The sequence below is a fragment of the Medicago sativa genome, chromosome 3 (assembly GCF_051527215.1).
Source record: "Medicago sativa cultivar Bolivia chromosome 3, Bolivia_mono, whole genome shotgun sequence".
NCBI lineage: Eukaryota > Viridiplantae > Streptophyta > Magnoliopsida > Fabales > Fabaceae > Medicago > Medicago sativa.
In genome coordinates this window covers 72012921-72085009 of record NC_140751.1, presented here as the reverse complement: position 1 = coordinate 72085009, position 72089 = coordinate 72012921, and the positions used below count along the sequence as shown (strand labels likewise).

The window sequence follows — 72089 nt, the reverse complement described above, 5'->3', positions numbered from 1 at the left end:
GTGCTAATCAAAACTTCCAGAAGAGAAAAATTGATCAAGCTCAAATGGAAGAGAAGAAAGCGTATCATGATCAAATTGTGATCGAACTGTCATCTTTCCAAGAGAAATTTAAAACTCTTCAGCAAGAGAGAAACAATGCAAAGCAGCAAGTGGTTGACATCGATGCCAAGATTAAAGAGTTGGAAGCTCAGAAAGCTGAAATTTTGGTTAAGGATGAAGCCAGAAATCAAGAAGCCAATGAAGCTGTTAACAAATTCAAGCTCTCCAAGGAACTAGAGTCTACCATTGCTCAACTTGCAAGTGACAACCATGCTCTCGATACTCAACTGGCTGAATACAAAAGCCAAATCGAGAAACTCATCTCATCATTTGAGATTTAGTTCTGTTTCTATTTTATTCTCTAAGACTTTTATTTTATTTCAGCCTTATCGAATATCTTGGTCTGTAATGTCTTTATAACAATCTGTGGACCATTTTCTATTTCGAACGACAATTTCTTTTCAATCATCAAAATTCCTTTCTTATTCTCTTATATCGAATTCAAATTTTATTTAAATCCAAATAAGATTGGAACAATTTCCAAGACATTTTAATGATGGGGAAACAAAAAAGTAACTTTTTTGTTCAACCCAACAAGTTAAACTTGTCTAGGAAGTTGAAAAGAAATAAAACAAATAAATGACCTTTTAACACAGATTAATCCTTTTAAAAGAAAACCTTTAAAACTTCCCTCAGGTTACAAAGTTAAGTAACCATTGGCCATCGGAATAACTGTTCCCACGTGTCATCATCTTCAAAGCAAGAAGAACCGTCTGATTGAGCCACTTCTTTCAACTTCCCTCCACTATAAATATGATTTTCCTTTTATAAAAATCACTCTTTTCTTTGTTTCGTCTTCGTCTGAAAAATCCTTCTTACTCAAAACTTTTTTTCTTAAATCATCATGACCACCATTGATAATCTGAGTGATGATCTTTTAGTCAAGATTGCTACAAAGATTGCTGCTCAAAGCAGGAAAGATCTTTTCGCCTTTCGCCATACCAATAGCAGGCATTGGCGTGTCAGTGAGGATTCTGAAGTTTCTAGGGCTTTTGGAAATGATGTCCTCTACTTCCTCTACGACCCCAATGAATGGTACAACAATGCTATGGTGGCTCATTCTAAGTTTGCTTTTAAACTTAGACTCTGGAATCATGGCAACGCCATGTTCTGTATTCTTCGAAGCACTCAACACATGTTGGATGCTAATCCAAACATTGAAGAAATGAAACGCCTCCTTACGACTGCTATCAACGCCACTGGCTCTCTAAGTGCAAGGTACTACCGTCTTCTCATCAATGCGCTCTCCATGCCTATGCCAGAAAACATCCTCGAAGACTTCGAAGATCTTGCATGGACACATCGATTGGCAGAATTTCGAAGCGACATTTTGGGAGGGACTTCAACTTATCGATTTCGCTGTCCTTGGTGGAATAGGCCCATGCCTATTTGGCTTACTAGGCGTCGTTTTTGCAACAACTACCACAACTGTGCAGGAGATGGGAGAATTGGAGTCTGGTATGCACTTCTACCTGGGCCAGATCATGAATACTACTTGGTCAATGCTTGCTTCAGGTGTCGTCTCGATACAGAAATTCGCTGGTTTCTCGATCGTTTTGGGATTGTAACTGAATGGTGAAAACCATCTTTAAATGCTTTTTAGTCTCTAAGTACTTTGTGTTTTCTTTTGTAATGGTTTTTCCATTTTAAGCATTTCGATGTAACCTGCCCATCAGTTGGCATTTTTAAATTAATGCCAAGTTTTTATTTCGAATCAAATTACTCTTGTGTAATTTTAATTTCTTGTAACATCGGTTTATATTTTTTCAAATATTTACCGTTTATGCGTATAATTCTCTGATCTTCTTGTAGTTCTTCGATCTCATACGCATTATTCGAAAAAACTCTTAGAATTTTCCATGGTCCTTCCCAACTAGGAGACCATTTTCCTAAACATCGATCCTTTTTATCCATCGGCAAGATAACTTTCCAAACTAAGTCCCCTTGCAGGAATAATTTCGATTTAACTCTTTTGTTATAGGCTTTTGCTATTCTTTCTTTTTGCTTTGTAAGCACTTCTAAAGCCATTAATCTTTCTTCATCAATATCTACTAATTCATCCAACATCATATCCAAATATTGATTTGTTGGAATTTCGATTTGTCTTTGAATTCGAGTAGATTGAAGTAAGATTTCTGTTGGCAATACAGCATCATGGCCAAATGTTAATCGAAAAGGAGTAGTATTTATAGATTCTTTAGGAGAAGTTCGAACTGCCCATAAAGCTTCATAAAGAAACTCATGCCATTCTTTGGGTTTTTTCTTTTGGCTAGCTTTTCTTTTGATTATAGTAATCAAATTCTTATTTGCTGCTTCTACCTGACCATTTGCCTGAGCATAATATGGTGTTGAAGTCAACAATTTATATCCTATTTCTTCAGCAAATTTTACCATCTTTCGACCAGTAAATACAGATCCTTGATCTGTAGTAATAGTTTCTGGTATGCCAAATCTATAAATAATAAATTTTTGAATGAAGTTTATAACTTCATCTTGAGTAACATCTTTTAGTGGAACAGCTTCTATCCATTTAGTGAAATAATCTATTCCAACCAAAATATATTTGTAGCCTTTGGATGACTTAGGTTTGATTTCCCCAATTACATCTAAAGCCCATCCTCTGAATGGCCAAGGTTTCACTATTGAATGTAATTCACTAGCTGGTACTTTTTGAATTCCAGCATGTTCTTGACATTCTTTACAACCTTTAGCAAAATTTATGCAATCTTTTAACATGGTTGGCCAATAAACACCTTGTCGAAACAAAAGCCATTTTATTTTATGGCCTGCTTGATGTGTACCACAAGCACCACTATGAGTATTCGATACAGCCAAATATGCTTCTGCTTCACTAAGGCATTTAAGTAAAACTCCTTCTGGAGTCTTTTTAAATAATTCATTGCCTATTATCACATAACTCAAGGCTCTATATTTGACTTTTCTACAAGTTGTGCCATCTGGATCTTCCAAAAAATTGACTATGGGTTTTCGCCAATCATCATCATCCAAATTGTTAATGACCAAAATTTCAGAAAATTTTGCACTCTGAAGGTATCCTTGAGATACTTCCATGCCCCCAAGTTTTGGTCTTAACAATTTGTTAGGCACAATGTCTATCGAATTACGCTTTGTTTTAATTTCAATAACCTCTTGCTCTTGTTCCTTCGAAAGTTTGTACCCAGAAGCTAATTGAGCTAAATCATTAGCTTCTTGATTTTCTGCTCTAGGAACATGTTGAACTTCAATTTGAACAAAATGTTTAAGTAATGCATTAACTATAGTGTAATACATTATCAAAGTTTCTTTGAGGCATTTATATTCTTTTGTTATTTGCTTTATTACTAATTCAGAATCACCTCTAATAATTAAACATTTTGCCCCTAGTTCGAGCAAAATCTCTAAGCCATTTATTAAGGCTTCATATTCTGCCTCATTATTCGAACAATATTGGCTAATTCGAAATTTATATTTGGTTACCTCATTTGTTGGTGAAACAATAACTATACCTATTCCAGAACCATTTTTATGACTAGACCCGTCGAAATATAATGTCCATGGAAATGTTTCGATGCCCCCAGTCACAGGTTCTTCAATGGAATGATCAGCAATAAAATCAGCCACTATTTGGCCTTTCACAGTTTTCAAAGATTGATAAGTTAAAGAAAATTATGTGAGTGCCAAAGCCCATTTACCAACTCTACTATGCAGAATAGGTTTAGATAACATGTGCTTAATAATATCGAAATGGGAATAAACATAAACATCAAAAGGCTTTATATAATGCTTAAGTTTCATACATGAGAAATATAAACAAAGACATAATTTTTCACTAGGATGATATCTTGTTTCAACATCACTTAAAACTCTACTAAGATAATAAATGGCTCTTTCTACACCATTTTCATCCTCTTGTGCTAACATACTCCCTATAGTTCTTTCAGATGATGCTATATATAACTTCATCTTTTTGTCTTTCAACAAAGGTGAAAGAATGGGAGGATTAGATAAATATGACTTTATGTCTTCAAATGCCTTTTGGTGTTCAGGCTTCCATCTAAAAATTTCCTCTTTCTTTAATCGAAGTAATGACGAGAATGCTTGTGCTCTGCCACTTAGATTAGAGATAAATCTTCTGAGGAAATTTATTTTGCCTAATAAAGACTGCAACTCTTTTTTGGTAGAGGGTGCTTTAGCCTCCATTATAGCTTTAGTCTTATTTTGATTGATTTCGATGCCCTTTTTATGGACAACAAATCCTAAAAAATCACCTGCACAAACACCAAACGCACATTTTAATGGATTCATTTTTAATCCATATTGTCTCATCCTTTCGAATGATAAACGTAAATGTTCTAAGTGTTTGTTTTCAGAAGATGATTTCACAACAATATCATCAATGTAAATTTGCATAAAATCTTCAATAAAATCATGAAACATTGAATTCATTGCTCTTTGGTATGTAGCACCAGCATTTTTAAGACCAAATGGCATTACTATCCACTCATAACATCCTAATGCCCCTGGGCATCGAAATGCTGTTTTAGAAACATCTTCTTCAGCAATAAATATTTGATTATAACCTGAATAACCATCAAGCATACTCAAATATTCGAAACCTGCTGCAGAATCTACCAACATTTCTGCTACTGGCATAGGATATTCATCTTTGGGAGTGGCGAGATTTAAATCTCTAAAATCAATACAAACTCTTATACTACCATTTTTCTTTTTAACAGGAACTACATTAGCTAACCATTCAACATACCTTGCAGGTCTGATGAAGCCACATTTAAGGAGTCTTTCGATCTCTTCTTTTATTTTTGGTAGAATCTCTGGTGCAAACCTTCTTGGAATTTGCTTCACTGGTTTCTTGTCTGTCCTGATTGGCAATTGCAACTCTACTACCTTTCTACTCAAACCAGGCATTTCATGATAATCCCAAGCAAAGCAATCCTTATAATTTTTCAAAAGCGCCACAATTCGATCTTTGAAGCTCTTAGGAATCTTTGAACTTATGTATGTTGGTCTTTTTACAGAACCATCTCCTATATCCACTTCTTCAAGAGGATCTTGGGCCTTCATTTTTATTGTAGATCTCATTGGATCTTCTTCAAAACCCAAAGGTTCATCATCGTAAATACAGTCTAATTTTTTATCATCAATGAGGTCATCAGAATTATTTTCTACTGAAGCATCGAAGACCTCTTCTTCTTTGGCTGTTTCAACCAAATCGAAGTTTTTCTCGGCTACATAAGCCGTAATCTTTTCCCATATGCTGGGCTCAACCATTGATCAATTATTGATATCCCACCCAGTTGGTGAGATTCTATTTGCTGAATATCCTTGGTCATCAGTAACCCTCTTGTACGAAGTACTTCTTGTCTTCAGCAAATCTGTTTCCTTTACAGGCATCTTCTCATGGCAATCTTCATTGTTCACCACTACGAAGTCATCGTCAAATGCAGTTTTCCAACGAAAACCCCATTCTGGTGCAAGTTTTACAAAGAATTTCTCTTCTTTAGTCATAGAACTTGATGCATCATTTTCCATGAATGGTGCAATAAATTGAAGCTGTTTGTCAAAGTTCTTTTTGTTGATATCTTGATTATCAACTTCAGCTTTGAAATAATAACTCTGATCAGCCTCAATATTCTCTACCAAACCATCTTTCCTCCAAATCACAATCCTTTGATGCATTGTAGAAGGAACTGCACCTACAGCATGGATCCATTCCCTTCCTAATAATGCATTGAAATTGGCTTTAGAAGGAACTACCAAAAACACAGTTGCTCTGGTTATGCTTCCTACTACCAATTCTAGTTCGATAGCACCAAGAGATTGTCCAGTAGATCCCTCATAATTAGTGAGCACTACATTATGTGGTTTCAAATCACATTCAGAAATACCAAGTTTCCTTAGAAAAGATTGTGGTAGGAGATTAACAGTAGCACCACCATCTACTAACACTTTGTTAATTCCAACACCATTTAATTTAGCTTGAATAAACAAAGACTTTAAATGAAGCTTCATGCTATCATCAGGTTTCTCGAACACTGCATGTTGATCTTCGATGCAGCCATTGTTCATAACATAATAACACAGAGGCCTATGACGAGCCATTTCCTCAGTGAAATCACATTCATCATCATGATTGGCCTTCGAAGATACATCATATGCATATTCAATTGGTAGTACAGAAACCACACATATAATGTCAAGACTTGGTTCAGAATCTGAAAAAGTAGAAGTTAGAATATCATCATCCCCTTTGGGGATGTTTAAAGCAGAAGATAATGGAGGGAAAATTCTTTCAGTAGCTGGTTTTTTAACCATTTCGAAAACTATTGGTTGTTTTCCCTTACTTTTGTCACCATTATTGACATCTTTCAAAACTCCTTCCTTTTTCTGGCGTTGAAAACGGCGCCATTGAGTTCTAGTCATAGGATTCTTACCTTTATAGTTATTTTTGTAAGCATATTTGTTAGGATTAGAACTCTCTGGTTGGTCTGGAACTTTGACAGCTCTTTTTACCCATTTTGTTGGTGGTGCTGGAGGCGCAGAATGACCAGTTTTCTTGCCCCCAGAGAAAACCCAAGTATCAATAGGAGACTTCGATGAAGGAACGAAAGTCTTCTTATGGTTCTTCACTTGATACTTCTCTGAAGTTTTCATCTTGTAAGGAACACCTCTTTTGTTAAAGCCAAATTTAGAACGGTTCTCGAACCACCCTCCTTTACGTTTTGTTTGAGGTTGATATCCTTCAACAGATTTCGCAGCTTCTTTATCGAACACTGCACTGCATCGAGGACAAAGCATAGCATTGGTGTTAGATATTTTACATCGGTTTAAGAAATCAACCAAATCTTCTTCAGCCTTTGGATATGCTTTCTCCATTTCCTTGGCCAATTGATCTTCAGTAACCACTGGCTCTTCAATTTGATGGTCCTCAGTAACCATTTCTGCATCAATATTCTCTGAAATTTCCACCACATTGGCAGAAACATCAGCAAACATGGATTCTGCCTTTTTCATAGGATCTCCATCCACTTGCTGTTTTGGTTTCTCTCCGAATTTCAGCCTCCCTTCATCAAGAGCTTTTTGTACAGAATCCCTGAAACGAGTACATCGAGATAGGTTATGACCTAAAAAACCATGGAATTTACAAAATCCTCTTTTCTTCCTTTGTTCCAAAGGAGGCAACTTCATATTAGGTGGCACTAATATTATGCCATCATTAACTAAAAGATCAAAAATTTCTTCACTTTTAGTAATATCAAAAGTATAAGTTTTAGAAGGATATTTGTCACTCTTGGGATCTTCAGGATTTTTTCCATTGGATGGCCTCAACATTTTACAAGCATATGGAGGTCCATCTTTTAATTCTGCTAGGTTTATATCATTGTCTTCAACGATATCTAAACCCCAATCGAATTCAGGTTCACTATCTCCTGTTTCTATATAGGCAATTTTTTCCTTTTTAGGAAATTTGTTATGAGTTCTAGCTTTTTCAGCTTTAAGTCTTTCAACTTGTCGAACTCTGTCTGCCAATTGGGCCATGTCTCTTAAGTACTGGGTATCTAATTTCTTTCGAACAGAATAATCGAGGCCACCAGCAGCCATTTCGACCAATTCATATTCTGGAACAGAAGTAAAACATCTAGCCTTAAGGAGACGAAACCTATTGAGATAATCATCGATTGACTCATGATTTTTACGTCCAACACTGGCCAATTCTTTTAAACTAATCTTAGATTGACCCATGTAAAATTGTTCATGAAAGGCTTTTTCTAATTGGTTCCAACTATAAATTGAATGAGGAGGTAAAGTTGTAAACCAAGTAAAAGCATTTTTTGTCAAAGAACTTGGGAAATATTTCATTCTCAAGTTTTCATTTTCTGCAATATTTCCTGCTTCCATGAGAAACCTAGCAATGTGTTCGACAGTAGATTCATTAGTTTCTCCAGCAAATTTGGTAAACTTTGGAATTTTCCAATTTCTAGGCAATTCAGCGTCTAAAACATACTCAGACAAAGGAGACACAAAATTTGGTCTATGTAAACCCATATTAAAACCATTTTGGGCTAACAAAGCTTCGACAATACCCGCTATATTATTCTGACCATCGAAATTGTTCCGACGGGCTTGTAAAACCACTTGATCGGCATCTTGGTTTCTATTAACCAAAATGGGTTGTCTTTCAGGTTCTACCTGAACTGAACTTGTGGTTGTACTACTTGTGGTTGGACAATATTTTCATGATTTCGAACCACTGGTTCATCAGCAATTATTTCAATTGCCCTCAAATTTCGATTTTGAGGCAATTGGGTATTTTGGATTGGTGGAGCGCCAAAGAAATTGGCAATTCTTTCCATTTGATCAGACAACCGTTGATAACTAGTGTTGGTGTCTCGAATTAAAGGATTTATGACAGTACCAATTTGTTGGGTCATCATATTAACCATATCATGATTAGTTTCTTCCATAGTTTGCCTAATGGCAGCCATAGAAGCGTTGGTTAAATTTTGTTGGGGACTTCTATATGTTGTAGATACCCCAGGACCAAAAAGTTGTGGTAATGAAACATTTAAATTCTCTGAAAACATATTACCACTAGTTTGTACGCCTTGCATCAATGATGATGGCATACCATATGGCATTGATCTATGATCCCAAACTCCTTGAATAGAAGTATTATTTGGATAATCATGGGAAGTTTGGGTAGCCATCGAAGGCATGGCTTGAGAAATTACTGTGGCCATCGAAGGCATGGCCTGAGACGATGTTTGAGTGACTGTATTACTAGTTGGAACAGCCTGTGATGTTCTAACATTCCCTGGGGATGGAACATCATCTTCAACCGTCACTTGATCCACACACTGCACGATAGCCACCATACCCACAGTTTAACCAACAAAGTTTTCAATGATGCAAAGTGTGGTTTAACTGCTAGTAGAATACTAAATGCAGGCTTTCGCCTAATGCCAAAAATCGAACAGCCAAACTATAGCATGTGTTAATGTTTATGTTTGGTTTTGCTTTGATAAGAATTGATTCTTAGTGAATTGATTTTGTTGATTATGATTAAAAGTGAGTTGTAGGTAAAGTGATTTATATTTGAATACATTCGTATAAAGTGGATTGAATTATAAATTTATGTGTTAAATCAATTCTAAAATCAAAAGTTATCAATTCTAAAATCAAAAGTTACAAATAATTGCTTCTAATAGAATTGCTTTTAGTCCCTGTTTACGTTGGATTTTCGTAAACAACCGCTGGTTTACAAATGGTAACTTGCAAGATCAACCAGTAAATCTTAGGACATATTGTGTTTGTTCTTGTTGTTAGAAATTCTGTGTTTTTGGTGTCGAAAATATAAGAAATACAATAAAAACAATCGAATTCAATCCACTTGAACTCAATCGAACTTAACAAAGTAAAGTGCAAAAACACTTAAAGAAAAAAGGGTAAATTGTATTGATTAAATAAAAGTTGGTACACAGATTCATACATTGCAACTTGTGACTCGTTTCTCGCTTCCATACGGATACTTTGAGTGTAAGTTTGTATGATGGAATTGTGACCTGTTTTTCCTATGAAAAACTGCTATTTATACTAAGTCTAGAAATAACTACACTTCTTTGAAATTCAAACTACAACTGCCACAAGTCGACAGTTTTGCTTATTTGAAAACAAACTTAAAATACAAACTGACTTAAAGAATAACTGTTGATAACCACCTTCGAAAACTGCTCCATCGAAGTCTTCTACCATCTTCGAACCTATATTTGCTTTCAATACAACACTCTGTTCGAATCTTCTTTAAATCTAGGTCAACTATACTTTGACCACATTTATTACAGCTAGTAAAATATATTGGCTAACAGTCCCTAAAATTGATTTCTCGAAAAAATGTGAAACATAATTTTATGGACTTAAAATTGCTTTTTGCACTTGAAAAGCACTTCTAGGAGATCTAGAAGTGAAACAAAAGTTTCGCTATGTTTACCGATCAAATGATATTTTAATAAAAAGAAAAAGATTGCCTTGCTACACAAGATACACCTACATTCCGTAATAATTTAAGTAAAAGAAATAAGAGCAAATTGCATTTACTTCCCCTAAGGTTTTATTAAAAGACACTCACACCCCCTCTAGTTTGAAAAAAACATTCACCTCCCCTCCTACTTTACTCTGTTAATCGCCGTTTACAAATTTTCCATCTTCAATACCTCTATAATTCAAACCCATTTTCTCTGTTTCAATTGCTTCTTTATCTCTCTCTCTACACTTGAACATAATCCATTATATTTCTCCATCTCAAAGAATCGTAACATGAGAAGATGAAAGAAGATTGTATTTTAAATTGGTACATTCATAAATGAATCAGTGAAAACACGATACACCAATTAGAAGAAAAAATTGTTTTAGAGGAAATTTGCTATAGATGCTTTGACTTTATTAATAGGCAGGTTCAAATTTCTTTAATCTTGCATACTATCTCCTTACCACCATACAATTCATACCAAATCTCATTAAATTTCAGATGGAAGGGTAATTCAATTTGTTTTCTTACGGTGAGTTGGGGATTTCTTTCTGTTTGGATTGAAGATATGGGTTAATTTAAACTTTAGAAAAAATAAAAACATAAATGGAAAATGAAAAGTTGCAACGACGGTTATAGAAGAAGAAACAAGTTTAAAATATTCACTCCCCATATACTGTATCATTGAATAAAACAATGGGAGTTTCAATCAAAAAAGAAGAAGAAACAATGATAATATGAACTTTTGGTTTTAACGGAGACAAAACAGTGTTAAAGTGGGAGGGGTCTCAATGTCAAATGCAAACATAAATAAGGGAGGTAAATGTCTATTTAAAAACAAGAGGGGGTGTGAGTGTATTTTAAAGAAGGGTCTTGTTAACGAGTGCCCCCGGGGCACTCTTTAAGCATGCTAAATAAAGTAATTATTCTTTAAAAATTTCAATTTTCAATGCACTGATTACACAAACTTTTATAAAAAGTTACTACTTTAGGTCCTTAACCAGTGCCCCGGGGGCACTAGTTAACATTTTCCTTTAAAGAAACCTCAAGGGAGGTGAGTGCAATTTCCCCTAGAAATAATGTATCACATGTTGTTGTACGGGTTCGAGTTCAAACCTCCAAATTTTGCACTTCTCTTTATTTATAGTGTGTGAGTTTCGATACGGTTACTTGACGAAAAAAATATATAATATGTACTAAAAGATTATTCTTTGGTATCTAAGAGAAAATGTGGAGAATCTTTTGATACTCACATGCTCGTCTAATCTAAACACACCACATGTTGCACGATAGCCCCCAATACCCACAATTTAACGAACAAAGTTTTCAACAATGCAAAATGTGGTTAGACTTGTTTAGGAGGGATGGACGTTTAAAATTTGTCTGTGAGTTTGGAGAGGAAGCAAGATGAGGGTATTGGGAAAAAAAATTAAGGAGCAAATGGAAGAAATTGAGGAAATTGGGAGAGGAGGAACTCGGAGGATTAGTTTTTCTACACAATACAAAATCCATCTCATTTTGAGAAACTAAAATTTTTTATTAGATGAGGGTTTTTTTTTTTTGTTAGGGGGGTTTTAAAATTATTAATGGTCAAAGTTATGTATTGATGATTTATAATGGTTGACTGCGACATGTATTTAGAAACCGATGGAGTAGCAAATAGTTCAAATATGTCAATATATGGATGTGTTGTTTACGAAACTAATGGTTTGAATATTCAATTCGGAAACTTTATTGATTTTTTACACGTACATTTTTTTTCTTCGGAATCTTACAGTCCAGAAGGGGATATCTGATTTGTAATGTTTTTTACTAGATATCTGGGTGGAGAAGTATAGGTATAATTGTAGGTGTAAGGAGTAAAATTGTCACCTATTTGATGAAATTTGATTAGCTGGCCCATCCTTCAAATGCAAAGCCCACCGCTAGAACCCATATCATCATAAGAAAATTGCTCTTTAGACATCCATCATTTGTTCTAAGGCACCTTAAATTGACAAAAAACCACCAATAACAGTTAACTAATATTCTCTAAAAAAGTTCCCGTGAGCTTAGCTCAATTGGCAGGGACATTGCATAATTTATGCAGGGGCTGGGGTTCGAACCCCAGACACCCCACTTCTCCACAATTATACAATTATTTGTGTGAGTTCTAGCCACTAGGCTACTAGACCAAAAAAAAAATGTTCTCTAAAAAAAAAAAACAGTTAACTAATGTTCACCGGTCTACGGTAGTTAACTATCACTCTAAAAAATTTACTCCTTAAGTTCCTTATTATAGAATCTTCTATAGCAAAAATCATGTGTATTAAAGAAATTTGGTGGAGCAATAAATTTATCTAAAATGTTTACTTTTTTACTGCATAATATGAAATTTGTGTTAGTTTTAAGAGAGAGATTGTGTTTTTCAATGGTAAATTAAATAGAAACTTTTTTATAAAAATAATAAATTAAATGCATGTGGAAATTTATAAAAAGTGAGTTTTTTTTTTTGGAATTGTAAAAGTATTTTATTAAAGGATAAAAAAAGTAAAAAAATATTTTTGTAAATAAGAGAGGAGAAAGTATACGCATTAAAAAGAGTTTTACGTGAAATATACTAATAGGAATTACAAAAGAACAGTGTTATTCATTGCGATTGGAAACATAACGAATCCATCAAGAACAGACTGTAACCATTAGATATGGCATATACACTATACATGGATGGCTGGCAAGAAAAGAGTTGGAGAAGGGTATTATAGTTTGTACAGTCATGATGTTTACGTGATTATGTTTTTTGGGATAAGTAGCATTTCCCCTTATAAAAATGTTAATAAGTGTCTTTTGTTAAAGAATCAAATAGTATAATAAAATTATCTTGAAATTTTTGTACTCAACTTTTTAAAAGTATATTGAGGGAACTTTTTAAAAGTATAAAAATTTAATTTTCAGTATAAAATTGATCATGCTCCAAATTCTTGCAAGTTGCATCTATGTTGCTCAACGGGGGAGAAGAAAAGGATTGAAAACAAGACGCAATGCTCTAGCATGCGATAGAGACATATTGATCCTCAAGTTTTTTTTTTTGAAGTTCAAACATCTTCATTAGATAATAGAAGAGTTACAATCAGTACTGGTTTCAGTGACAGGAAAGGCATATCCATTCCAAGACTTACAACCATATTGCATAGCATAGCCAACAAGCCTATGTGCTAAAACATTTAAAACTCTAGAAATATAAATAATAGACACACTGTTAAATTCATCCATAAGTGCCTTACAATCTAGAACTATCAAATCAATACAAGCAAGTGAATTTGACCCTCTAAAACACTCAACAACAGCAAGCGCATCAGATTGGATAATGATGTCCTGAAGGCCTCTTTCCTTGGCTAAACTGAGACACCATCGGATGGCTAAAGTTTCTGCCATAACAGGATCTGTTGACAGCTCCTCTTTCTTGCAAGCTGAGAAAAAAATGTCATCTGGATCAGCCTTAAACACGCAGCCATAAGTGGTGAATCCCTCCGGAAAACAACCTGCATCAACCTGGATAATATGAGCATTATGAAGTCTAGGAACAGCTGCAATGGATTGCTGCCCCTGATGCTTCTTGACAGGCACTGTTTGATTAAACTCAACAACAAAATCAATCGCAGCATTAGCAACATCAGGGGGAAAAGTGTTAATCAGTTTGAACACCATTTGGTTCCTGTAAAACCAAATTTTCCACAAAATAGTGCAGAATAACTGTGAGCCTAGATTGTCCTTCTTTCCTAACCAACTTAAAAGCCAGCTACTAAGAGAGGATTGTAAAGGGACATGGATTCCAAGGCTAGATGAGAACCAAACTAGCTTAGCAAAATTGCATCCCATGAAGAGATGATGTGCTGTTTCAGTTTCAGAATTACACATAGGACACAAAGGTTCAATTTTAATCCCTTTCTTACACAAGTTTCCTCTAGTGGGTAAAATGTTTTGCGACAACCTCCATATAAAGTTCTTTACTCTATTCGGGAGATTTACACGCCAAATTTCTTTCCACAGCTTCTCATGGGCATCGTGTGATGAACCCGGAAGTCCATTCCTTCTGTCATCGCCTAGCATGTGATAAGCTGAACGCACCGAGTAATTCCCATGCTTTTCCCCAGCCCATATCAAAGTATCTTCAGGGAGCCTACAAGATAACGGAATGTTTACAATGAGCCTTGCCTCGAAAGGATTGAAAATGGAGGAGATCAAATCTCTATTCCACTTCTTTGTGTCTTGATCAATAAGGGCGCTAACATATGCATCCTGCTGGAGTACATTAGTCTGACTCCGAACTCTTGAAGTGCCTCTGTTTGAAAGCCAATTGTCCTGCCATATCTTGACTTTCTCCCCATTCCCAATTCTCCATTTGCTCCCTCTTTCAATAACATCTCTAGCACTCATGATACTCCTCCAAGCATAGCTAGGTGAGAAACCCATCTTTGCCTCCATAAAGCTTCCACGAGGGTGATATCGGCTTTTAAAGACTTTCCCCATAAGCGTATTCTCTCCAGTTAGAAGCCTCCAGCAATGTTTCCCAAGAAGTGCTTTGTTGAAATCACTAAAACCTCGGAAGCCCATTCCGCCTTTGTTCTTAGCCTTGGACAATCTTTCCCAACTCATCCAATGAATTTTCCGTTCTCCCTCTTTTGCTCCCCACCAGAATTTAGACAATAAACCTTCAATCTCATTACAGCAACCTTCTGGTAATTTGTAGCAACTCATAATATAGCTCGGAATGGCTTGTGCAACAGCTTTGATCAGAACCTCTTTCCCTGCTCTTGACAGAAACTTTTCCTTCCATCCCTTCAGTTTTTTCCAGACACGGTCAATAACAAAGGAGAAAATTTCCTTCTTGGATCTACCAAACACCACAGGAAGGCCTAGGTATTTAGTATGGGACATCACAGTCTTTACATTCATCTTGTTACAGATCATTTCTTTTTCCTCTTCACGCACATTTCGACTAAATGATGCCTCAGATTTATCCAAGTTGACAACTTGTCCAGAAGCCATCTGATAAGACTTAAGAACCTGCAAGATTGTCTCAGCTTCTACTACATTCGCACAAGCAAATAACAGACTATCATCAGCAAATAACAAATGTGAGATTATGGGCGCCTTCCTAGCTACTTTGATGCCATGGATCTTTTTTAGCTTAGATTCTTTTGACAGCAAACCTGACAATACATCAGCACATAAAATAAAAAGGTAAGGGGAAAGGGGGTCCCCTTGTCGGAGGCCCCTTTCAGGGGAGATTGGCTTGCTGGGTTGGCCATTGATCAAAATTTGATAGGAAACAGATGAGATACACCGTATTACAAGACCAACAAAGGCCTCAGGGAATCCCATAGCATGCAACATTCCACGAACAAAATTCCACTCAATTCTGTCATATGCCTTTGACATATCTAATTTCAGAGCCATTGTTCCTTTCTTCCCTTTCTTCTTCTTTTTCATCCAATGAAAGCATTCCATAGCAATGAGTGCATTGTCAGTTATCAATCTTCCTTTAACAAAGGCACTTTGCTCTTCATCTATGATTTCCGGTAAAATTTTCTTCAACCTGTTCGCAATGGTCTTTGTTACTATTTTCATCACCACATTACAAAGGCTGATTGGTCTGAAGTCCTTTGGGGATGCTGGGTTCTTGCATTTTGGTATGAGAGCTATAAAAGTCTTATTCATATCTTCCGGGCTTCTACCGTCATTTAGAACCTCCAAAGCATAATTCAGAACTTCCCCCCTACTATATGCCAGTACTTTTGGAAGAATAAAGCAGGGAGACCGTCTGGTCCAGGGGCTTTAAGCGGATGCATCTGAAAAATAGCTTCTTTCACCTCATGACTAGTGAACATACTAGCACAGACTTCTTTATGGTCACTGTTCAGTTTCCCTCTCACTACTTCACACACTTCCTCTATTTCAACCGGGTTGGAAGAAGAGAAAATATCCGAGAAATGGTCCGTTAAAATCCTTTCAACATGCTCATCTCCCCTCCACCACACACCATCACTATCCTTCAGTTTCTTTATCTCATTTGTTTTCCTCCTTTGGTTAGCCTTCCCATGGAAGAACTTGGTATTCTTATCCCCTTCCTTAAGCCACACCGCCCTACTACGTTGACGCCACATAACTTCCTCTGTTTTCAGCAATTCATCCAGTTGCTTCTCAAGTGTTTTGAAGCGCACCAGATCAGCATGTGTACTAGACCACATATTAGTATCATTTAAGATATTTTCAATTCTTTTGATTTCTTTTTTAATGGAACCCATATTGATCCTCAAGTTGCATAAAATTATCGTTATCATTTGCAAGAGTGGAATTCTAAAACTACACGGAATTATAGATGAACAAATATTGATATGAATATTGACATAGTCAAGAAACAAGTTATCAATATTTTTCACCAATAGTTTCTCATTCTAACACCCAACACACTTAAATTTGTTTTCATATAAAAGAATAATGTTACCAACATTGTTTGAGGTTAATATTTAATAATTGATTTAATAATTGGTTTAGTCTACGAGTCTAAATACGAAACTTGAAGTGCAAGTGCATGCCTATGACTTTTTTTTTCTTCTCGAATTTTGTTGATTTATCTCCCTGCTATATTTATTTACATGAACCGCAAATTCTATCCTATCCATAATACCATCTCTATCTTTTTTACGTGTGTGGTTATTCTTGTTCATACATTATATCTTTATCTCTGACTGGGATATTAATAATATTATTCATCCACTTGAGGGATACATGATGGGACCAAATTGGGTGTCTCTCATGCCCAAACATTCAGCTTTATCTATAACACATAAAAAGGAAGGTAGAAAAGTAATATATTTACAAACATTTTTTTTAATATAATATACATTGTTTTATATTATAATATCAAAATAAATTAGTACTCAGTATTGGTATAAATAAATAAATAAATAATGTAATTTCGCATGCATTTGCTTATATAACGAAACAAAATGTTTATTTTTTTAGGGAGACGAAACCAAATGAATGTAACCTCGTTGCAAAATTAATTCAAAACGAGTGTACTTGAATTTTATTGGGACCGGGACCTCAAGACAAAATTAATTTAAAATTTTAAAATTAAATATAAAACAATTATACAATATTCTATAATTCAGAATTAATATTCATCAATTTTGAAGTATTTTTAAATATGTGGGTGAAATAGGAAGGAAATAATTTTATGAAGGGAATGATTTTATAAGTGTAGCTCATATTCGTAAGAAGAAAAATATTTGGTAAATACCGTAATTTTGAGTTAGTACGTTTTTTTTGGTGGTGGCCGGGGTTCGAACCCCGAACCTTATATATTTTATGCATTGTCTATACCAACTGAGTTAAGCTTACTAGGACTTAAGTTAGTACGTTTCGTAAGAAGAAAAATATTTGGTAAATACCGTAATTTTGAGTTAGTACGTTAATGTGTCGGTTTGAGTCTACATTTCTTCACTCTCAACATTTTAAGGTGTGTGAATTTCGCCAAAAACAAAAAAAATTGTGAATATGAAAACACCTCGTTTTATTTATAAGGACTAAAATAAAAATCTGCTATATTTATAGGGACGAAAAATTTATTTAACCCTTATTATTATTATTATTATTATTATTATTATTTATTTGTTTTTTCTGTTATTAAATGAAAAAATTGCGTGGAAAGCATTGGTGTGTTATTTAGCATTTTTCATCTCATACACACCACATGTCGTGGGGACTGCCCTACTGTCCATGTCCATAAATTGATTGATTCCTTCCTAATCCTAATCCTATTTCCATTCCATTCCATTCCCATGTAATCTGCCACAAAACATGCTCGTTTGGCAGCAAATTAGCCAAAAAAATCCTACCCAATGTCTCACTCTCATCAACATGCACGCCTTGACTGCCTCCTAATTTCTCTTTCTATGTCATAGAAGCATGCCTCATCCATTACTTATGAGATACCACGTCAACATGAGAAAAATGTTTCGTATAATCTACAACTAATTGATGCTTAAACATGATTTAAAATTTTAATAACAACCTATTGGGTCATGGGAGAACCTAAAAATCATCACATTAAACTTAGAGCAATCACAATAATAAATTGCACATCGCGTCTTCATGTAACACCTTAAAATATTAGGTATATGTACGAGTCTTCGAACTTATATGTTGTTTAACATTTACTTTTATATGTAATATGAGATTTTCAACTCACTTGACACACCAACAATATCTTTCTCAATTGTGAGTCCAGTCATTCATACGTGAATGTTCCCTCTCAACGAATGTTTTTTCATCTACATACACAAGCAACGATGTTGGCACACACCATCAACAAAACAAACTACTTGACCACCATTGTGATTAAGACTTTCAACGCAATGGGTCGATTGAAACATCAACTTTGATTCATTGTTGGACCATAAGGGGTCCTAAAGGATTGTTTCATTGAGCTTTGAACAATTACATAAGTGGGTCTCACCATTTAGATGTTGTTAAATATCCATCTTTATATCTAATGTGGAGCTCATACTCACACTTGACATACCAACCATCTCCATTGATCAAGTGTGAGTTCATTTATTCTATTTGTTTGTTCCATCTCAAATAGAAGTCTTTTAAACGATATATACCTGCATCACGGTTGGAATAACATCAACGGAACACACTGTCTGACCAACATATGGTTTGGAAGACTTTCAATATAAAGAGCCTATTGGATATGACTCATAAGTACTAACAAGTGGATAGAGGCGAACGAGGGGGCGAAACCTGTCATGGTATGGTGCAGAGGCATTTTTGTAATATGGATCATAGTGTTAAAATACAAGTTGTACATTGTAAACCTTAGTATTTCACTAATAATGCGGAGAACTGCAACTACTTTGTAATACAAGATGCATACGAAATTGGTCGAACTTTGTTAACATAAATTGTGTGCTCTTTGTCTGTGTTTATCATTTCTTTAAATTGCGGTTGCAGTTGCAAATGCAGTTACGGTCATTACAATCATTGATGTTTCTGCTGCGCGTATTGCAGCTTTACAACATGAAATAATTTTAAATTTCCGCAACTATATTAAGTGGCGCGCAACGCCATGCCACCATATTTACCCACCATAGCAAAACCTTTGTTTGCTCCGTAGATGTACTATTTGTGGGATGCTTCAAATACATAGTTAAGATACTATTAAAGATAAAATTTTCGTTTTTTTTTTTTTAAAGATAAAATTTTCGTTAGATCTAAAGCAATTTGAGATTTGAGGTTTGGAATTTTTATTTTCGGTGAGAAGACTTGAATAACATGCTCAAAACTTAAAATCATCTGATGGGGTTACAATGCGGTCGTGCATGTGATTAAAAAACACAGAGCAGTTGTGATGCCGTTGTGGAGGCTACCACATAAATAATATCGATCACAAATTATAATCATGGTTCACGTGTTGTATAACAAAATTAGTCATTCATCAAAATTCACCAATGTCTACTTTATCAATCCATATACAAAAAAACTCCTAAACTATGATAGTTTTTGTGAGAGAAAGAATGTTATACCTACATTTCTCTACTATTTTCGTTTCAGAAACCGATTACAGATACACAATTAAGAAGATTCTAACATTCGTGAAAAGTTTCGCTGCATATCCTATTTCAAAATGCATGTTTCCAAAATAAAAAGGTAGTGGACCACTTTACACTGATCCTAAAATCAAACCATACGCTGTATGATTATTTTCGGTTTTAAGAAAATTAAGGGTGTAGCTGTTGGATTTAGAAAAAGTCACTTCCAGTGTCGGTAGTTTTCCCTCAATGCACATGCCAAATTTCCTTCCTACTCTCTCAATTTTGACTGCCTCTTATATATCCGTTGTTATTACGACATATACTCTCATTTGCTGCTGTTCCTAACTTTCCAACAAGACTCTAAAGTCCTACCTAGTATGTAATATGGAGAGTGACCGACACCTCACAATAGGGATGATGTGGTAAAAATAGGATTACATCGAAGATATATTTGCTTGATCATAAACATATATACAAGTTATTTAGACACATATATAAGAGAGAGAATATATATATATATATATATATATATATATATATATATATATATATATAAAGTTTCAATAGTATTTCTTTTTGAAATAATTAAATAATAAATATTTTGATGAGTTTGTGTCTAAATAATTTCTAATTACGCTAAACTTGAAAGGATGAAGGTCGATTAAAAGATCGGAGTTTAATCTAAAAGACTCTAATTTATAAATAGATAAATGGGAAATGCTAGTTCTCCCGAGGGAAATGCTTCCCGAAATTTTCCAGACACAGGTGTCAAACTTTAACTGCATGGTTTATTTGTTCACTCCCTATTTTTTATCAAAACCATCGTGAATTGTGGCAAACACTGAATTGTGATTGACTACTCTTTATTCTTGAAGAAATCGGGATACTCTCTTTCTAGAGATATAACACTGCTCTACATAATTATCATTGCATCCCACTCCGTTCTACATGACATATAAGTAAAAAAAAAAAAAAAAAAACCTATTTTACTTGGTTTAATATTTTTTTATGGAAATCTTATTTATTTTCTTCAAGTAATAAAGAAGTCGTTGTATCTTTCAAATTATCTGATAACTTTGGTCCACGAGATTAGAAATATTATTTAAAAATAAAACTTAAGTTTAGTTGAAGGATAATTTAAAAATAATAACGGTAAATTGGATGCAGAGATATACAAAATTTGCTTCTATTTAAGACCACAAACTATAACATTTTTTCCTTTCTAATAAAACCGTAATTGTTGCTTATATTCAAGACTAAAGAAAATATGTTATTGTTCTCGTGAACATAACTTGGTTGATAGAGATATTATGATATGCAAGAGCTGCAGTTCAAACCTTGTATTTTCCACTTATTCAGCTTAATGAGAGTAATCTAAGTACTAAACTACTCAACATTAAAAGTATAAACTCTTGTTCCCTGCTAAAATCTGGGACAAAATTTGCAACAACTTACTTTCATCGCAACTTGTGATGTCGCATTTCGCTCGGGACAAAATTTATGACGGAAGATAATTATTTGTTTTTACACAACTCTTTGTTTTCGTCCCAATTTTGCGACATAATTGTAAAGTGTCGTTTCGAGATGTATTGTGACAAAATATTAATTTCGTCTTAATTTCTTGTAATGCATGCTATTTGTAATATTATGTCACAATTTGTAATAGTCGTCGTCAAATTATTTTGAAAAATGACATTTCTACTTATGCTCTTTTTAAGTTACGTCTATCGATGGAGCAAGAATTTAGCCAATATTTCGGCTGATATCCTTAAGTAGGGTTTTTTTCTTCAAGGGATTAACGTTAAGGAAGGAACTTTGCTCCTCAACTACGTGTTTACAACTTCAAATAACTTGGATTTACAACTTCAAGATGTGTGAACTTGGAAGCATGTCAAAGCATGTGTCTATACTTGCTCGAGGGGATACTATTGACTTATTCAACCAAATTTCAAATTAGAATGTTAATTGTAATTTGAATTTGTTCTAGCATCTTAAAGTACAGGCAAACTTCAGCACTTTCTTTGACTTTGTTTTCATAATCACCTTCATACTAATGTCCGTCAATGTCATTGCAACATGGTAGCTTCTCCAACCTGCACTCGTTGATAGAGACATTATTGTCCTCGTGAACATAATTTAGGCTATGTATTTAAAAACAAATAAGAGGTCACTTAGAGGAGTTGTACATGGTTTCAGGAACATTTTGTATTGTTTTCATTCGAGTAATCGTAATTCAGTTTCTTCCCTAATCATGCAACTCCATTGATGTTTTGAAACTTTTATTGATAAATCATGTAATTTAGAAAAGTAAGACACTTCATGAAAGATCAAGTGGTACTAAGAAGGTTTTTGAAGACGATATAAGTGTAAAAAATAAAAATTTATCCCAAGTTCCAAGGCATTTCAAGAAGGATGAACGCTAAAAAAATAACAAAAAACTACAGAATTCACACCTTAGAGTTTGTCTGATACCCCCTGCGCATGGCAAGCCCAGAGGGGCTGCCTCATGAGCCCATGCGCCCCCATGTGCCTTTTCTACAAAGTGCACCTTCAACTTGTTTTCCAAGTTGGATCGAAGAAAAAAGCCTAGTTCTCATCTTTTAACTTAGAAGTAAAGATGAGACTCTTGCACATACATTTATTCAATCAGAAAATTAGCACTATAAGGTAAAAGTCAAGTATCCAAAGCTTTAAGACAGGGTTTCTTCTTCCTCTAGTTCTCTAGAGTATGTTTTTCTTTTCTTTTTTATGATGTATGTTACCATGTGTAACTAAACCTTTATTCATTAGAGTTCCACGAGGAATTTCTATTTATTTGTTGGATTTAATTAATAAAAGTTTTTATTCAGTTTATGACCATAATCTTATACTCCCTCCGGTCACATTTATAAGCAAAAATGTACTTTTTAGGTTCATTGAATACATAATGTATTTGGTCTATATGTTGACCAAATACATTAAGTATTGAATGAATCTAAAAAGTGTTTTTTTGCTTATAAATGTGACCAGAGGAAATATAATTTATATCTATTTCGAACGCTATAATGCTCTTCAACTAGCAATTCACCTGATCTCTAGGTTAAGGAATAAAGTTGACTATCTTTCCTCTGCCTGAACAAGAAAAATTGAATTACATTGTTCATTAACAACTGTTTGATAGATACTTTGCTAGACTAATTAAAAGTTTAACTCAGTTGAATTTGGAAGGCTTGTCATTGTCAAAGCGAGGTGGTGGTAATTGAACTCACATTCTTGTGAAATATTAGTCAACTTCTAAACAAGTGAGCAAACTTTTATCGATGGAAAAAACATTTACAATGATTTTTTTAAGGAAAAAACAAATTTGCCACGGTTGCCATTTCTAAGATGGTAAAAATATAGAAAACATCAAATCAAAATGTAATTAATTTGATAATTATGTGTTTGATATTATTATGATTATAAGAGTATGATCAATTTCGTGTATAGGACCTAACTCAACTAATAAACATACTAATATTGTTTGGTCCAACGTCATGGTCGACGTTTAAATCCCGACACATTTACTTGTGAGTGGTGTAAGTTTATATTGGTTTTGCTATTTTGTCTATCTATTGATCAATTCCTTCAAAAATAAATTAAAAGTGTGATCAATTCATCAAAAGAACGTGTGATCGAGAAAGGTGTGTTTCAATGTACCAAGAAAAATAATTTAAAATGATCCCAAACTAATACTCCCTCCGTTTCAAAATGAGTGTCGCTTTAGGCAAAAAAATTTGTTTCAAAATGAATGTCACTTTCAGTTTCCAATGCAATAATAACTTTTTCTTTTCAATTGTACCCTCCAATTAATACTCTGCACACTACTTCCAAAGTATTACTTTTAAAACTAACCAATAGTTAATAAGAATAATTTGGTAAAATAACCATTCTCTTTCTTTTAATCATTGCATTTCTTAATATGTGTGTAAACACCTAAAACGACACTCATTTTGAAACGGAGGGAGTAAAAAAAAAAAGGTATTTGGTGAGTGGATTCCACATGAAATGGATTAAGAATAGTGACAAAAGCAGCAAACCCATCCATTGTACCATAACAAGAATAATAATGAATTAATAACGTAACCGGCGCCGAGTGATTGGTCACAATGTCAAAAAGTAGTGGCGAAAATATCACGATGGCTGGCTACCAAGTTCCAACGCGTATGCATCCAAATCCAATGTTTAACATGAAACGTTTTTATCAAACAAAATAAAAAAAAAATAAAGTCTAAATTGAACGTTCCCACTACTTAGCATTTAAATTTGATTCTTTTTTTTCAACAATATTCTTCTACGACAGTTCAAAGTAAACAGACGCCTTCTTTCTTTGTCTTCGTATGTTTTTAGATGCTTATGGATAAGCTTTAATCTTCATGTGCCGCTCCACCTTTCCTCTCATTTTCCCATTCCTTTCATATCATTATTTTATCGGATCATGCAAACAAGTGTCTTAAAAACATAGTATTCGTTAAGGATTTAAAAAATAAAACAATTATTAAATTTTATGTTGACAAATTGCTTTGTAATATTTCAATATGCTGAATATATAACTTTTAAGATAAATTTTTTACTTTTTAACATAGAAAAATGTTAACTTGTGCCTTTAAGGTATAAAGTAATGATTCTTATAGTAGAAAAAACTTATTGAAATATGTATATTGCATTTAATATTTAACTTTTTAATAATTTAAATGCACAAAATTTTAGAAAATGTTTCTTTTTTTAAGTTTCTTAACATGTGCCCTCCCTAAAGGCACAAGTTAACACCACCCTTTAACAAATGTCCTAAAATATTTGTCGGTATTTTTCTTTATTTCCTTATAACAAAAATGTTTTGCTGTCATTATTAAATGAGCATGCCTTTCTTAAAAAAATGAATTTTAAAAACATTTTCATTTCTTTAATTTTCCCACACAAATTTTAAAATAATTCTTCAAACCACCGCGACTTTCAAATTCCATGCACCCTAAAATCCTCGCAGTCCACACGTCTTTTTTGCTCATTTCCTTGCTGTTTCAAATTGAACAACCCATATCTTCTAACCTCTTTCCATATAAATATCCTTCTCTCTTCCCTTATCCATTTCAACTCAACAACACAAACACAACACAACACAAAACAAACACAACAACACAAATTCATTTCAACACAACAAAGCACAGCACAAAACAGTTATCGTACTAAATTTCCAAATTAAGATGGTTGATTTACATTGGAAACTAAACATGCCCAATTCCGACATGTCTTCTAAATCTCCAAAACTATCTATCTCCGAAAAATCCTCACCACGCAACTCCTTACCATCATTACAACTACCCTCCATCACCAACGACATCTCCGCAGCAGCACCTCCTCTTTGCGCGGCTTACGAGTACTATCTCCGACTTCCAGAGCTCTCGAAGCTTTGGGAGTCACGAGAATTCCCCAACTGGAGCAACGAACCAATCCTAAAACCAGCTTTACAAGCACTAGAAATCACTTTCCGTTTCATCTCTACAGTTCTTTCCGACCCCAGACCCTACGCAAACAGTAGGGAATGGAGCCGGAGACTTGAATCCCTCGCTACATGGCAGATTGAGATAATCGCCATGCTATGCGAGGATGAAGAAAATAACCCCGAGACACGTGGCACGGCACCAACCGCTTATCTCAGCAGCGGTGAAAGCAAGATAAGAAGCTACAGTGAAACAAGTCTTCTTCCACGCCTTGCTACATGGTACAAATCCAAGGACGTAGCACAGAGGATTCTTCTCTCCGTAGAGTGCCAAATGATGAGATGCTCTTATACTCTAGGTTTAGGTGAACCAAACCTCGCCGGAAAACCGAGCTTAAAATACGACGCGGTTTGCAAGCCGAACGAAGTTCATAATCTCAAAACAACTCCCTATGACGACAGAATCGATAACTACGAAAATAACGCGGTCCATGCGACTCATCAGATAGTTGAGTCGTGGATCCACGTTTCTCGTAAACTTCTAGAAAGAATCAGCAACGCGATTCTTTCCAGAAAGTTTGATAAAGCAGTTGAGGATTGTTACACAGTGGAGAGAATCTGGAAGCTTTTAACAGAAGTTGAAGATATTCATCTCATGATGGATCCTTTCGATTTCTTGAAGCTGAAGAATCAACTATCATTGAAATCATCATGCTACGAAACTGCATCATTTTGCATGAGATCAAAGGAGTTAGTTGAAGTAACAAAGATGTGTAGAGATTTAAGGCATAAGGTTCCTGAGATATTGGAAGTTGAAGTGGATCCCTTAGGTGGTCCTAGGATTCAAGAGGCTGCGATGAAGCTATATGTGGCGGAGAAGATGAATGGATTTGAGAAGATTCATTTGTTGCAGGCAATGCAAGGAATTGAGGTAGCTATGAAGAGATTCTTCTATGCGTATAAGCAGGTGTTGGTGGTGGTGATGGGAAGTTCTGAGGCTAATGGAAACCGAGTTGGAGTGAGTTGTGATGGCGGTGACTCGTTGACTCATATGTTCCTTGAACCTACCTACTTTCCTAGCTTGAATGCTGCTAAGACTTTTCTTGGATACTTTTGGGATAATGAAAATAAATTGGTGTGAAAGATAATTTAATTTAATTAGTACTGTCATGTTACAACTAAGGTGGTGACATTTACACCTTGGTAATTTACTTTAGGTTGATAGTGAAACACATCAAAAAATAGGGGTAAAAACAAAGTACTATGTATAATCATGAAATTCATTCTTTCTTTTTTTGTATGGAGTTTTTTTTTTTTTGAGAGATTTTTTGTATGGAGTTGTTGTATGCCAATATTAGTAAAATATTTTTTCAATTTTTTATGACACGGTTTTATGCCTCCTTTGTTTTTCTTTTTTTCATAGGCTAAAATGAAATTTATTTATTCAACAATAAAAGGGGGCATAAGGATGCTTAAACTATAGTCTATAGGAGTATCAATCAATAAGTAAATAACGAGTGCTTAAAGTTAAACAAGATTTTACAAATTTATATCAACAAATCTCGAAATAAACACTCTCAAATAAGCAACGATAGTATGTAAAACTTAACTCAACAAATGATATTGATATTCCTTCAAAAAAAAAAAATGATATTGATATTGTTATGTTTGACATTTTCTGAAACATGAAATTTAGTAATTATATATGTGGGTTTTAGATGGTGTTTGTATATATTCGTCTAAAAAAATGCCCAAAAACCACAGCCACATGATATATTCCAAGATCAGCACAAACAGAAAGCTATATAAACTCTCTTGTCTAAAAGAAAAAAAGAAAGCCACATAAGCTATTCCACTCCAAGATAAGCAAAACATAAAAGGTCCACTCCAGACAACAGATCAAGCAAGCCTTAATTTCTTTGAATTTGAAAATTGAAATAAAGTATAAACAGCTAATTAAAAGCGTTTTTGGTTAATACAGAGCTTTGTAAATTGTATGAGAGAATAAGTTTTATAAATAGTTAGATACAAAATTTAATCTGAAATAAAATTGAAGAGTTATCTTAAAATACTCTTTCGGTCTTAAATATAAACAAAAAAATAGTAAAATGTATTGGTCTAAATTTGGAGTACAATACAGTTAATTTTCTATTTATGTTAGATACACCTTCATTACGGTTGAAAAAATGATGTGAATACTTGTCCGAAAACTTTTGAGTATGCATAGGCAAGATCATCACAAAATGAATGAATTTTAGATACTTGAAAAGTTAGTGGGGTTGGTCTACTAAATAATGGAATGTTTGCGTGTTACCGTTGAGATTAGAATGTGGTTGTTAGGAGTCCTAACACGATTTTTGTAGTTTCATATTCTGTACTTTCCATCTAACTAATTTTGTGGTGTCAAATTTATCTGATAGGGAAATGGAGTGCCCGTTTGGTTCAGCTTTGAATATAATTGATTCTGAGAGAATTGATTCTGATAGAATTGATTCTGACAGAATTGATTCTGAGAGAATTGATTTATGTTTGGATACAATGTAGAATTGATTAAACAAAATGATTTATGTTTGGATGCAATTATGTAGAATTGCTTTTGAATGTATAATTACTAAAATAGACATAGCTAAAGGAGAATTGATAAAGAATGAGAATTGATAAAGGACAATAAAGTAAAAAAACATGTTGTAATAATAAAATATACAAACCTATACACGTTGTTCAAGGAGAATTGATTCTAGAAAAGCTAGAAGCTAAGATTTGTAGCTTCATGGAGAATTGCTTTTGGAGGATAAAAGCAATTCTGAAAAGCTGAACCAAACACGTTGTTTTTGGCTAGAATTGCTTTTGACACTGTAGAGAATTGATTTTGGGTTAGAATTGCTTCTCAGAAGCCAAACCAAACAGACCCGGAATAAATCAAACCGTTGATTAGTCAACTAGCTCTAAGAAATTACATGCAAACGTATCAAAGGAAACGACAAATGTGAAATAGGGAAAATCAATATATGTGACTTTAACTTTCATTTTTATCCTTTTGATAGTGTAACGTTCATTTTTGGTTTTAACAGAAGTCTCTGTTAGAAACATCCACTAATAAATATCTAGAATGATTATATTAAAAATGGAAATGGTAACAAGTGTCCTTGAACATTTTGTTAAGAAGCCTTAAGCGAAAATTTTATGGTGAGGTCTAGATTACCCTATCTTATTTAGGGGGTATTTACCCCTTCAAGTTATCAACCAATTAAAATGTAATATACAAATGTAACATTAAATGTCAAATAAATGAGTCGATTTTTTCTATATAAAAAAAAAATATGTCAATTTTAATCTAACTTTTAATTTTTATTTAGGGTAAAATATGATTTTCGTCCCTGTAATTATAGGCCGTTTGAATTTTCGTCCCTGAGCTTACTAATCCTCCCATCTTATCCCTCTAATTATTAATCATTTGAAAATTCGTCCCTCATCAGATTTAATCAGTAATTTGCTGACGTGGCAGTCTCAATTAGCAAAATTTTGTATGAACGGACAAAAATACCCTTGGCTTTTTCTCCTCATCTTCATCTCTTCCAACACCATTTCCTTTTTCTCCAACAATCACTACCTTGGCAGTGCAAACTCATAAAAGACCCATTTTTCATGAGAATTCTAGGTGATTACAACAATACTCATAGAACAAAGAACTGAAAATCCAGACCCATGGCCTCGTCGGAAGAAACAACAACATGACAACAGTGATCACGATGGTGATTCCACAATTGCTCATATTGCATATTCCACCATCCTTGTCTCACGAAACTCAACAAATTTTGGTTTTTCCCAAAGTCAGAGCTCCCAACACATGATAAACCAATACTGACACCATTAAAACTCAAAAGGGTGTTTGAAATTGAATTAACTAAAGGATTCAATTTTTTTCTCCGATTCGATTTTTTTCTCAGATTCGAACTCGAATTCGAATTTCGTATTTTGTACTGTTGTTGTTGTTGTTTCGATTCTCGAAGGAGGAGGGAACAGTGTGCTGATTTTGTCGAATTTGAGTTATGTTGATTGTTGTCGATGAGTTTCAGGACCATTGTATCTCCGTTATCTCTTTACAAACTTCAATTGAAGCATGTGATGTGTTGAATCTTCTCTTCATTTGTTGTTGCCGTTCCATAAAGCTTGATTCCATAAATGGTCAATTTGGGATATATTTTGTTTGTGTTGAATCAATTTGGGATAAATTCCATAAAGCTTCTCTAATTTTTCTCTGATTTTTCTTGTTGTTTTTCTTGTGTATGTTGAATTGGGAAAAAATTGTGTGAGTGTGGTCGAGGAGTTGTTGTTCACGTGATTGTCATGGTTTTAATTTTCCTTCTTTCTTTGATTTTTCTGAGTTGAAAGTGAGAAGGTGATGAATAATCATGAGTAGATGATGAAGGAGGAAGGAGGTTATGGAGAGGTTGGTGGTGGTGTCGTGTTGCAGAGAAGAGAAGAGGAGTGAAGGTTTTGAGAAGATGACATCAAGGGTATTTTTGTCAATTCCCATGCCATTTTACTGATTTGATGACGTGGCAGTGATTAAATCTGATGAGGGACGAATTTTCAAATGATTAATAATTACAGGGACAAGATGGGAGGATTAGTAAGCTCAGGGACGAAAATTTAAATGGCCCCTAATTACAGGGACGAAAAGCATATTTTACCCTTTTATTTAATTATACAATCTTAATTAATTTCGGCTTAATACATCATTTGGTCCCTTTACTTAATTCTTTTTTTCAAATCGGTCCCTTAACTATTAAACGTTTCAATTTGGTCCTTTATCTTGTTTCCATCATTCAATTTGGTCATATTTCATCAATTTTAACGCGCAAAAAAAAGGAGACCGTTGGATAAAATAAAGCATGGCAGTTTTTTTTTTCAAAGGAGAAAACGTTGCAGTTGTTTTATTAAAAAAATAAGCTATGAACTTGGCCGTTATTTTTTAAGTCATGAACATGTTGTTTTATTAAAAAATAATTAAATGAAATTAATAGGGTTAAAATTGGAAGAAAATATAAAAAAAACTACCAACTATAAGCTTAAAAGCTACTTGAAATAACTTCTCAAAAAACGCTATAAGCTAGTAGAAAAAGTTTTTTACTAAACATATAATATATATCAAAACAAGCTTATAAGCTAGTCCAACAAGCTATAAGCTAGCTTATTCGTGTTACCAAACACAGATTTGATGCGAAATTTTAATTGTTACAAGCCCTATACTGTAAATTAATTAAGATTGTATACCCAAATATAATTAAATAAAAATTAAAAGTTACCTTAGGATTAAATATATATTTTTTATAGAAAAAATTGACTCATTTATTGGACCTTTAATGTTACATTTGTATATTACATTTTGATTGGTTGATATCTTGAAGGGATAAATATCCCCTAAACAAGAGAGGGTAATGTAGAAAAAACTTGAAAATGATGTATTTAATGCATTGAAACTTTAAAAATATCATTTTTTATATAAAACTTACGATTCTTTTTTTTTTTTGAAGAATGAAAAATGGAATATATATTAACAACGGCGGTGAATCCCCTTTAGCACAAGGTGTAGGTCACCCAAAAACAATAACAGAAATCAGTCGATACCCAAACAACGTAAAGGGTCCGACCACCATCTTTGTGAACCATAAACAAAACTAGCATTAGTAGCTTTTAGCCACCACAAAGACGTATATTCAACTTTATCCATCAAGTCTGTCAGTGGAGTGTGAACATTATTGAATAATCTGTTGTTTCTTTCGTTCCATAATGTACACACACAATAGCCACAAAAGCTGCATAAATGAATGTCGGGACCTCGAAGTGCCTATAGCGTTAGTAAACTAAATGAAATGAGCATGTATATTATAGGGATCAGCTCCTGAGATGCCAAGTCAATTCCTAACATGTTGCCATAAAGCACTAAAAATATCACAATGAATGAACATATGTAGTAATGATTCGTTGTTCCCACACCCCGCCACACCATGAACATATGTAGTAATGATTCGTTGTTCCCACACCCTGCCACACAAAGAATGTCAGCGGGTTTTATAATATCACGCCTCAAAAGGTTCTGTTTTCTTGGCAATCTGTCCCGCAACAACCTCCAAGCTAGAATAGAGACCTTCAAAGGTACATGCTTATGCCAAACACGATCTCTCGTTTCATCACTTAAAGTAGCTACCTGTGTAGTAAGAATTTGGTAAGCTCCACGCACAGTGTACCCCCCGCAATGTCAGGGAGCCACTGTCACCTGTCAGTAACGTCAGTCTGCAAAACAAAATTGTTAAGTAATAGGCGACACTCCCCTAACAACTCCTCCTCCCACTCCCACAACCTTCTCCTCCATCTCCACGTTTCTCCCCTACCTCCCAACCTAGAGAGAACACATCAGCGTCTGTAATCAAGTTGTTCAAAGATAAGTCAAATAAACGACTAAACCGCCTACACAACGGGACATCGCCTAACCACTTGTCATGCCAAAATAATGTATTTGAACCATTCCCCACCTTTAGATACACACTGTCAGCGAACCATCCTCCCACCTCACTCTCTACTCCGTCCCAAATCTTCGCTATCTCCCTCCACCACGTAGATACACTCCGGCCCCCAACCTCCAACCACCCAGCCTCCTCACCATATCTCGCTACCAGTACCCTAAACCACAACCCTCCTCTATCCACTAACATCCTCCAACACCACTTTCCTAACAAAGCAAGATTAAATTCCTTCAACTGTCTCACCCCCAAACCCCCATTCTCCTTTCGTAAGCATACCGAGCTCCAAGCAATCCAGGAAATTTTCATGTTATCCTCACTCCCTCCCCAATTTTTTTTTAAAAATAGATTCAATGGAAGAGATTATACCTGACGGAGCTTTGAAAAAGGAAAGAGCGTAGACAGGCAGAGAGGACAGGACGGACTTGAGAAGAACCAATCGGCCTCCGAAAGAGAGAAAACGACTTTGCCAACACCGCAATCTAGATTTTATGGTTGTCAACACAGGTTCCCAGAATGCTAGTCTCCTAGGATCACCGCCTATCGAAAGACCCAAATACAGAAACGGAATTTTGCCAACCTTACAATTCAATATAGATGCTTCCTCATTCAACCATGAGTCCGTAATATTAATTCCCACCATTAAGCTTTTTTGAAAATTAACTTTTAACCCAGACATATCCACAAACAATGTCAAAACCGCCTGTAATGCTCGAACATTGGCCCCAACTCTTGACACCTACTAGTAGCGTGTCATCAGCAAATTGAAGATGGGATACCACAGCTGAGTTTGCGCTACCCACCCCATAGCCCGTGAATAAATTATTGTCCACCATCGATTTCATCATAACATTTAGGCCCTCTGCGGCCATCAGAAAAAGAAACGGCGAAAGAGGGTCGCCTTGGCGCAGTTCCCTCTTTAAAGGAAACTCTGCTGTTGGACTTCCATTGACAAGAACCAAAGTAGTTGCTGTTGTCACACATTCTTTCATCCACTTTCTCCAAAGTACCGAAAAAGCCATTTTACTCATAACGGCGTCTAGATACCCCCAATCCACCGAATCATATGCTTTTTCAAAATCAACCTTAAAGAACATCAATTCCTTGTTTTATTTTTTTGCCTCATCAACCACCTCATTAGCTATAACTTGCTAACGAGTGCCCCAATAACATTGGTTAAAGAATCTCTTAAGATAAACTTTGTCTTCGCAATACAAGTTTTTGCTTTTGTTTTAACAATAATTATACAACTTTTTTTATGCAAACTTACATACTCTCTTTAGTCTTATTTACAAGAGACATTTATATCAACAAAAGTTGATGTATTTGATCCAAATACTTAACCACATTCCACATACATCATATTTTATTGATCTAATATTTCTTATAAGTAGGACAAAATTGAATATTTGAGTACTTTAACCAATGTTTCGCACTCATTAGCAATTTTCATAAACTTATTAATTATTTCTTTTTTTGAATTATTAACAAATGTTCCTTGTGTATTTATTAGCATGACCCTTAAAAAAACAAAAATCTAGAAAGAGGTCTTGAAGTATTTGTTTTTTACATAACTGTAAACATTCAAAGGATGGGAGAATTCGATATTCAAGTTTCATATCATTTTTCAAAGAAACATAGTTATCAAGATGGCACTATGGGAACGGAAAATGAAGGAAATCGTTGAAATAAATGTTTTCTTATTGTTTATATAAACACAATATACATTTTTTTTGTTACAAAACTAAGGAGAACAATAAAACAAAACAACAGAAGGAAAAAAAGAAGAAGAGATAATCTCACAAAAAAAAAAAGTTTCGGCCGCATCACTCTGAGAAAGAATAAGGAGATTCCTTGGTGGGAGAGTCTTGACGAAAGAGCTCAAGGTTGGCAGAAGTATCGAGCATAGCCATAAAATTTGCATATTGATTTTCCTCACGCATGGTATGGATAACCGTGACATTTCCCTGCTCAATTAATTCTTTTATGTCTTGAATCAAAACCGCATAAACATGAAATTTTAAAGAGAGACTTTTGATGATGTCGATGCAATACAAGATTCAGAATAACATGCTAGATTAGCAATACCATGAATTAATGATTAATGTTGCTGATTGCGAAACAATAACGCGGAATTATGAGAAGTAAACATCTATATTCAAAATTTTAAAAGGATAAAAGATTTGTAAAAGCCAAGCTAGAAATTGAATTAAATTTTGAGAAAAGGATTTGCATATCACTTGAATGTAAATTGCAGAAATCAAATAAAGAACACAAACAACTATTTAAACGAATAAATGAATAACACTAAACTACTGAAATAAATTAGAATTCAAATAAACTTGAAAAAGTAAAGATTGAAGATGGGTTACCTGGAAGCACTTCAAGCAGTTATCAGAAATGATGGCCGACTTCAAGCAGTGATTTGTCAAGATTGGAGATGGGTTACCTACAAGCACTTCGATGCTCAAATCATTAATAAAGCTACAAGCGTGAGGTATTGAAAGGATAGAAATTGTGCAGCCCGTGTTGGTGAAGGATGTCTTTTATAAACGTTAGCAAAGAGTTGTTGTAGAGTTGATAAGAGTATGTTACGATTGGTGCTTCATCAATGTGGGATTTCGAAGACCGTTATTAGTCGTTGTGGTGTTACGGGAAGGTCGAATATGTAGCTAGCCGTTGAGGCGTTCATTAGATGAAGAGGATCAAAGGTTGTTCGGTTGAACCATAACGCATTTAGGTTGTGTGTTCAAACCTTCTATAATGAGGATCTACACCTTGGGCCAGTCAAAAACAGTTGCCCACCAAGTCTTTCGTATGTAGTCCGGAGTGATGACTTTATATGATGTTATACGAAGGGAGCATGTCAAACTGAATTAACAATTGCATTTGGTGATAATTTGAGGAGGATTTTTCGAGTAAGATTTTCGAACTCGCGAGTGATGATGAATTTATATAAGAATATCCTTTTATCTAGAAAATAATTTTTTAAGTTCGACAAGGAGTGTCGAGAGCAGGACATACTCTCAACAAGAGTTTTGTCGATAAGATGCATACCGTGTCTTACAAGGGATTAAGTCGAGAGGGTTTACCCTTCCTCGTAGTTTTGATGGTGAAGAAACTTGAGTCGGTAAAGGAATCTGACTTTCATTTCCCTCTTAGAGATTAAGTTGAATAATTTCCTTTTTCTTAAAATAAAATCTGTGAATTATTTAGTTTCTCCTTACCCTCGGTAACTATTAAGATAACACAATAAAAGAATTTGCAGTCGTAGCTTACCTATTAGAATTTGCAGTCTTTCCCCTGACTACATACTGTATATGTCATGCCCTTGATTGTTCCGAAGTAAAGCTTAAATATTCCTCATATTAACTGTATTGACCCATAATTTAAGAGAGACTTGAATCCTATTCTCCTCTCTATTACTGTTCCGTGACACTCCTTTTTCGTCCCATTATTTTTCGTTGTAAAATCATTTTGTAGCCTCATAAAATTCACAACAAACAATCCATAAAAAAAAAAAAAAAATCACAGTAAATATGCAAACACAAGCAAGACCTTGATGAGGGATTAAATATGAAATATATGCAAACATGATTAAATCACACACTTAAGTCCAAAGATAAAAAACAAAAACAACTTGCCAATGATAGTCAAGAATCAAATAACCAAGCAATTGAACTTAAATGGTTAATGAACTCTACTAAATGACAAACCATTCAGAAGATCAATTTGATTTTTGGGTAGAACAAATTTTTGATGAGGCTAAACTTATTTCATGGCGGAACTTCAAATTATCAAGATCCGGTTCAGATGATTAAAACCAAAAAAATATATAGTCAAGAATCAAACGGACGATAATCTAAAAAAATAAATTTTTTATTTTAAAGAGAAAAATAAGTTTTGTATCATACAAGTTATGTTATATATGTATATTAAGCGCATCATTTAAATAAATACATTTTTTTAAAGATAACATATAAATGTTAACTCAAGTGGTAAGAAGTTGACTCAAACCATGCAAAAGTGTGATTTCGACTTTCACTGTCAGCGTGAAGATCTCTTTGGTGAGTAATTTGTAAGTATTTATTAACGTTTATTGAGTCTTAAAGTTTACTATGACTGAATACCAAAGTCCAACTCATCTAAACTTTACTTTACCACAAATAGATATTTTCTAAAATGAAGAACATTTCCCACCAAAGGATCACCCCAATAATACCACTCACTGATAACTAACATGATTCAGTAACCGAAACTACAGGTAGTCCCGACGGCACGGTATCCTCCTATGATACTAGTTAGAACGCTAACTTTCTTTCTTTTGACGTAAGATAACTTTTAATTCAAAGGATCTTTGGTACTGTATAAAAAGGACAATCGAATCAATTATGTTGTTCCATCTTATATTTTGGCTTCTTTTTTTTTACTATAAACTTAAGAGTCAAAATACATGATCATGTATAATTATTTACCTTTACCTTCATTTGAACGGAACAAAAATTTAGAAAAAGAGACACATCAACAGTATAATATATTTGACTTTTAAGGATTATGTTCTAAAGCAGAGGAAAATCAAATTTCAATATGAAGATGTCACACATACGAGTTCATGATGCTGTCTATAACACATATAACTCTATAAAGTATCAAAAAGAAAGTGGTTGTTCTGTATGTTTCATCCTACCAAACCTCAATAAAGTTATAAGCATAAGAAAACCATTTCTAGCACTTAGTTTCCTTAACCAAATGAAACCCTTTTTGCACATCTTACATGCACTTTTGCCTATAAGCCTTCACATACTACTACTATATAATTCAAACATACTTTGGTTTGGCACAAACACATTTGCTTATGCATCAGGAAATGATACAGATTTTTTGGCATTGCTCAAATTCAAGGAATCAATATCCAAAGACTCAAATAGAATCTTAGACTCTTGGAATAGTTCTACACAATTTTGCAAGTGGCATGGAATCACATGCAAGAATCAAAGAGTTACAGAATTGAAACTAGAAGGATATAAGTTGCATGGATCCATATCACCTTATGTTGGTAATCTCTCTTTTTTGACAAACTTGAATCTCATGAACAACAGCTTCTATGGAACAATCCCACAGGAATTGTGTCATTTAGTACAATTACAAAAACTTTACCTCACAAATAACTCATTGGTTGGGGAAATTCCTACAAACTTGTCAAGTTTGTTGGATCTTAAAGACTTGTTCTTGCAAGGGAACAATCTTGTTGGCAGAATACCAATTGAAATTGGCTCTCTTAGGAAGCTCCAAAGAGTAAACATTTGGAATAACAATTTAACAGGAGAAATTCCACCATCTATAGAGAATCTTACATCTCTTGTTAATCTTAATTTAGGTTCCAACAACTTTGAGGGAAATATTCCACCTGAAATATGTCATTTGAAGAATTTGGCAACTATATCAGTTGGTATAAACAAATTCTCTGGTAAACTTCCACTTTGTCTTTATAATATGTCATCTCTCACTCTACTTGCTGTTGACTTGAACCGATTTAATGGCTCTCTTCCACCAAAAATGTTCCACAGTCTTCCCAATCTCGAAACACTTTTCATTGGTGGGAATCAATTCTCAGGTCCAATCCCAACTTCCATATCAAATGCTTCTAACCTTCGATCATTTGATATCACTCAAAACCGATTCACAGGTCAAGTTCCAAGTCTTGGGAAGCTAAAAGATCTTCAGCTCATAGGTTTGTCTCAAAACAATCTTGGAAGCAACTCAACTAAAGATTTGGAGTTTATAAAGTCACTGGTGAATTGTAGTAAGTTGTATGTGGTTGATATATCCTACAATAATTTTGGAGGTCCTTTGCCAAATTCCTTGGGAAATATGTCCAACCTCAACAACCTATATCTCGGGGGCAATCATATATTAGGAAATATTCCTGTGGAATTAGGAAATCTTGCGAACCTATATCTCTTGACCGTGGAAAATAACCGTTTTGAAGGGATTATTCCAGATACTTTTGGGAAGTTTCAAAAGTTGCAAGTGTTAGAATTGAGTGGAAACCGGTTGTCTGGAAATATACCAGCCTTTATAGGAAACCTCAGTCAGTTGTTTTATTTAGGTCTAGGAGATAACATATTAGAAGGAAATATTCCTCTAAGCATAGGAAACTGCCAAAAGTTATATCACTTAGACCTTTCACAAAACAATCTTAGAGGAACCATACCGATAGAGGTTTTTAGTCTCTTCTCACTGACAAAGTTATTGGACTTGTCGGGAAACTCGTTGAGTGGTAGTCTACCACAAGAAGTAGGCAAGCTAGAAAATATCGGAAAGTTGAATTTTTCCGAGAATAATCTGTCTGGTGATATTCCTAGTGCCATTGGGGAATGCGTAAGCTTGGAGTACCTTTATTTGCAAGGAAATTCCTTCCATGGAGTCATACCAACCTCTCTAGCTTCACTGAAAAGCCTTCAACATTTAGACCTATCACGAAACCACTTGTCTGGATCAATTCCTAAAGGTCTACAAAATATTTCTTTCCTACAATACTTCAATGTATCTTTTAACATGTTGGAAGGCGAGGTACCAACAGAAGGTGTCTTTCAAAATTCAAGTGCGGTGGCGGTAACAGGCAACACTGACCTTTGTGGAGGTATTTCAAAACTGCACCTACCTCCATGCCCTTTAAAAGGAGAGAAACATTCAAAACATCGTGATTTCAAGTTGATAGCGGTGATAGTTAGTATGGTTTCTTTTCTTCTTATACTTCTATTTATTCTTACTATCTATTGCATAAGGAAAAGAAACAACAAACCTTATTCTGATTCACCAACAATTGACCTTCTGGTTAAGATTTCATATGAAGACTTGTATAATGGAACCGATGGATTCTCAACAAGAAATTTGATAGGATCTGGAAATTTTGGCTCTGTATACTTAGGAACCCTCGAGTTAGAGGATACGGTCGTAGCCATAAAGGTTTTGAAGCTTCATAAGAAGGGAGCTCACAAGAGTTTCCTTGCTGAATGTAATGCACTCAAAAATATTAGACACCGAAATTTGGTTAAAATTATAACAAGTTGTTCAAGTACAGATTTCAGAGGTCAAGAATTTAAAGCTCTTGTTTTCGAGTACATGAAAAACGGAAGCTTAGAAAGTTGGTTGCATCCAGCAAAAGAAATTGCAGGTCAACAAAAAACATTGACTCTAGCACAAAGGTTAAATATTATTATTGATGTTGCTTCGGCATTTCATTATCTTCACCATGAATGTGAGCAACCTGTCATTCATTGTGATTTAAAGCCTAGCAATGTTCTTCTTGATGATTCTATGGTAGCTCATGTGAGTGATTTTGGCATAGCAAAGTTGCTTCCAAGTATTGGAGTCTCACTGATGCAAAATAGTACTGTTGGAATACAAGGGACAATTGGTTATGCTCCTCCAGGTATATTATAGTTATATTTTTTGGTTAAGTTGTGTAATGTTTCTATTTTTAATTCATGTTTTGGTACTTTTACTTGCTTAAAAATTAGCATTTTGATGAAAACTTCAAGGGTATTAACTGTTTTTTATTCACTTCAGAGTATGGAATGGGTTCTAAGCTTTCGATTGAAGGCGACATGTATAGCTTTGGAATTCTAATTTTAGAAATGCTAACCGGAAGGAGACCTACCGATGAAATGTTCGAAGATAGTCATAATCTCCACAATTTTGTTAAAATTTCAATTTCGAACGATCTTTTGCAGATTGTTGATCCAGCCATTATCCGCAATGAATTGGAAGGGGCTACCGACAGTGGTGTTATGCATTCTAATGTAGAGAAATGTTTAATTTCACTTTTTAGTATTGCACTTGGTTGTTCAATGGAATCACCAAAAGAAAGGATGAGTATGGTTGAAGTCATTAGAGAGCTTAATATAATTAAAAGTTTCTTTCCTACTGGGGATCAAGCTGAATTACAGCCACAACAAAGTATGATGTAAAGGTGCCACCATAGTATTTTTTTTTCCCAGTAATGCTTCTCATTTTCATGTTTTACTTTTTCTTTTGTAAATAAACTAGTGATGGAAATGTAAATTACCATAACTGCTAGATGACAACATTGTTCATCTTCTTAGTAAGGTATGCTTGTAATGTATGCATGATATGGAGATTTATTAAGGATTGGTTAAAGAATTCTCTTGCAATATTCTAAGCAGTATGCTTAAGGCAAATTATTCAATATAAAGGACTGTAAGAGACTTTCAAAGTGAAAATTTCAATGTGTTAGACAGAACCACATAATGTTTGCCAGAAATTAACTTGAACAAGAACAGACTTTTGGCACTCAACAACTTGGATAATTTTCTTTTGCTTTTCTAAACACCTATGTTGTTTTATCATTCACTGTTGTTTGTATTGTTTGTAAGCTCATACGACTAAAAAAGACTCATTTGATAAACGTCATTTTCTCACAAACTTATATCTTATTTTTACTAGCTTATATTGTTTATTGATAAGTTAATTCAAGTAGATTATAACTTTTTTTTATCTCAATTTTACCCCAGTAATCTCAATTGAAAAATCAAATACTATATACACACACATAATTTTATATTTAAAACTAGTTTAGTCGTTAATTTTATCAAAGACCACAAAATTTATCAGTTAGTTTATCCGCTATCGGTTAAAAACTAGTTTGTCAACTTCTATAACTTCATTCACTATAACATGTGAAGGTGTGTGGTACTTTTGCATCCAATCCCATGTGGTTTCATCTGCAGTTGGGAAATCGAAACATGGCCAATTTGACAAGTACATAGATGAAGTTGTTGTGTTGCATCTTAAAGAGTTAAAGCGCTTGAACCTGATGAGATTGGTCACAAGTGGTTAATGAGCTTCAACAAATGAGGAATCATTCGAGAGAATCCGAATTCGATTCCTAGATGTAGCAATCCTTAGCCTGGTTATTACGGTCTCTTCTCTTAAGAACCAGGTGTTAACACCGAGAAAAGAAAAAATAAAATTAAAGCGCTTACTGGAGTATAAAGTTTAGTTAAATTAAGAGTTTATTCAATAAGGGGATACAGCCTTCTTGTATGAAAGAGCTTCCTATTTAACAAGCTTTATGGTTTGTTGAAGCAAATGTGTAGGATTGTAGGGTTGAAGAGGCATGTGTGTAGAATTGTGGAGTTGAATACTATCAAGATTGTTTTTTTTTCAAAAATATTTTTAAAATAAGAATGAAGTCTACGTAAAATCTCTTGAGAGAAAGTTTTATCGTTAATTGTAATCTTACGTGACTTGAGAGATTAATTTTTACCGTAGTGTGCAGAAAATAATATTCAATTCACATTAAACAAACAAAATTAGGTGACACGTATTGTTGAACCGTGGCAATAAATAATGTGGTGCTCCACTTGTCTTGTGATTGACAGCTTATATTTAAAACTAACATAAGGGACATTTTTATCATTGCAACAAAAATGTTTAGAGACAATTTGGTTCAATTTTTTTTACTAAAAAAGATATTTACTAATTCAAATTGTTAGAATACATTAAAAACAACACAAGTTAATGTCAGTGAAATTTAAAAACAAACTCACAACACTTGAGTTAATAGTAAAAAGTGTCAAAATACCTGTAGATGTGACAAAATCAAAAGGACTGAAATATTCATGCCTCTAGATTTGTATCGTCGATAACACTTAAATCATTTATTGAATTTGTAATGAATCAACACGAGTATATCAATCTATACCAAACAAATAGAAAGTCGCACTAGAAGAACAAAATATGACACATTCAGACGATGAAATCACAAAAAATGACAAAAACATATATATAAAAAGATGGGAAAATGAAGCAAATGAGTGATTCCGTACTAAATATATGACCAAAAATTGTGAGAGGAATTTTCAAAATATAAAATTTGAAAGTTACAATGGTTGAATAGAGACCTTTCCGTGAAAAGATGTAATGTTTGACTATTGAAGCAATGTAATCATTTGTGAACAAACTCTTCGAAAGTGTTTTTTCTCTTCACCAAACGACATAAGTTTCTTTATAAATAGAGACACATTAGAAGTAGAAAATAATTCATGAAAGGATACACACAATCACATTCTTGTGAATCAAAGTTCTGCCTAAAATAATATTAAATCATTCTTTCTTTTCTCTAGTACACAAGAGAAATTGACATAACTTTATTTTGTAAACTATCATTGATTGATGTGTTTGGTGTAAATGTGCAAGTCATGTCAAGAATTTCAATAATAACAAAACATTTTTTCTCTAATTTTTTTTTTGTTACAATGATAAAGGATAGGAAAAACAAAACAGAAAAGAAAAAAAAAAGCACACTAGCTACTCCCTAAGGAACAAAGTGTCAGCTGCATCGTTACTTAGAAGATTAACAAGACCAGCGGGGGGTACATCATGATGAAGAAGTTCCACATCAGAAAGAAGCTTCAAGCTTTGCCAAGTAGTATGCAAAATGGTTCCCCTCTCTAAGAGTGTGAGAAACTGTTACATTGGTTTGTTGAAGCATTTGTTTTATGTCTTGGATGAGAACAACATAGATATGATATCTCTCAATGGGACTATTAATAAGATTGATGCAAGCAAGAGAATGAGAGTAGCAAGCAATTTCTACGGGTCTGTTTGGTAAGACACTTCAATTAGCTTATAGCTTATAGCAGATAGCTTATAGCTTATAGCAGATAGCTTATAAGCTCGTCTGACCAAAAAAACTCTGTTTGGTAATGTTTTTTCACCACGAGCTTATAGCTTATTTCGCGAGCTTATAAGCTATTTTTCAGACGCTATTCTAAGTAGTGTTTGAGCTTATAGCTTATAGCCTATTGTTTTTTCTTCCATTTTTACCCTTATCATTTTAATTAAAACCCACATTTACCCTTTATATATTAAAACACACTTATTATTATGTTTTCAATGCGTTGCTCTATTTCTTTTGTTCCTATGTATATCACGTTTTCAAAGCTTTGCATATAGATGATGATTTGTTTTTAACTTTTTTTTGTTCTCGTAACAATTTTTATTTCAAAATAGAATTTTATACTTTATTTTTTTAAAAAAAATTTATACGTTTTTTTTGTAAAGTATAAAAACTGAAATGGAATAAAATTAAAATGAAACTTCAACAAAAAAAATAATATTTTTTTTAAAGAGCAAAAAAAAGTAGTAATATATAAAATATATATTAAGACAATAATTTAATAATTTTATTAGAATTAAAAATGTTCTTTTATGTCATTTTACATTTATCAGCTAGTTGAACCGCTAATTTTACCAAACACTTTAATTAGCTTATCAGCTATAAGTCATCAGTCATCAAATATCCGCTATAAGCTATCAGTCATCAGTCATCAGCTATAAGCTATCAACTATCAGCTAGCTTATCAGCTATCCGCTATTTTTACCAAACAGAGCCTACATAACCCAAATCTTTAGCCATGATCAGCCCGTGACAGATAGCAGAAAGCTCACCTAGCAGGTTGTCATCTGAACTTGGAATAAAACCAGAGAAGCCCGCAAGGAAGAAACCTGTGTCATTACGCAAGAGCCCACCAAACCTGGTTCTAACGGGAGTACCATATGGCAGCTACCATCCACATTAAGAATAACACCTGTAAAATTATTATTGTTCCATCTAATGTACCTGTCAGTCGTAACAGCAGAAGCAGGAGGAGAAAAGTTGATTACAATTTTTGTTCAATATTAAATTTTTATTTGCATTTAATAGAAAGGCGAAATAAATATGTTTAAAGTTAACAAATCTTGCACAATTAATTAGAAGTAATCGTTTTTGAACGAATGTCGTAAGAGGTGGCCGTTTTTTAACGGGTGTTGTAGGGTGTTAAAGCATTCTCTGCGCATAATCGACTCGCGACCTATGATCTGATTTCAATGAACATTTTTTGTTTTAAATGATTTTTCCGACGTTTTCTCTATTTTAATAAATTTTGGTGGCGATTTCACAGTCTTCGAACAATCCTTGAATTTTTAAGCCGCTAAAATAAGGAACCCAAAATTCCTATTAACCCACTTATAAAACGTTAGTGAGAAGTTAATGAATAGTGCTATACATCGGGAAAAACAACCAAATAGACATTTTCTTTAATCAATTAGTTTTTCCATTCCATGTGTAAAGAACCGTTCACAAAATCAAATCACATAACTTAATCCAACAATGGTATTATATCAATGCATACCACGCAAATTAGAAAAACAACGAAAATAAACATGATAAATTCCATAACAACAACTTTAACAAGTTTCAAAATCCAATACTCAATAACATAATTTTTTTTTTCTCGAAATAAAACAAAATTCAAAGTACTCTAAAACATTTCATTAAACCACAAAATCTCAAAACCTACTTCCACACAGCAGCAACACCAGCACCTCTTCCAAACGGCACCTACTGAACAGGAGCAGGATCAACCTGAACAACCCCGGGAATCTCGGACATACCAAGAGCAGCAGGCTTATCAAGAGCCTTCCTATCTTCCAGGATCTTTTTGCCGGTCTGGAAATCTAAGGTCATTCGTGTGTAGTAGCGTTCGATTACTTGGCGTGAGGATTTTTTCACAGTTTTGTTTCTACCTCGACCCATTTTGGTGAATGCGTGAGAGTGTGTGTGCTGTTAGAGGAGAAGGAAGGTGAAGCAATGCAGAGGAATTAGAATTAGAATTAGAATTAGAATTAGGGTTTGGTGTTTGGGGTGCAAACGATAATAAGCAATTGTTTACTCCCTCCGTCTCACAATAATTGTCTCTTTACCATTTTTTCTTTTTCTCAAAATAATTGTCACTTTAGAATATCAATGCAACATTTATTATTTTTTTCCATTATCATACCCTTATTTATTGAATCTCATCCAACTTAACTACTCAACTAACTACAATTAATAAGGGTATTTTAGTAAATGATACTAATTTTACCATCAAAATCAACACAACTAATCATTTTCTTAATAACCGTGCATAAACCTTAAACGACTATTATTTAGAGACGGAGGGAGTATTATTTTTTAGGCTTAATTAATGATTTGGTCCCTTAAGTTATTTGTTGGTTACATTTTGGTCCCATAAGTTATTAACGTTACAATTTGGTCCCTTAAGTTATTTGTTGGTTACATTTTGGTCCCATAAGTTATTAACGTTACAATTTGGTCCCTTAACTTAATTTTTGATTTCGTTTTGGTCCCTTAACTTATTTTTTGGTTTCGTTTTTGTACCTTAACTCTAATTACATAAAGGACCAGAGTGGTTGACGGATGAAGAGTTAAGGTACCAAAACGAAACCAAAAAATAAGTTAAGGGACCAAATTGTAACGTTAATAACTTATGGGACCAAGATGTAACCAACAAATAACTTAAGGGACCAAATTGTAACGTTAATAACTTATGGGACCAAAATGTAACCAACAAATAACTTAAGGGACCAAATAACTTGTTACTATCAACTTGTTTGTTTATTATTTTATTTTATTTTGTAATTTAATTGTTTATTAATTATTATTATTTTGTAATTTTAATTGTTGCTTGATGTAAATCTGTTTGTACCACGTCATCTTCTTATATGATTTGTTGAGTTTTATCCATGAATTGAATCTATTAATACATTTTGTAATGCTTGATGTTGATTATATATATTCGATAAACTTTTAGAAAGAAAAAAATATATTGGGTGTTAGTCAGTTAGCAGTTAGTGATTGAGTTAGCAAGTTTAGTCTCTAAATCCATCGCCACTCTCTAAATCTGGAGTTAATAACAATTTCTTTTTTATTGACAAGCACTAACAACAGTCTTTTAAGTGAGTCTTTGACTACAGTCACAATATTGACCTCTAATATTGGTGGCTAATTCAGTCACAAATATCAGTCGCTAAATCCATCCTTAATTAACAACCGGTGACTAACAGATTACCAACTAATGAACAATGGTCTCTAATTTACTCGCTAATAGTTGCTCCATTAGAAGATCATCTTCATGAATATGATTCCTTGGTTCTTGTTGCTTGTTGATAACATTCCTTTGGCCGGATGCATGAACCAAGCACTATGAGAAATTTACTTATCTAAAACACTAGAGTTGCTTCAGAGGTGTAAGATAAAGTTGTTGGAATATTTTATATTCCGATGTCATCATGTAGGCAAATATCGTAATAATAATTATATTAGTTATTTATCAATTTGGAGCCTTAATTGATTAGTGATCAAATTAAGTAATAAGGCTTATTAGATTTCTGATTCAAAAAAAAAAAGGCTTATTAGATTTCTATTTAGAATATTAATTAATAAATTAATTAATGGATATGGACTCAATATGAGTGGATGTCTGGATGATCCATTAACGGAATAATGGAAACCCTAATGACCATACAATATAAAAGAGGCTATGGTTCTCAATACACCGGACACGGCGAACTCTCTCTTCTCCCCATCTGAAGAGAACTTGAGGCATAAAGGTACCGGTTGAGGAAGAACCAAATCAGCAGCTGCTAACCGTGTTGATTTTGATGTTTATTTCAAATCACCTTCTCTCTTTGTTGATTGTTGATGAGAGGGCTGCCATGAAAGCTTTGTCCAGGTATTCCTATTACCCTAATTCTTAATATGCTTTATAAATCAAACATGTCGTAGATCCGATCATAGTCATGTTCAATGTTTTGTTTGCTTCCGCTATTGATTCGTAATTGTTGAACATGTATTATGAAATCTGTTTTTATTAAGACCTAAATTCCAACAAAAGTCAACTTCTAGTCCATCAGACGCAAAAGGATGCCTTGAAGAATTGTATCAGGGAGACGCTTCCAAACACGCTAGTGAATTAGAGCTTATTTTACTTAACTTGTACACTTGAAAAAATAGTTAGTAAATAGAATATTCTCATGTTTTCTTATAATCAAAACATCAATATAAATGAATTAATTATTCTTGGAACCAATTTGGTTCTTAGGGATGGCAAAAAAATTCGCATCCGTGGATATTCGCGTATGAAATCTGCCATGGATACGGAGCGGATACCTTAATGGATATCCATGGATAAAATAAACAGATATTTTAACTACCCACTAATTAATGGATACGGATGTGGATTTAATGGTATTCGCACCCGCGGATATCCATACCCACTATTAAACCGAATAAATTACATAAATAATCATAATACCTTTCAAATTCCTAAGCAAAAAACCTCGGTACTGTGAGTTGCTACTAGTTATTACATGACTTTCAAGTTTGTATTACACTCCTTTAAAAAATAGTGAAAGTGGTCGGGATTGTTGAAGCAATAGGCTTTGTCTTTGTTGAATATGATGAACTTTATTTATACTTTTGTCAAATCAAAGAACTTTATTTTTATTAAATGTAAGGAACTTTATTTATGTTTTTGTTGAGTCAATGATCTTTGTTGTTATTGTAATGTATGAATATTATGTTTTGCTAAAAAGAAAAGAAAATGCATGTGATGAACTTTGGTTATTAAATTTCAGCTAAACAAACTAACAATTTTTTTTAAATTTTTTATAAATGTTATCCATGGATATATGTATAAACTTGCAGATACCTCAAAATCCGTGGATTACCCGCTAAATCGATATCTACACATATATGGATAGGACACAGATTCGTGTCCTCGTGAGCTTAGCTCAATTGGTATGGACAATGCATAATATATGCAAGGTCCTAGGTTCAAACCCTGACCATCCAAAAAAAAAAAATACAACAGTATTCTTCTCACCACCAAAAAAAATACACACTATTCTACCTTGAAAATTGATTTTGTTTTAATTCCTTTTTTTGCAAACTGGATTTTCATAAATTTTATCGCGAACGTGGTGGTTTATGTTAAATAATTTAAAAGACTTACTTTTTAGGAGTAATAATAAATTAAAAGAATTGAACTTTTTATAAAAAAAAAAAATAATGGTTTAAATGTACTTTTGATCTCCTTATTTTTTATTTTTAAAATTGAACTTTTGATCCCCAATTTTTAAAAACCAACATTATGGTTCTTCAATTTTATTTTTTATTTTCATAAGTTTTGATCCCCCAGTCCATTTTAGAGTTAATTTTGTTGATGTGGCATCATCAACTAATGAAGTGTCGCTCTGGGTGGATAAATATATTATCCATGTCATTACTAATTTACTTAATTAAGTAATAAATATGGAGTATAAAACTAAAAAAATAATTCCTTCAATATTTTTTAAAAATAATAAACAATTTTTTTTGAAATAAAAAATAGGCTTAATTACTATTTTGGTCCCTTAAGTGATTTGTTGGTTACATTTTGGTTCCATAAGTTATTAACGTTACAATTTGGTCCCTTAAGTTATTTGTTGGTTACATTTTGGTCACATAAGTTATTAACGTTACAATTTGGTCCCTTAACTTAATTTTTGATTTCGTTTTGGTCCCTTAACTTATTTTTTGGTTTCGTTTTTGTACCTTAACTCTAATAACATAAAGGACCAGAGTGGTTGACGGAGGAAGAGTTAAGGGACCAAAACGAAATCAAAAATTAAGTTAAGGGACCAAATTGTAACGTTAATAATTTATGGGACCAAAATGTAACAAACAAATAACTTAAGGGACCAAAATAGTAATTAAGCCTAACAAGTTCTTGGAACAAGGTTAACATCCTCAAATACAATTGAAGCATATTTTGCTTCCAATTCCATTTGTAGAGGAATCATACTTGCTTTCTTTCAAATTGCAATACCAGTATCTCCATCGACCATCAGTAAAGCTGGCAGACAGTGACGTTACAATTCAGTAGAGGTAAAAATTACTTGTTGTAGATACTATTGCACCATCATATATAGATTTGCAAGAAAGTCACCAAGTGAAGACAATGAACCATGTGCAGAGCAGCAACAACTCTAAACAACCAATAGATGAACCAATAAAGAAATATTTTCAAAATTATTTTATAAAGTTATTTTTAAAAATATATAAACCAAATCATAATCAAACATGCTCATCAATTTTTCTTTCTTCAAAATCATTTCAACATTGTTACCGAATGTTGATCTAGTTGGCTCATACACCACAAGTGTGTGAGTTCAACTCTCACTATCGACGACGTAAAGACCTCTCGTTGATAAATAATCTATAAGTACCTCTATCAACGTTATATAAGTCTTGAGGTCTGTCTTGCCACTAGGGCACCTCCGGAATCCAACTCACATAAATCATTTTATTAAAAAAAAAAAAGTACCATTTCAACATTGATTTTAATTTCAAGGCTAAGTACAAAAATTTATCTTTCAAACTGAATATGATATTTGATATTGAGTAGGTTCACGAAATTATATATGTATTAATTAGAGAGTTCGTTCTTAGAAAGAATATTTATACCATCTTTCTAAATTCTTATCCTTTTTAATTATGAAAAATGCTAAATATCCAGACAAAAAGTCTCACGATATTATCACGACAGTGTATTGTAATCATGTGGGCCAGCTCTTATGTTTTCCATCACCCCATGTATTCCTATAAATAACTAAATCCAACGGTTGCAAAGCTTCGTGAAGCATTCTAGATAAAAACCTTCACTGTTAATAGCATTGTTGTTTAATTATTATCACAATTTTTTTTTATTGGATGTAGTTATTATCTTGTTTTAGCATAGAGTTGAGAAAGTGGGGAGGAGATTGTCTCCAGTTTTTTATCTCATGTGTAATCTAAGTCCTCCATTAAATTGATGAGAGAATATGTGTATAATAATAAAAAGGAAGAGAGAAAGTATAATTAAAGATGGATAGTTAAGCATCATAGAAAACTTGAGGAATCTCCACCGAAGAGGATCCACTCCCAAAAAAGTGTCGGGAGTAATAATGGTATATTAATCAAGATGATCAAAAGTCATTGACATTGTATCTCTACCGATTAAAAACTTTAAAGCGAGAATAATATATGTAAGTCATATCTCTTGTAATTTCTTCATTCAGTCTATTTATAGCCGTTATAAGACTAATTAGCTATACTTGAGCATGAACACTTTTTTTCACATATTAATTAATTTACTTAAACTAGTCTCATTTGAGAAGTTTTAAACACTAAATATAAATATTTCTTTCACCTAAAATTTGAACTTTAACTGGTCACTTTATTGTTTCTAAAAAAAAACGGTCACGTTATCGAAGTTTAGACCCCTGATCTGGTTCACGCTTTTCCTTTCCATGATGTTTTTTACTAAAACTTCAACATTTTTAACACCGTATACACATGATATGAAAGGGCAAAGTGGGCCATGCCACCCTATTTCGACCAGAATGTGATGTATATAACCTACGATATGCCAGAAAATTAAGAATAAAAACCCAAAAACTGGGTTCAAAATGATCACCAACCATTTGTATTATTAATGTTATCCGGATAAGTCATTAACGCTATTCAGGGAATTAAATTAATCTATGTTAGGTGACATTATTAAAATATAATCCATAATCAAGCTGCAAGTATATAATTCAAAGCGTTTTTATCATAAGGCTATTATAGTAATGGCTTGTTAGAAGCATGTAAACTTAATCATTGTCTCGTTCAAACAAGTAAAATTTTATTTTAGAGTAGACGCCAGCGCTATATATTCCGATTGGAGAATTAACATTTAATTATGCAAGTTAATGGCTGGACGGCCATATCCTAATGACCATATATTATTTGTTTTGTTTCAATGACCATCTCCTTTAATATAAGAAAAAACTATGTTGTGGAAAATCTAATTATACCCTAATCCTTTTATATGTTAATTTACCATTTTTAGGGGTATATCTGGTCTTTTCTCCTACATTGAACAACTATCTGTCTGCAAAATATATTTATGCCCTTATCCTTTTTATAGTAAGCATTGTCATTGACCCATTTTTAGGGGTAAGCATTGTCATTCACCCATTCACCCATTTTAATATTGCAGTGAGATGGTATGGGCAATCTCCTCATTTAATCAAAAGCTTTTTGAGGCATACTGACATCCAAATAACGTGAATGAGGGAATAATTTTTTTTTAATTGCTTTTTATAAATTCTTGGATGCCGTTAAACTATACTTATTTTTGTACTCTTATCTACCTTTTCAATTTGAATCCTTCTACAAAATTTTGGCTCTCAGATTTGAAATTCAAATTTGTTTTGCTCATTCAAATGTTTCCCACACATTTCATTCTTTCTTCATACTATATTAATCCCTTTTTCAGTTTCTTTTTCTCTCTACATCTCCTCTTCTATTTCTATCATTTTGCTCTTCATTTTCCTCCTCCATGTGTAATCTTAAACTCCCATATCTAACTGTTGATTGTTTTTTTCTGCAGAAAACATTAAAGATATCCAACTCTGCAAAACCAAGAAGGAAACCGGTAAGTAAATGACAGTAACACCAATTTCTTTTGCAAGTAAACACTCCAACAACTGAAGATAACATCTATAATTTCTTTTGTAAGAAAGATAACATATATAAATAAATAGTTGAGCTTTTGTTTGCAGGAAATGTTGGATGAACAAATGGCGAGAAAAAGCCATAGATATTGGTAACACCTTTGGTAGGTGACGGATAAATGTATGTTACCGATAAGTGAGAACAAATAAACTGAATACCTTGATTTTTAACCAATTTTATTTGCTAGGTTTTCAAACTTTTATAATCTCCATCTTCTCTTGAAAGCTGTCCTCTTGAAACTTGAAAGTTTTTTTTTATAGGGAACTTGAAAGTTGAATATTTTTCAACTGCAAGTTGAAGTCCTGTAAATAAAAATTAATTTATCAGATCTACAAGTATATTTGATGTCTAAACTTTACTCTTTTCATTAAATTAAATAAATTCATACATAAGAATGTTATTCATCTGAGTCTTATTCAACTGACATTTTTTGATCTATAAATGTTATTGCACTCAAGTTGAAGTCTCTTTATTGAACTAATAAATCAAAAAATAATAATATAAAATGAATTTTGAAAAAAATAATTGTTATGGTGAGAAATATTCCAAACACCAATAAAAAAACCTTTTAGTTCTTAAACAGAAAAGTCTGAGAGAATTTGTGGTTTATTCACCTGTGAAGATCTGTAAACAACAACTTTCAATTCTTAAAGTCTCCATTTAAATCTTTTGATTGTTGTTGTTGTTGTTGCTGCATGTTTGATGACTAAACTGAGGCTATTGTTATCAATAGTATTCATTGAAAATAAAACAAAATAAACTTGGATGAAAACATACAAGATTGGGGCATGTATCAGATGAGTGTTTGTGTAAAAATTCTGACCTAGATCTGGTCCAAAACATACAAGATTGCAAGCTCCGCTACGGTGGTAACCGGAAGGTAGTCTGATCCTTTTTTTTTTACTGGGTTTTGTAGAGAAGATTGAGAGGACTCTTTTTATGGTGATGGTTTTTCAAAAGTTTGTATGTGGTTGTCGAGATCTAGCCGAAAAGATGATTGTAGGGAAATTTAAAATTATCTTTGACATGAAAATAAAATTGATAGAGTAAAATTTATATACATTAATGTTTTTTGCCGATTTGTTATAAATTATTTATTTTTTCAAACATAAGTTAAAATCTTTTTTTCTATACACATAAATATAATAAATTATACAAAAAATATAATAATTAGGTCCGCACATGAAAAAAAAATAGTTGAAAACAACTCAACTTTCGACCAATTATGTTTCCTCACAAGAACAATGGATACAAATCAATGCCTTTTTTCCTTTGATAAATGTGATTTTGTTGTTGCCTGTATGTTTGAAAGAAGATATGAATATATAATCTGACCTTAACCATGACATTGAATCCTCATCAACTAAAATGGACGGAAAAAAATATCTTTATTTTGACTTAATTATGATCTTTTTGCAGGAAAAAATTAAAAAAATTATGATCTTTTTATTTGACAAGGGTTGAAATCTCAAATCTTAATGATTTTTTTTTTGGTTACAAATCTTAATGATTTCGACGCACAAACAAAGACAAATGATATAATTAAACAAAATAACATGAGAATAGTTTGTTTGTGCATGTTTAGTTTCAGATTTCAGTATGTAGATTTAATAAAAAAATAAGTTAGATGTTTAAATAAAATCAAAAATCCATCAATTTAAAGTAGAAATATGTGAATGCTGAGTTATTGTCCCAATACAAGTTATTGTACCGGTAAAATAGAGAAGGAGGAGGACTTACCAAGAACAAGAAAGATAATACTCCGAAACTTTGATAGTAGAAAGATTTAATACTGCAGTTTGAGAAAATTTCAAGATATTTCCTTTTGAAAATCTATTTTGATAGAAAGAAAGAGGAGAATGAGGTGATGAATAATATGTAATTATTTTTGAGTAAAGGTCGTCGGAAAGATATAGATCTGGCGTAAGTTGTCGGTGACAGTGGTTCATGGTGAAAGAGAAGAAGAAGGGATGGTTTCAGGCGAGAGAGAAGGGAAATATGTGATAGATTCACTTAACCGACAGATTTTGTTAAAAGTAAACAAAATATTATTTTTTGAGAAAGAAAGTAAACAAAATATTGAATAATGTACAAGTTGAATGCACATGAATATAACATAGTATATGCCCACTAACTAATAGGTTCATGATATTAAATAGGTTCATGCAGAGAGAGAAGATAATATAGCATACTATGTGATAGTATATACCCACTTTTAATAATATTGAATGCACGTGAATTAAAATCCTATTGAAAATAATTACTTATTCAAAATGTTAACTTGATAAGTTTTTAAATGGGTCCTGCTAACCTGTGCCCCGAGGACTGGTTAAGCATATCATAAAAGGGAATTCAACTATAAAAAACACACGGGATCAAAATTTGTGAATAATCAATTTATAAAATACGGGACAAAGATTTGTGAATGATAAATATAAATAAAACGGAACCAAAGTTTCGGAATGATAAATTTACAAAAAGCATGAGACTAAAATTTGTGACTTATAAATTAAAAAAAAAAAATACGGGACCAAGTAAATTTGCTAAATTTAAATTTGGAACCACAAAAATATTGGAGACCAATATATTCTAAATATGGAGACCAATATATTCTAAAAATATTGCTTTATAAAAATACATGACCAATATATTTGAATGATAAATATAAAAAAAAAACGTGGAACCAATTTTTATGTATGCTAATTAATATATCCAAAAAAAATATATTTATAAAAAATTCTATGTTTACTATTTTCACTGTACCCGTGCGTCAGTGATTAAACTAACCCTGCACGGCTAAGGTTTTGTTGCTAAACCTTGAAGGCCACATGAAATAAAGTGTTTTTCGATGAAACTACGACGTCAACTTCACGATTTTGAAAAAAAAAATAAACGAATGGATAGAAAATACAACATGAGAGGAAAAGATTGAAAGTGTTGGTATGGTTATTGAAGGTCGGACGGTGCGTGGTGGCTGCACAAGAGGGAGGCGGCTAAGGTTTTGTTGAGAGAAGAGGAAACCTGATGGGTTTTTCAATAAGTGAAGAGAGATAGAAAAAAATCCAAATGATACAATTATTGTGTGTTGTACGTGAGGAATGCAATATTTTTTTTTAAGTAACATAAATCAACGGGATAAGTTGTCGCTGATTAAACTAACTCTCATACACACAATTCAAAAAAAAATTGTTCCTACTAAAATTATAAAAATTACTCTAATACATGGGCGAAGTCATCACTGATACACATTTTAAAATAATTGATATAGACGATACAAGTTGTCATTGCTCAATATTTAAAAATTTTATTCTAATACACGGGCGAAGTCGTCACTGATACACATTTAAAATATTTGATATAGACAAGACAAGTTGTCATTGCTCAAAAATGCACTTGACAGTTTTTAGCTAATAAATTTTCAAAATTGATTAAACTAACTTTAATACACATGACATGTTGTCACTAACTAAAAATAACGTAAATACATGAGAGAAGTGGGTATTGACAAAAATTACGAAAGTAACTCAAATACACGGGATAAGTTGTCACTAACTAAATTTACTCAAAAGTAACATAAATAATTAATGTCATATTGATAATTAAAATATGCATTAAATTTTAATTCTCAAATTATAATTGCACCCGTGCGTCAGCACGGGTTTTTTTACTAGTACTATCTAAAATGATTTGCAATAGAAACAATAAATTATTTGTTCGTGAATAGTTATGGACAGAAGAACATCTAGTCAAAAATAGTATAATGAACAGAAAAACCTGATTTATTGAGAAGCTAGAACAATCGAGTCTGATTGTACATTCACCGCATTCATCTCAAAGTTTACAATAGTTACGTATGTTCGCTGCACCAATCACTTCCTTCCTCATACATGTTTAATTGTTTATTACACATTCATTATTTAATAATCATATTAATAATACCTAACCCGTCATAAGAATATTCAAGATGGAAGAAACAACAAGAACAAGTCCATCAATTTTTCATCTCTCTCAAAAAAAAAACAAGTCCATCAAATAATACACATGTTAACACCAATATCCACATACTTTGAAAATACAACTTTTTTATATAGATTTGAAAATATAATATCAGTTTGTATTCAAAAAAATATTGTGATAATTATATTAAGCAGACTAATATTGTTAAAATATTTAGATCTTCTGAAATAATTTAAAATTAATGTAAAAAAATTAAGAGTTGTTATTTTAACAACTCATAATATATTATAATACACCTATAATATTTATTTTAAATTTATTAACTAGTAATTGATATTAACACCGCAAAATAAATTATTCACTTTAGGGAAATTAAACCCTACTGCAGTTAGGTGCTGGGTTTGTTACTTCATCAATCCACATTATAGACCCAAATCTGCTACTTTATTACTAGTTTGGTGTAGCGGTGGTTTTAGAGAATCACGATGGATTTTCACGTTTTCACAAAAGCTTGTTTTTGTTGCTTTAAGATTTCCATGTTCAGCTTACCTTGGGATGTGATATTTGCACCGCAAAAGCTAATCCAAACATACCAAAGGCAAAAAGAATATGATGTATGTAAGAAATTGATTAAGTTCAAATTGTTAATGAGTTATACTAAAGAACAAATTATTTGAGATAACTTAAATTTGATTCTTAGATAAAGAATTCATACATCACAATCGAACTCCAAGTTATTAACACCTTCTTTTCATATAAACCAAAGTTTTAACGCAAAAAATAGTATGTGTCTTTTTTTTCTATACTATTCTTTCATTTTATCTATCGTTTTTATATCTTTCATAAAATACACTAAATTCATAGTGACTTTTTCCTCATTGATCTCTATGTTATCAAACCCACCACAAAATCACTTACCACATGGCACAACTTTGATGCATTGTAGTTAGACTTTAGTCATTGCGGCTTGGTTCTACTTCTACAGGACAAGTATCCCGTTATTATAGAACTCTAGTCTCCAACGTTCCAAAACGTGATTCTACTTTCGGTACAATATTGCATTATTTGACGACAAACTGCACCGGCCAGAGGGTAATGGAGTCTACACTCCTCAGTCTCACTATTTGCATGGGACCATACCATCATGTCCATTGTCAATGTCCATGTCGATATAGAACTCACTAGATGATTTTGAATTTTTTTACTATTTCAAATACTTCACCACTCACTATACTCAAATATTTTCCTTGATTGATGTCCCCGTGCTAGCTGCTCACAACATGGTGGGGCCCAAATTTTGCATGGTTAAAAACCACTCCAGCTAGGACAAACGACTCTATGTTGCTGTCATGAATATGATTGGACGGCCAAAAAGATAAGAAGCCAAATTCTATAATATTCAATTTTTTACACATTAAATGGACCCACCACCCACCACCCATGTCCCACTTTCTTTTTTGTCCTTAATAATAACTCGCTCTATTTATATATGAAACATCTTAATAGCCTCATCACAAACCTCAACCACTCAATATTCATATTCAGCAGCAGTAGCATATTTTCATCAACAAAGAGAGTGAGCTATGGAGGCTAAAGAACAAGATGTTTCATTGGGAGCTAACAAATTCCCAGAGAGACAACCAATTGGTATTGCAGCTCAGAGCCATGATGATGGAAAGGACTACAAGGAACCACCACCAGCACCATTGTTTGAGCCTTCTGAGCTTACTTCATGGTCTTTCTACAGAGCTGGGATAGCTGAGTTTGTGGCCACTTTTCTGTTTCTTTACATCACTATCTTGACTGTTATGGGTGTTAACAGATCTGAGTCTAAGTGTAAAACTGTTGGTATTCAAGGAATTGCTTGGTCTTTTGGTGGCATGATCTTTGCCCTTGTTTACTGTACCGCTGGTATCTCTGGTATGTATCTCTAAATCTTGTGAATTTCCCTAGTAACCATGAAATTTAGTAACAAAATTTAGTTTATTTTTCATAATTTGTGTTATAGTACTAATTATTTAGGTAACTTTGTTTTTTTTCTTTGGTAACTTTCCTAGTACTAATTTGTTCTAAAGTTTAATTTTTATTTATTTGATTTGATAAAAAAAAAAAATAGGTTAGTTCATAGTTCATTAAGTTGAGAAAAAGTATGAAAGTAAAGTCTGACAAAAAGACTATTCCACCAAGAATCCAACTCGGATTCTCCAAAACTAAGAATTGTTTTGTTTGATTAACAGCTTTTTTTTAATGGATTTTGTTTTATTAGTAGTTAGTAGTAATCAGCTGTTATTATTACCATAATACATGATGAAGGAATTGATAACCTAGGTTTGTCTAGTTGCTAAAACCCGGCTCATACTCCGTAAGGGTTTGAGTTCAACTCTTACTCACAGAGTAACTTTCTCTGAGTCTTGAGGTCTGTCTGACCGTAATTAGCCACCTCATAAAAAATACATGAAGGAATTAGTGTTAATTATAATACTTTTATTTGGTAACAGTAATGATTTATTATGGTACTAATATGCAATGTTATGGATGCAGGGGGTCACATAAACCCAGCAGTGACATTTGGTTTGTTCTTGGCAAGGAAATTGTCATTGACCAGAGCTTTGTTCTACATGGTGATGCAAACCCTTGGTGCTATCTGTGGTGCTGGTGTGGTTAAGGGTTTTGAGGGAAAGACTTTCTATACCAACAAAAACGGTGGTGCTAACTTTGTTGCCCCTGGTTACACTAAAGGTGATGGACTTGGTGCTGAGATTGTTGGTACCTTTGTTCTTGTCTACACCGTCTTCTCCGCCACTGATGCCAAGCGTAGCGCCAGAGACTCCCACGTTCCTGTATGTCCCTAACTGTTGAGTTCATGTTTAGTATCACAGTAGTTTGTAAAATCATGTTGCTCACCGTGATTTCGATAAACTACCATGATAACAAACATGCCCTAATTGAAATTAAAATATATTAACACATGTGTATATTTTGTAAACTAATTTTAATTGAACTTTTCTGCATTATTAGATTTTGGCTCCACTGCCAATTGGGTTCGCTGTATTTTTGGTGCATTTGGCCACTATCCCAATCACTGGAACTGGTATCAACCCTGCTAGGAGTCTTGGTGCTGCAATTATCTTCAACAAAGATCTTGGTTGGAATGATCACGTATGTTTTAACTCTAATCTCTCCCATTTTCAATATTTATATTTATTAATTACTGAATTATTGATGAATTTACAATTAACCTTATCATTTTTTATGTGCAGTGGATTTTCTGGGTTGGACCATTCATTGGTGCAGCACTTGCAGCTCTTTACCACACAGTTGTGATCAGAGCCATTCCTTTCAAGTCAAGTAATTAATTTAATCCAACGGTTTATGATCTTTGATGCAAAACCAAGCCAACTTTGCGGGTTTTATTTTATTTGATCCTTATCTGGTTTTAATTATTTCCCTTTTTGTATGTAAAGGATGTTGTAAGTGTAACGTGTAATGATTATTATTATTATTAGGTGGTGAGTGCGTTGGGTGATGGGTCAGTTTTCCATTACTTTTAAGTTGGAATATGGCTCACAAACCCTACCCATGTGTGTGATGTATTGTTGTAATTGTTATCTTTTTAATTTATAAAACAATAATATTCTCTTTTGCCATTTTTCTCTGTTGGTCCATCCTTCTCAAATCCTGTGTCTGGTCTAACTGTTAATTCTTGTCTATTGGGCATTGGCTTCTTCCACAGGATAAGTATGTGCCAAGTGATATGTGCTACATATGGTACCATAGCTGGCACAATTGCACATTTGTGTGATTAATTTTTTTCTTTAAATATTGTTAAAGGGACGTTGGAGTTGGAGGAGTTGGAAAGAGTTGGGTGAAATTGTCTATAACTTGTCTTGGCCTTCATCAACGGATAAAGAATTTTTTATAGCCTCAAATATTTACTATAAAGATACAGTAGAAATATGATGATGATGATATGATAAAATATAAAAGTACAAGAATGGTGTAGAAATTAGAAATGTCAAATACCACACGTAGAGTTTGCTTATTTTATATTAATTGATTGATTTGTATATGAATAATTGAGATGATATTGAGATTGAGATTGAGATTAAATACACTTTAAATTAAACAAGTGTATATGAAAGGAACATAGACACGAAAACAGGAATCGGTGCAAGTCCTGTATGGCTAAATATAGATGCGAATAATGCCAACATAAACAGCTTGGATGACTTTTTTGTTTGAGGAATATTGGTTTTTCTTTTTGAAAGAGGAATATTTGTTGATTCATTGTAACGACATCTATAAAATTACATAAATTATATGCTCCACTTTTTAATTCATGGTTTGAATTAGTGAAGTATCAAAACAAACACAAATTGTACACAAAAGAAAAGAGCACAAAAATTGTGTCTTTCTATTGTAAAGAAAATAATAGTTTTTCATACTTTAGTTAGGTGGCCTGTTTTTGGACTTATCACCGCATTTTTTATTTTTATCCTTCTTCTATTAAACATTATTTGATTAATGATAATAATTAACTTTGTTTCGGTAAAAAAAATAGTTTCTTTCTAAAAAATATTTGGTTTTAGAGAAAAGATGAGTCATCTCATCATTTGTATATATATTATAAAGTCAGAATGGCTGAAAACGTTTCGGTAAAAAAAATAGTTTCTTTCTAAAAAATATTTGGTTTTAGAGAAAAGATGAGTCATCTCATCATTTGTATATATATTATAAAGTCAGAATGGCTGAAAACGAAAGGTAAAAAAATAACAGGTTGAATTTGAATGGATAATTCAAATTGTTTGTTGTCAGTTTTTTTAAAATTGATTTGGTGATTTAAGAAAATATAAAAACTATATCATGGTAAAAATGACTCCTTTGGCATCAACCAATAGCAAGTTGCTGATATCATGAAATTATTTTTCAAAGGTGCTGATATCATGATGTAGATTATGCAAGACGCAAAGACCCTAAACATTTTAGTATGTTGAAAAGCTCTCAATTTGCCCAAAAAGTCAGCACACTTATTTTCCCCCCTACATTTGTTGCAACCTAATACTGCTCTCAATACTTTAAACCAAGGTAGCATATAGGTGATAATTTTTCAAGAAGCTCTAAAATTAAATAAATGTCATGAGAGTAGCTCTTTAAAATCCAAAAATCCTATCTCAGCTGGTAAAATATGGAAATTGTTAGGTCGGACGTCATGATCAAGGTTTGAATATCGACTCCTCCACTTATGTGTGTGAGTTCGCAACGACGATCGTTATTTCACTATAAAAAAAAAATAGCTCTCTAAAATACCCCACGTTCAATTTATAATGGCTTGCCATCTTTTTCACAGTTAGACGAAGTTGGGCACTTGTGACTTTAACATAGACCAGAATTCTGAAATTGCAAGTGTTAAAACGAATTAAGGAAGTAGGCTCCTAATGTACATAAGTGTAATTTTCTTTAATCAATTCATCTACTTCATTCATGGTATGTGCCCCTATGTGTAGGAAATAGGCTCCATTGCTGAAAAGGCTACTAACTAATTGAATCTTGGAATGGGTGGCTGCATCAATGCATGAGGAGGAGGTTACACATTCATTTGTTGCTTGAATTGTCATGGCTGAATAATTACTACCCGTTACACTTCAATAATGCAACGACCTCTTCCACCTCTTTATGCTCTTCTATTTGCCATCTTGTCTTGATTGTTCTGCACGTCCTTTGTTTCAACTCTTTATGATGAAATAAACACACCACACACCTATGTTAAAGCTTCCGAAGCTTTTAAATGGCTAAAACTTCGGAATAAATAATTTTGGGCCTAATTAATCAAATTGGTCCCACTTTTTTTATTCTAACACAAATTAGGGCTTCATGCCTACTCTCCACGCCACCTTCACATGAAATGATCACATTCACAAGTTGTGGCTCCTTTTTTTTTTCCTTCTAAATTGGTCCTTTGCTCCCATCATGTTTGGTTAATGGTTATAAATAATTTGAGTTAAAGCACTCTTTGGCCTTTCTAGCTCTTAAGACGTCCTAAGCTTTGGATTGATTCATTTGGTCAAAGGGTAATTTAGACAATAGACTTAATTTTTTTTATTTGAGATGGTTTAATCCATCCTTTCATATAGTATGAATGTGTTTCTTATGCCTAAATCTCTTCTGGAGAAAATCGAGCGTAAGATGAATTATTTTGGTGGGGTTTAAAAAAATGAAAACAAAGGCATAAATTGAATACAATGGGAAAAAAGTATGGATAAAACAATTTTTTTGGTCAATTTTTTAAAAAATGAAACGTGAATATTTTAACCTGCTTACTAGATCACAATGGATCTTTACAAACTAGAAGGAAAAATATTTAATAGGCCCCTTGAATTGCTCATAGGCCCCTCAAACTAGTGAAAGTATCCCCATGGTTCATAACTCCCGGTTCGGTAGTTAACTCATGATCGCTCATGTTTGAGAGTTACGACTCAATCATACTAACCATAAAGGAAAACATGTTCAGTTTCCCCCAATTACGTTTTTTTAGGTTTTTTTTTACGAGATTTGGCTCTACCACTTACAACTTGACCCATCTACACACATTTCTTACATCAATCGTTAATTCATGTTCATTTGCGCTCTTTTATTTTCAATTTAGTAATAAGTAAGTGTTGATTTTTACTTATCTTCCGCTCGTTATATTGTTGTTCTAGTATAGTTAGTTAGTTTGATCAATTTTAAGGGAAATGTAGTTTATGAAACATGTAGTTGTTAATTATGTTGATAATTTATGTTGTTATTCAGTGTTTAGGGTGTTTTTGGTTATTGAAATACCAATTACCAATGTAAATGTCAATTTTGTACTCCTTATGTTTGGTAAAATACTTGAATGAATAAATAATGTATGTTGTTGATTGTTGTAGATATGACTGACGACGTTGATGGGACGTGACTCAGCAGGTCGGCCTAACAATGCTTCTTACTTAGAGAGCGCAATTCGGCTAATCCTCATCCTAATAAGGGTCGTTGTAGGTGGGTTACCAATATTTTTTTGTTGCATGTTATACCTGAGGACATGCGGGGTTGATTTGTGGGGGCACCCTTGCAATTTATACCAAGATTTCTTCATAGCTCCCAATCCCAGATCGGGTTGTAACCTCTAAAAGGGTCTATTGAGCAATTTTGAACTAAAAGGCCTACAAGGCCCAATATTGAAAGCAACAACTATTCTGGATCAGCCCACATGTGAAAAACCCTAGCAAAACAATCATCGTGTTCTCTTGCTTCTTCTTCTTCACACGTCTTGTGAGCAGCGAAGGTGTTGAATCCAACCTCCTCTGCGAACATGGCGTCAACCAATCGCACAGTGTTGCAATTCTCTTCATCTTCTTCCTCTTCTCAGAGCTTATCCGCTAAGGTTCACCCTCTCGTCGTATTCAACATCTGCGACTGTTACGTTCGTCGTCCTGATCAAGCTGAACGCGTCATTGGAACGCTTCTTGGATCTGTTCTTCCTGATGGAACTGTTGATATCCGTAATTCATATGCTGTTCCTCACAATGAATCCGTTGATCAGGTCCTTCCCTCGCCTCCATCTACATTTTAATATGTGATAATCAATAATCAATTTTTTTTATTCAAATCAAGCTTAATTTAGATTAATAGATAGATTTATTTTCTCTGTGTGAATAATTGTGAACTTTTTGTTTGGAAGCCAAAGTAAGGATATTGTTGTATTTATAAATATGATAGGAGGGAATGATTGTGAACAACAACGACTAATTTTGTTTCAGTTTCATGAAACTGGAACAAAATTCATCGTTGTTGTATTGCTCGAACTAATCAGATAGGAGGGATTGGAACGAGACCATTCTGTTAAAATTTCAACTATTAGAATTAGTAATGACAAGATTAGAGAGTAAGTTGGGTAGCACCTATTAGTAGAAAAGATGGTAGAAACTAGACTTAGGTTGTTTGGGCATGTAGAGAGAAGACGTCTGGATTATGTAGTAACGATAGTAGACCAAATAGAGGGGAAGACCTAGATAAGCTATAAGAGAAAATATGAATGAGTTGGTGAAAGACATGGTTTTTGACATAGCGTCGTTTGATTCATGTAGCGGACCCCACTTGGTGGAATAAGGCTTGGTTGTTGTTTTTGTTGTAATCGTAATCAACTAAAACATGACTATTTAGTTTTACTCGACAGACATTTATGTAGAGTTGTAGACATTTCCTTCTCGCTTTTGAAGCTGAAACATGGAGGAAGCTAGAAAAACAAACACCATTAAGAGCATGAACATCTGAACAAACACTTATAAAGGAAAATAGATTTACTCATGTAATGGCTGTTATTTTTCTAGATATTAGCTGCCCACACTTAATGTGGGAATTAGCTTCTGTACTTGAACTCTTTTAAAAGCTCTCTCTCATCTGCTTCTTATAAGCTATAAGCTAATCCAAAATTTCTTCTGAGTTTGAAAGTAAATACTTATCTCATCAGTCTTATGAATCCTATAATTTCCCAGATGCAGCGACAACCACTTTCTGGCTTGATCACCGGGTTCTGTTCCTAAATTCCTGAAGTTTTTGTTCATCTTATTGAATTTTTGTCTAGATAAGGGCGAGGATGAAGAGTGCTATTTATATTCTGACACCTCTTGTATGAGAGGAATCAGAAGATTCATCTATGAGCACATAAAGCAACTCTCTGAGTCCTGTAATAATTTTTTTTCCTTCTTTGAATCAGTGATAATCAATTTTTTTTTTCTTTTAAAATTAAGCTTAATTTAGTTTAATAGATTTATTTATGTCTTGGTGAGAATCATTGTGAACTCTATGTTTGGAAGCCAGAGTAATGACATTGTTGTATTGATAAAAAAAAATAGGAGCGAATGGATGGTGAACAATCATGTCTAATTTCACTCCAGCTCATGAAACTGGAATGAAATTCATTGCTGTCGTATTGCTTAAAAGAATCAGATAAGAGGGAATGGAATGAGACCATTTGTGAAAATTACAACTCTTAGAATTAGAAATGACAACATTAGAAGAGAGTTGGGGTAGCACCTATAGTAAGAAAAGATGGTTGAAACTAGACTTAGGTTGTTTTGGCATGTAGAGAGAAGACGTCTGAATTCTGTTGTAACGAGAGTAGATCAGAAGGAGAGGAAGACCTAGATAAGCTATAAGAGAAACTATTAAGAAGGATCTAGATATTAATGAATTGGTGAAAGACATGGTTTTTGACATATTACTATGGCGTCATTTGATTCATGTAGCGGACCCCACTTAGTGGAATAAGGCTTGGTTGTTGTTTTTGTTGTAATTATGGAGACGTTTCCTTCTCACTTTTGAAGCTAAAACTTATGTAGACGTTTCCTTATTGCTTTCGAAGCTAAAACATGGAGTAAGCTACAAAAAACAAACACCATTAAGAGCGTGAACATCTGAACAAACACTTAAAAAGAAAAATAGATTTGCTCATGTAATGGATGTTATTTTTCTAGATATTAGCTGCCCACACTTAATGTGGGAATTAGCTTCTGTACTTTAATTCTTTTAGAAGCTCTCTCATCTGCTTCTTATAAACTATAAGCTAATCCAAAAAAAAATTCTGAGTTTGAATGTAAATACTTATCTCATGCTTCTTATAAGCTATAAGCTAATCCAAAATTTCTTGAGTTTGAAAGTAAATACTTATCTCATCGGTCTTATGAATCGAAACCATTTTTTTCTTTCATTTAAAAATTTTAGAACTAGAAAAAAACACTTTTTCAAATCTTTTTTCAATTGTTTGCTTATTGTTTTTAAAACGGGACCCAAAAATGAAAGTGGGTCTCTTGGGAAACCCTCATCAAGGTACGATTCTACTAGTGTTCCTCCTATAATTTCCCAGATCTAGCGACAGCCACTTTCTGGCTTGATCACCGGGTTCTGTTCCTAAGTTCCTCAAGTGTTTGTTCATCTTATTGAATTTTTGTCTAGATAAGGGCGAGGATGAAGAGTGCTATTTATATTCTGACACCTCTTGTATGAGATGAATCAGAAGATTCATCTATGAGCACATAAAGCAACTCTCTGAGTCCTATAATAATTTTTTTAATGAATTAACTGTCGTTTATTGATATCTAATTAGAGGTACTTTTTTAGGAAGTTTTTTTCTCTTTGCGGATGAGATTAATAATTTTATGAAGCAATTAGATTGCTAAGCTATATAGAAGTCTTCAGAAAGTGACAATGTGTTTAAAATTAGTTTTGACTTTGATTGATAAGGTGGATAATACATATATTGCTCACGTGTAAAAGTTATACGCTTAAGGTTTATTTCTCCTGTAGTCGTGTCTATTTCTTCTTATCATCAGCTAAATGAAATTATTATCTGTTCTAACTCATCATCAGCTAAATGAAATTATTATCTGTTCTAACTCAACAAGAATTGTTCTGACCTTTTTCCAGGTGGCGTTGGACATAGAGTACCATCATAATATGTTGTTGTCCCACCAAAAAGTGAATCAAAAGGAAGTCATAGTTGGATGGTAAGTTTACTTCTTTTAAAATTCCATAGTTGTCAATGTTATCACTCAAGTAGTACATAAAAGTATTTTCAGTGAAGTGTATAAAAAAAACTTTGAAATCCATATGACGTAGGTTCAAAATGTTCACTCTGATATCTGGAAGTGTGGAATGGAATGGAATGTAATGTTTTTCTCTGAATATTTTTTTTAGCTGTAACTTTTTTTATGGGAAGACCCATTGGTATATAAAACAAATGGTTTCTTTAGAGATCATCACTGGTTAATATTAATATGAAATGGTTTCTTTAGAGATCATCACTGGTTAATATTAATACGAAATGGTTTCTTTAGGGATCATCACTGGTTGATATTAATATACAAATGGACTGGAGAGCTGTGTTATGCTAAGTTGCCTCTTCTTTAGTGGTGTATTTGGTGATCTTGGGAGCTCTGTTGTCAATAGCGGTCTAACGCGGCGCGATCGCGGCGCGGAGCGGCTGAAAACAGCCTAGCACGTCAGAACGCGACCGAGTCGCGCGTTAGGCAAAAGCGGGTCAACGCGGGCAAAAGCGGGTCAATGCGGGCAAAAAGCGGGTCAACGCGGGCAAAAAGCGGGTCAACAAAAAAATCTCATCAGAAACCACAAAATCTCATCTCTGTTCTCTGTTAATCATCCTTTTTTTTACAGTCAAAATGAAGAAGAAAGGGAAGAAGTGAAAGATTGATTGGAGATCTAGAGATCTAGGAATTAATATGATCAAGATGAAGTATAAATGTGAATGCAAAATAAAATTTTCTCATCTATATTAATACTAAATATATTTTTTTCATACTTTTTTAGTCCTTAATTAATAATATAATATTTAGTTTTAGTGTCCGCGTCATGTAAAAGCGCCCGCTTACCGCGCCGCGTCAATTTTTGGGGTGGCCGCGCCGCGCCGCGTTTCCGCTTTGACAACTATGCTTGGGAGGATGACTCATCCCTTGTGTAAACTTTGATTATTTATGCAGGTATTCAACTGGACTTGGAGTAACTGGTGGAAGTGCATTGATCCATGAGTTTTATTCTCGAGAAGTACCCAATCCCATTCATTTGACTGTTGATACAGGATTCACAACTGGAGGGGGTACCATCAAAGCTTATGTGTCAAACAATTTATCTCTTGGAGACAGGCAGATCGCTGCACAGTTTCAAGAAATTCCACTGGATCTTCGTATGGTTGAAGCTGAGCGAATTGGATGTAAGTATTGATTGGATTCTCTTTACAATCACCCGCTTTCTTTCTTTTTTCCTTCTTATTCTTCTCCCTCTATAAAGCTTTATTTGTCATTTTAAATTGTAACCTTATATAGTTGCCGAAGCTTGTGTCCTGAAGCTCGTGGTTGCCTATTTTAAAGTCTTAGCTTTTAATTATGTAATGGAATTAACCTTTATACAACCCGTGAACATTTACAGTTCTTTGTTGGGGGTTGAGTTGTTTCACTTTCATTGAGAAAATCAATCCAGTAGTAGGTAGTGTAAGTGTTATGAATCTTAATTAATTATATTCTACTAACACATCTTTGACACTATTTTATCTACCAAATGACAAAGCCTCTAATTGAGCCAAGTTTCACCATACTGTATATAGACTTGTTTGTCTGAAGTTTATGTTAAATATCACTTTATTGTTTCCATTGGTAATGTTGTGTCAATCATTAAATATCTTTCTCACTTCTGAACCAAGCAATTGGAGGTCTTTTCAATATCAAATATACATTCATTGTCTGTGTTTTTTCTTTTGTGAAAATATTAAATTAAGGTGTTACCAAATATTGATTTTTAATTTATTGTTTATTCTTGTAATGTCAGTTGATATCCTAAAGGCAACCACTGTTGACAAAATCCCCTCTGACTTAGAAGGCATGGAAGCATCAATGGAGCATCTGCTAGCTCTGATTGATGACATCTACAAATATGTTGATGATGTTGTGGTATGATGCGCTGCATTCTTTTACTACTCACTTTATTGTCTAGGATTGTATTGATTAATTTTTCATTGCAGGAAGGGCATGTTGCACCAGACAACAAAATTGGGAAATTTATATCAGATGCAGTAGGTTCTCTTCCCAAATTGCCCCCATCTGATTTTGATAAGCTTGTGAACGACAGCTTACAGGTGAGATTATGTTCTGTGTTACTGTGTTTTACGAAGTGGGATCTTATATTTTTACAACAAATGTAAAATATGATCGAACAGATACTCGTTTCTTATTTTATTTATTTACGATCACTTCTTCTAAGCTCACCTAACATAGCTTTGTTTGGCTGACACATGCTTCATCTGTTTCAGGATCACTTGCTCATGGTATACTTATCTAGCATCACAAGAACTCAACTTAGCTTGGCAGAAAAATTGAACACGGCTGCCCAGATTTTGTAATTCTGACTGTCTCTGAGCGAAGGCAATTTTTCCCCGGAGGTTTCCTTGTCATATTTTCCAGAAACTTGTAGTATCAGAATTTTATTCACAAGTCTCGACCTTTGTTTTTTTGTTGTATTTTGCGCATGGCAACGCATAGGTGGTTTTCTTCTATATCTCGTATAAGGTTGAAGTGTAGCATTCACTTGTGTAATTTGTTATATTTGAAAAAAATGAGTGAAATCCTTTTTTCTACTATTACATATTTTAATTGTGTTTGAAAACGTTAGCATTTTCCAAAAATATAATCTAATGATCACAATCTTTTATATAAATCAGTTAAGTATTTTTGTTCCTCTAAATAGACATACAAATACTTTTAGCAAGGCCGATGAATTACTGCTATTTTAAGTTGAAGTTTGTGCTTGATTAAGTGAATTTACTGCCATTTTTCAAGGTCCTTTTTGTATGGTTTTTGCTAAACTATCCACAATTTCTTTGAATTCATAATTTTGTTAAAGTTTGTTATAACTACGAAAAATGTATTTTTAATTTAAGAATCATACCCAAAAACACTTGAGAAAATGTATTGTTTTGTCTATTTTTTGCTAGTGTTTTTGTAGTGTATAAACTTTCTTTCCTTTTCAATTTTCAGAGTTATAAATGTATTCTACATGAAACTGAAGTAGGGTAAGTTTTTTACATTATTTTAATTAATAACGGTTATCTAAACTTATTTTAGAAATCTAAAAAAATACTCTCTTTATTTACATCAAGACAAATTCATCAACTTTTATCAAATAAAATGCTCTTTAATTTTTCTCAATTCACCTAACTATTATTAATAAGAATATTTAAAATAAATGAAATTCATTTTATCATTTAAATCCACTCAACTAATCATCTTTTTAAGAATTATGCATAACTCAAATGAGACATCTAAAATTAGAGTAATATCTTCATAGTTTATACCTGAACTGGTTATGGTTCAATTAATCGTCTTGTCATTGGAACAATGAATTTGAATAAATAGTGGTCAATATCTCATGTCTTTTAACCAATTGTTTGGTGTCACTTTCATCAACAATTACACTGGGTTAGCATTTTTAAACTAAAACTCACGCCCTTTTATTTTTCTTTTACAATTATACATGGTCGATAATATGAAAACATGGGACTATAGTCTATAAGAGTGAGGGGGCACGCTGTTTTGCTTTCGGGATTTGTAGGACTATACATTCTTATTACTCCCTTGGATTTGTCCACATTTATTAAAGGTGTTTACACTATTCACACATGCATAATTGTAACTTTTTGTTTTTACAAGTGTACATGTTGATTCATGCATGAGAGATGTCTGCATTCTCTTCCAAAACTATATGCAACAAGTTTTGAATCAAATATCCTTTTCATTGAAAACAAATTGTAGTTATGCTATATATTTGATTACACTTTAGGAGTTTAAGTACATATATCTCTATTTATATTATAATTTTTTTAATTTTAATTTAACCTCGATCTACATCACTAGTATATCTTACAAACCAACAGTGTTGCTAGTTGTAAGAATATGAACATCAATATGCATGATTGTCTTGATCACATTTTTATTTCTAGAATCCACATCTAACATCTACATTATAATGAATTTGTACAAATTGTATTCATAAAGGATATGCAATTGTGATTGCAATGGCAAGTGCCTAGGTTTTTCATTGAATGGCAATAAGCAGTGGTGCTATACTGTACACTACATCACGCGTGCCCCAATTCTTATTCATATTTTTAGGCTTGATGAGTGTATGACAATCAAAAAATGAATGATGAGAAGTTTCGTCAAGTCCAAATTCACCTACAATAATTGAGATTCAAGTGAAAGACGTACTAATGTAATTATAACATAGGATGAAATAATTAATTAAATTTACTGTTCGGTTCAGTCAACATGAAAAAAATAGAACAAATATATTCATAAGACCATCCCCAATGGTGGTGTCTTTACCAATTAAGACACCGTACCTAATAGGTACCCCCATTGGGGAATTTTTTTTTGGGGGTCTCTTAAGACCCGGGGTCTTATTTAAGACCCCCAACTTTAAACGGGACTCGCACGCTTTTAATATTAAAAAATTGAAATGTAGTGATATAAAGTTATTGATAGTTGATTAGTGGGTCCCATTTAAGAACTTTGTGTGAGATCTGGGTTGGAGGGATTGAGTGCTTATTATGTACTACTATTAAAAAATGATAAAAGAGTGATGTGTACGTGTGAGACCCATTTAAGTACCCAAAAATGGGTGTCTCCATTGTGGATGTTAAGTACACTCAAATGGTATAAAATTATGACTACATTTGTTGAGTCAGCATGTTAAATATTCCTACTAAAAAAACTTGTTAGATATCCGTCATATAGTTGAGACAACTGTTGTGTCAAACCATATATGCAATAGAATTGTATAAAAAATGTTAAGCATGAGTTTTATTATTTATTAAGAACTCTCAATCCATCATAAAAATAATCATACCGTAGACGAAACGACAATCAGTATCTGAAATTCACATACGCAACTTTAAGGTCTTGAATTCGAACAAAGTAAAAATGTTTGACCTAACAATATTAACATTTGTCAATTGAGTTAGGTCTCATAATCTCATCTTTAAAAAACTAGTTTTAAATAATTCATTTCTAAAATGCTAATATAAAAAAAAAATCTATTGCTTGAATATTTTGGAGGAATATATGATATCCAAACCATTCATGTGGTCTTTTTTTTTTTGGTACAAACCACTCATATGTGGTCTTTATTTGCTGCTTTTATTTTATTTTATTTTATTATGGTTACATGTTGTATTCCTCTTTCAATGTTGTTTTAAGACTTTACACATAGAAAGACAGTCAATAAATAAATTTTATTACTTTTGACATAAATATTTATCACTTCTCTATGATACATTTAATCATTTATTATTTCATTTCATTAGTTCACGTTGAATTTAACTTTGAAAATGATAAGAATATGGTTTTAGTCCCTGCAAATATGCCTCGTTATGGTTTTAGTCCCTGTAAAAAAAAATTGTAGTTTTTGGTCCCTGCAAAATTTTTTGTTTTTTAAAATAGTCCCTGGAGGGACTATTTTCAAAATCAAAATATTTTGCAGGGACCTTTTTAAAAAACAAAATATTTTGCAGAGACCAAAAACTACAAAATAGGTTCAGGCATCATGTGCCACGTATGCAAATCATCACAAAAGTAGGGTCAGAGACTATTTTCAAAAACAAAATATTTTGCAGGGACCAAAAACAAAAACAAAAATTGCAGGGACTAAAATCAAAACGAGACATATTTGCAGGGACTAAAATCATATTTTAGCCTAAATATTATATCATTATATGAAACACAAATTTCAGGAGCAGATGATAGTAAATATACACCAAAATGCCCGAGTATACAATCGTGTGTATCACAAGAATCATGAATGGAACTCGAAAATCTAGTTCATCAAACTTTTGACCCAATTGTTGGTTAACTTACCCTAATTAATACTCTTGTAATCCAATCTGTCAATGAGGATAAAGTTAATTTGGATGGCACAGAACGATGGACGATATTCAATGCAGAGTGCCTATCAATTTTGTGTGAATAACGTTGCAGATAATTTTAATATTCATAAACTTGGATTTTGGCCCTAAATTTGGAAACTCAAAGTCCCTCCTAAAGTGAAGAATTTTATCTTGAGGATGTGTATTGCATGCCTACCAACACGATCTAGACTTAGTGATAAAGGTATTTAATGTTCAACAACGTGTGTTGTTTGTAATCATAGTTACGAGGATGCTATTCATATTTTATTTGAGTACCCCCACATTTGTTCATGTGTGGTGCAACACAATTTAACTCATACATACATACATATATATATATATATATATATATATATATATATATATATCGCATTTAGTCTCCAACTAAATGCGATATTTAATTTGATTACAAATAGGAATACAACGGCATAACAATAATATTTCTTCTACTGCAACGTCAGTCTCAATCCAAAGTTGCACGTTTTGTAACAATTCTTTGGAGCTTAT

The 72089-nt window shown here is 33.3% G+C and overlaps 6 protein-coding genes, 2 long non-coding RNA genes and 2 other non-coding genes across 11 annotated transcripts; 7 read left to right on the top strand and 3 right to left on the bottom strand.

The window, feature by feature from the left end:
* Positions 1-13215: 13215 nt before the first annotated feature.
* On the bottom strand, positions 13216-16394 carry LOC146939890 (uncharacterized). The gene is made up of 2 exons (XM_085749830.1): positions 15893-16394; positions 13216-15851 (listed from the first exon to the last, which is right to left on the bottom strand). Exons 1-2 carry the CDS (start codon positions 16369-16371, stop codon positions 13229-13231), a joined length of 3102 nt encoding a protein of 1033 aa, XP_085605956.1. The 5' UTR covers positions 16372-16394; the 3' UTR covers positions 13216-13228.
* An 8233-nt stretch (positions 16395-24627) lies between these two features.
* Positions 24628-26480, top strand: LOC146939889 (nematode resistance protein-like HSPRO2). The gene has a single exon (XM_085753440.1). It carries the CDS (start codon positions 24945-24947, stop codon positions 26319-26321), a length of 1377 nt encoding a protein of 458 aa, XP_085609566.1. The 5' UTR covers positions 24628-24944; the 3' UTR covers positions 26322-26480.
* Positions 26481-36312: 9832 nt separating this feature from the next.
* On the top strand, positions 36313-39880 carry LOC146939888 (uncharacterized). Its single transcript, XM_085753437.1, has 2 exons — positions 36313-39139; positions 39277-39880. The coding sequence occupies exons 1-2, from the start codon at positions 36454-36456 to the stop codon at positions 39675-39677; spliced, it is 3087 nt and encodes a 1028-aa protein (XP_085609563.1). The 5' UTR covers positions 36313-36453; the 3' UTR covers positions 39678-39880.
* Positions 39881-43961: 4081 nt separating this feature from the next.
* Positions 43962-44374, bottom strand: LOC146939887 (small ribosomal subunit protein eS17x-like). The gene has a single exon (XM_085753438.1). It carries the CDS (start codon positions 44309-44311, stop codon positions 44117-44119), a length of 195 nt encoding a protein of 64 aa, XP_085609564.1. The 5' UTR covers positions 44312-44374; the 3' UTR covers positions 43962-44116.
* A 6442-nt stretch (positions 44375-50816) lies between these two features.
* LOC146939885 (uncharacterized) lies at positions 50817-54806 on the bottom strand. Of its 2 annotated transcripts, XR_015031824.1 has the most exons (4): positions 52880-53270; positions 51754-52436; positions 51298-51441; positions 50817-51036 (listed from the first exon to the last, which is right to left on the bottom strand). It is a non-coding gene; the product is annotated as an uncharacterized LOC146939885 (long non-coding RNA). The 2 variants fall into 2 exon arrangements; XR_015031823.1 differs by having other exon boundaries at positions 51754-54806.
* LOC146939886 (uncharacterized) lies at positions 50941-51390 on the top strand. The gene is made up of 2 exons (XR_015031825.1): positions 50941-51059; positions 51187-51390. It is a non-coding gene; the product is annotated as an uncharacterized LOC146939886 (long non-coding RNA).
* A 1800-nt stretch (positions 54807-56606) lies between the features above and the next one.
* Positions 56607-58743, top strand: LOC146939884 (putative aquaporin PIP-type 7a). Its single transcript, XM_085753436.1, has 4 exons — positions 56607-57016; positions 57638-57936; positions 58115-58255; positions 58357-58743. The coding sequence occupies exons 1-4, from the start codon at positions 56680-56682 to the stop codon at positions 58450-58452; spliced, it is 873 nt and encodes a 290-aa protein (XP_085609562.1). The 5' UTR covers positions 56607-56679; the 3' UTR covers positions 58453-58743.
* Positions 58744-62377: 3634 nt separating this feature from the next.
* Positions 62378-68261, top strand: LOC146939881 (eukaryotic translation initiation factor 3 subunit F-like). Its single transcript, XM_085753435.1, has 6 exons — positions 62378-62657; positions 65540-65619; positions 66610-66839; positions 67451-67572; positions 67644-67757; positions 67932-68261. The coding sequence occupies exons 1-6, from the start codon at positions 62427-62429 to the stop codon at positions 68019-68021; spliced, it is 867 nt and encodes a 288-aa protein (XP_085609561.1). The 5' UTR covers positions 62378-62426; the 3' UTR covers positions 68022-68261.
* Positions 63704-63798, top strand: LOC146939883 (small nucleolar RNA snoR1). Its single transcript, XR_015033855.1, has one exon. It is a non-coding gene; the product is annotated as a small nucleolar RNA snoR1 (small nucleolar RNA).
* Positions 65074-65168, top strand: LOC146939882 (small nucleolar RNA snoR1). Its single transcript, XR_015033854.1, has one exon. It is a non-coding gene; the product is annotated as a small nucleolar RNA snoR1 (small nucleolar RNA).
* Positions 68262-72089: the final 3828 nt, after the last annotated feature.

Excerpts from the sequence above, each read along its gene's own strand:
- LOC146939890 (XM_085749830.1), bottom strand. The coding sequence starts at position 16,371 with ATGTGGTCTAGTACACATGCTGATCTGGTGCGCTTCAAAACACTTGAG. Across the intron at positions 15,852-15,892 it reads TGGCATATAGTAGGGGGGAA|CCCGGAAGATATGAATAAGA; the intron begins GTTCTGAATTAT and ends TGACGGTAGAAG.
- LOC146939889 (XM_085753440.1), top strand. The coding sequence starts at position 24,945 with ATGGTTGATTTACATTGGAAACTAAACATGCCCAATTCCGACATGTCT.
- LOC146939888 (XM_085753437.1), top strand. The coding sequence starts at position 36,454 with ATGAAACCCTTTTTGCACATCTTACATGCACTTTTGCCTATAAGCCTT. Across the intron at positions 39,140-39,276 it reads AATTGGTTATGCTCCTCCAG|AGTATGGAATGGGTTCTAAG; the intron begins GTATATTATAGT and ends TATTCACTTCAG.
- LOC146939887 (XM_085753438.1), bottom strand. The coding sequence starts at position 44,311 with ATGGGTCGAGGTAGAAACAAAACTGTGAAAAAATCCTCACGCCAAGTA.
- LOC146939884 (XM_085753436.1), top strand. The coding sequence starts at position 56,680 with ATGGAGGCTAAAGAACAAGATGTTTCATTGGGAGCTAACAAATTCCCA. Across the intron at positions 57,017-57,637 it reads CTGTACCGCTGGTATCTCTG|GGGGTCACATAAACCCAGCA; the intron begins GTATGTATCTCT and ends TTATGGATGCAG. Across the intron at positions 58,256-58,356 it reads ATCTTGGTTGGAATGATCAC|TGGATTTTCTGGGTTGGACC; the intron begins GTATGTTTTAAC and ends TTTTATGTGCAG.
- LOC146939881 (XM_085753435.1), top strand. The coding sequence starts at position 62,427 with ATGGCGTCAACCAATCGCACAGTGTTGCAATTCTCTTCATCTTCTTCC. Across the intron at positions 66,840-67,450 it reads TGAAGCTGAGCGAATTGGAT|TTGATATCCTAAAGGCAACC; the intron begins GTAAGTATTGAT and ends TTGTAATGTCAG. Across the intron at positions 67,573-67,643 it reads AATATGTTGATGATGTTGTG|GAAGGGCATGTTGCACCAGA; the intron begins GTATGATGCGCT and ends TTTTCATTGCAG.